General features: G+C 41.6%; 3 protein-coding genes across 3 annotated transcripts in view; 1 reads left to right on the forward strand and 2 right to left on the reverse strand.

The window, feature by feature from the left end:
- The first annotated feature begins 1,028 nt into the window (after window positions 1–1,028).
- LOC132867583 (LIM domain and actin-binding protein 1) lies at window positions 1,029–20,639 on the forward strand. The gene is made up of 9 exons (XM_060900572.1): window positions 1,029–1,091; window positions 1,596–1,714; window positions 2,175–2,226; window positions 5,417–5,821; window positions 6,910–6,994; window positions 11,109–11,254; window positions 11,517–11,558; window positions 18,532–18,662; window positions 20,486–20,639. Exons 1-9 carry the CDS (start codon window positions 1,029–1,031, stop codon window positions 20,637–20,639), a joined length of 1,197 nt encoding a protein of 398 aa, XP_060756555.1.
- A 1,197-nt stretch (window positions 20,640–21,836) lies between these two features.
- LOC132867881 (solute carrier family 22 member 13-like) lies at window positions 21,837–46,129 on the reverse strand. Its single transcript, XM_060900852.1, has 10 exons — window positions 45,755–46,129; window positions 42,584–42,687; window positions 42,250–42,377; window positions 41,522–41,717; window positions 40,932–41,052; window positions 40,757–40,851; window positions 40,339–40,553; window positions 22,449–22,557; window positions 22,072–22,281; window positions 21,837–21,918 (listed from the first exon to the last, which is right to left on the reverse strand). The coding sequence occupies exons 1-10, from the start codon at window positions 46,127–46,129 to the stop codon at window positions 21,837–21,839; spliced, it is 1,635 nt and encodes a 544-aa protein (XP_060756835.1).
- Window positions 46,130–58,445: 12,316 nt separating this feature from the next.
- The window catches only part of LOC132867882 (solute carrier family 22 member 13-like), a 27,061-nt gene continuing 13,417 nt past the window's right edge, over window positions 58,446–72,089 (reverse strand). The window contains exons 5-10 of the mRNA XM_060900853.1: window positions 72,036–72,089; window positions 71,860–71,954; window positions 71,442–71,656; window positions 59,454–59,562; window positions 58,691–58,900; window positions 58,446–58,527 (exon numbers count right to left, since the gene is read on the reverse strand). The exon at window positions 72,036–72,089 is cut by the window's right edge and continues 67 nt beyond it. Of these exons, the coding sequence (XP_060756836.1) occupies window positions 58,446–58,527; window positions 58,691–58,900; window positions 59,454–59,562; window positions 71,442–71,656; window positions 71,860–71,954; window positions 72,036–72,089 (765 nt within the window). The remainder of the gene's footprint in view (window positions 58,528–58,690; window positions 58,901–59,453; window positions 59,563–71,441; window positions 71,657–71,859; window positions 71,955–72,035) is intronic.

Below are 72,089 nucleotides of genomic sequence, written 5' to 3' on the forward strand. Positions count from 1 at the left end.
CAAACCGGCTGAAACAGGAACAACCAGATATGCACTATGCCTTCTTCCAAAAGTACTGTTTATACTGATTAATGAAGCATATCACTCTCTTTAGGACACATTACTAGCACAAAGCAAAGTGTTAAAACCATTAACTCAGAAGTGGAAAAGTGAAAGTGATTCAAATAAAAAAAATTTAAATAAAAAGACCAACTTTCACGCATCGGCCACTTTAATAGGAACTTGTTCTTGATTCTAAGATTCCTGTTCTTGGCTGCAGGAGCAGAACCCAATGTGGTCTTCTGCTGTTGCATGCTGAGATGCTTTTCTGCTCATCACGGTTGTAAAGAGTGATTATATGAGTTGCTATATCCTTCCTGGCAGCTCAAACTAATCTGGCCATTTTCCTCTGACCTCTCTGATCAACAAGACATTTGTTTCTACCCACAGAACTGTCACTCACTGTTTTTTTTTTCCTGTTTTTCCGCACCATTCTGTGTAAACTCTAGAGACTGTTGTGTGTGAAAACCCCAGGAGATCTGCAGTTTCTGAAATACTCAAACCAGTCCATCTGGCTCAAACCAACACCCGTGCCACAGTGAAAGTCACACTTTGAGATCACAATTTTCCCCGGTCTGATGTTTGAAGTGAACTTTAACTGAAGCTCTTGATTCGTATCTGCATGATGCATTGTGCTGCTGTCAAGGGATCGGCTGATTAGAGAACAGCATAAAACAGCAGGTGGATGTATGAGTGTTCTAATAAAGTGGCCGGTGAGTGTACATTAAAAAAAAAAGTGTTACGGTAAAGTGTGAAGCTGTAGATACCAGATAATTAGCCGACAAGGCCACAGACTATAGAAGTGTAGCACAATTGTTAATGCACACACATTACACTGCATGAAATAACTGTTTTATTATGGGCTTTATTGATATTTAACAGCAGGGACTCAGAGAATAAAATGCTATATGCAGCAACTTTCCAGTGTCAGTGGTAATAAACGAGCAGGACTTTGTTCACTAGTTTTTTCACGGTGTGTGCACCTCGTGATGGCCCACAAATCTCCGGTGTACATTGCTCTGAATGGACGTAACGACTCATTCCTAACAAAGGTAACAAATTTCTCGTTTCAGTGCTTTTTAAAGTTATCTGAACAAAGACACTGTTATCTAAGGATAGCGATAATTCTGAGTCACCTATAAAGTTGGTTTGTTGATTCATATGGCTTGATTCGGGTGTAAAATATGGTGTAAACGCAACAACTTAAATAACTTTAAACATTTACTGACACTGAACTGCAAGTTTATTCACTAGCTTTTAGTTATACCTAATAAACTGGCCGCTGAGTTTTCAGATTATGTTATACTTTTAATTCTGGATAAAATATACTGTAAATGTTAATATTAGTGAATATAACACAAATTATGTTGTTTGATTAGCTTAAAGCATCAAAAATGACCAAAATTTGCAAAAAAAAAAAATTTTGCAAGGTTTGCAGGTGTATGCTAATTGATACCCAAGTTGATCATGTGACCTGATGTCATAAATCAGATCAGTAACCCAATGTAGTGTGTATTTTGTGTGCAGGTATAGTGGTGTGTGTGTGTGTGATTAAGATGGAGACAAACCTACGGAAGACTCAGTCTCTGAAGTGTATCGCCACTGACCCCACTCTGTCCTGGATGGAGGCGGGACTAAGAGACAGGAAGAAGTCTGTCTCACAGCTTGTGGCAGAGTGAGAACTGCTTACAGTCATCAATACCTTTTTTTTTTTTTACTTTTAAAGCCCAGACGTTAGATTAGATTAGATTATATGCAAATCTGATTAACAGTACAGTTTTATTTTTTAGGACAAACGTAGCCTATGTAGGCCTATATCATAAATATACAGTATATGTTAAAAAAGAAGAAGAGGAAGAAGAAGGAAAAGGAGAAGAAGAATATTCGTTATGAGCCAGAAATTACCTGCTAGTGTCTCAAATTATTTTACATACAAAAAGAAAGTTTGACTCACCAGCATTTTCCAAATTATGGCCAGGGATTATAAATATTACAAATCTGCTGCAATAATAACAGTGAAACGCTGATAAGACAGTGAGTGTGGTGATAAAAGTAGCATGTTGGTTCAAAGTGTCACAAATATGATGAACAGTTTATGGCTGTTCTGATTCAGACTTCTGTTTTGTTTCCTTCAGATATCAGAATGCCATTATTGGAAAAGCAAAAGCAGCAGAAAACAAGCAAAAGGTGAAAAAAAACCCCACTGAACTAATTAAGTTTGAAGGAATACAGCATACTGGGGCATGCTGATCTCATCTCATTATCTCTAGCCGCTTTATCCTGTTCTACAGGGTTGCAGACAAGCTGGAGCCTATCCCAGTTGACTACGGGCGAAAGGCGGGGTACACCCTGGACAAGTCGCCAGGTCATCACAGGGCTGACACATAGACACAGACAACCATTCACACTCACATTCACACCTACGCTCAATTTAGAGTCACCAGTTAACCTAACCTGCATGTCTTTGGACTGTGGGGGAAACCGGAGCACCCGGAGGAAACCCACGCAGACACGGGGAGAACATGCAAACTCCACACAGAAAAGCCCTCATCGGCCACGGGGCTCGAACCCGGACCTTCTTGCTGTGAGGCGACAATGCTAACTACTACACCACCGTGCCGCTTGATGATGATGATGATGATAATTAATTAAAACACATGATACCACAATACCACAATGGTATTGAATTCTTCAATCTGATTGTTCAGAAAGTGTTGATTCATTTTCTAACAGCAGCACAACAGCATTTCCGGCTATAATTTAAATAACAGATTTATGTTAATGCACTTGTTCTAATACACTACTGTTTATATAGTAAGGACTCGTAGGGCTGAAGCTCGACATAATCTAACCCTAATCATTAACTGATTTTAAAGCTACTTTATTTAAGCACACCCCTAAGTGTTCTACTCCTTACATATGCTAGGACCTTTCCAGCTACAGAGCCCACACCAGCTAGTGTGTAAAAAGAATTAAAACATTCTGCATCATATTAACACTTCAGTTTTATTAATACTGCACTTTGACTCAAGTTTGCATTGCATATTGTTTCACATTCAATTCATTCAATTCTAGTGACCAATCAGTTAAGCTTATAGCTATTATATCATCATAATAACTATACACCGTGCAGCGCTCTGGGGTTCATGGGGCTCCACTGACTGAACATTTAACAAAAAAAAAAAGGAGAGCTTATAGATGGTCTATTAATAAATAGTAGTGCCTCAGCTCCCGAGTGGTGCAACAGTAAAATTCACAGCAAAACTGGCTGTGCTCTCAGGGAGGAAGGGGTGGTGTACTCTCTCCCCTGTCAATTACAGTGACACTAGCCAATAATGGGGATCTGTGAGCTCATGCATATGATAGTGCTTTCCTCTGAGTGTGTTATGCCACCCCCAATGTTGCATGAGCAACAGTTTGAAAAGATGCGGTCAACTGGCATCACATGCCTCGGAGGAAGCCTTTCCTCACTGGTAGCTCTTGCGTGATGAGGAAACCTATCTGATAAGTAGGAATTGGCCATGAGAATCCAAAATCAGAACTGTGATGAGCTGATTGGGAGCTTAACGACCCATTTTGTCATCATCTTTCTTCCTTATTTATTTATTGATCTATCAGTCATATGTCTGATTTGTTACCTATTGCAGCTTGTATCAAATTTAAGATGTTGGTGCTAGCTTACCAGGCTGTCAAGGGGTTAGGGCGAGCATAACTCCAGAGTCTGAGCCACCCCTACATGCCAGCCAGATCCCTACGCTCCGCTACTACTAGTCACCTGGCCCCTCCTCCTCTCTGCTCCTGCTCAGCCCACTCAAGACTTCTGTTCTGGTTGGTGGAATGGCCTTCCCATTGAGGTTAGAACTGCCGACTCCCTGACCACCTTCAAGCACAGACTAAAGACTCGCCTCTTCAGGCCGCACCTCTTCCCTGCTTCCCTGCCTACTGTGTAACTGCGTTTCAGTCTCGACCAACCCAGGCTGTGTACTGTTTAGCCTGGGGTTGGCCATTTGAGTTCTCTATTTAGTTGTACTTTATATGGTTGATTTGTTTCCTCTGCTGTTTGAGTATTGATACTTAAACAGAATATTACACTAGGTATTGTTGTCACTTGTTCAGTTGGCACTAGAACTTTCTTGTCTAGAAGTTCAGCACTTCGTATCCCTGACTTTTGCACTCGTTATACATCGCTCTGGATGACGGCATCTGCTATGTAATGTAATGTAATCATTTAATCTCCTGACCATTTTCAGACTTTTGTAAAATATACTGAACTCAGCGTAGCTTTATTGATGTTTAGCTGCTGCATCGTGTCTGACCCAAACGCCTGTAAAACTAAAGCTCATAAACCTACTGTTTATCACAGAGTCCCAAAGGCCCTCACCAGCCACGGGGCTCCAACCTGGACCTTCTTGTTGTGAGGCAACAGCGCTAACCACTACACCATCATGCTGCTGGGGCATGCTCATCTCATTATCTCTAGCCGCTTTATCCTTCTACAGGGTCGCAGGCAACCTGGAGCCTATCCCAGCTGACTATGGGCGAAAGGCGGGGTACACCCTGGACAAGTCGCCAGCTCATCACAGGGCTGACACATAGACACAGACAACCATTCACACTCACATTCACACCTACGCTCAATTTAGAGTCACCAGTTAACCTAACCTGCATGTCTTTGGACTGTGGGGGAAACCGGAGCACCCGGAGGAAACCCACGCGGACACGGGGAGAACATGCAAACTCCACACAGAAAGGCCCTCGCCGGCCCCGGGGCTCGAACCCAGGACCTTCTTGCTGTGAGGCGACAGCGCTAACCACTACACCACCGTGCCGCGCTGGGGCATGCTGTTATAGAAAAAATAATCAATGACAGGGTGGTGCTGCAACAGTTAACAGTTAATGTTAGCAGCCTGAAGTTGATCATTTTCCTGTGTCAGCACATCCTGAATGCTTATAACACAGTAATTTGCCAATGCTAATTTGTTAATTTTTAAAAATTGATTTATTACTGTATAGCATGTCGTACTTTTAATCTGTTTATAATATAACTGATGCTGAGGTTGGAGACTCCTTTCATAAATGCTCATAAATAAAAGTCTCCTTACAAAAAACTCACCATATCTACAATTATACACATTATTTCAATCCAGCATGTGGATCGTTCACCATACAAGTTAAGTACATATTAAGTAGTTACTACAGAAACCATAATGTTTTAGAATGAGTGCATTGATAGAAACATGTGATTTATAAAATGAATCGACACCTTCTGACCAATCAGAATCAACAATTCAACACTTGCTCTCCTGCATGCAACATGATGGCATAAATTTGTTAAAGCAGCATCAACCGATCTATTTTTCTACCTGCTGTCTTCCAGCAAAGCGTCCAGTTTGCTGCCATCCCCATCACAAAGAATGAAACTAAACTGGATAATCTGATCCAGTGGAGCACAAAAGAAAAGTCAAATGCTTGGGCTGATCATAGCACCAACACTCATCTGACGCGCAGCAAGTCGATGGAGTTTCTTCCTCACCAAAGAACCATAAGCACAAGCGCTCTCCGGGAACTCTTTGAGTCGAAGGTTGCCATGCGGCCCAAGGTTGTTCACAAACTAAAGAACACTGATAAGCTACAAAGCACCCCAGTCATGGAGAATGCTGGGGCCAATCATAAAAGCACTGAGGATCTACTGGTGTTCACAGAAGCAGACACCATTAACAACAACAACAATGAGAAATCAGTTGAACCACCAAAAAAGAAAGAGGAGAATGTGACCCCAAAGGTACCATGAATGGCTGAGCAGCTAAATATTAAGAATTGATGTGTACTTATCAATAAATTATTCTTTTTTTCTTAAAGGTGGTAAAAACTTCCCAGGCAGAAAGAAGAAAAACCTCGACTGGAGTATATACTGAAAGAATTGTTCCTGAAACAGGCCAGTATACTTTGTACTTCAGGCTTTAGACAATATGTTTATAGTGAAAACATGCTTGTTAATCTCAATATAAACACACATTTGAAGTTTTCCAAGCAACACGTGGGAAGCTTCATTCGACTCTGATCAGTCAAACCAGTGACTGTAAAAAACATGGATGACATGGCTCCATGCCCTTCCATTTGACAGACATGAGGCCAAAATTTCTGCATCATGTTGTCAAATTTGGAGACAACAAATGAGACACAAAGTAAGGTACTCATTTAGTAGACCTGTCCCTTTTTCCCAATACCAAGGTCCAGTGCATCGCCAAGGCTATGAATCACTTCATTCCAAAGTGTATCCATGCCTTCTTACAATACAGTAGAATAATATTTTAAAAACAAATTTCTGGGGGAAAATTAAAATGGGCAGATATCAGTATAAGTAAATGAATTGTTCAAATTAGGCACTGGAGCTGGAAAGACAGTTTAGATAAGAAAACTGACATGGAATATAGGCTATTTTGTTGTTGAAACACATGGGCTGTGTCCGAAATCACTCACTCATTCACTACTCCCTACTCACTATCTAGGGAATTCTATATAGAGGACTATATACTAGTAGTCATTGGTAAAATGAAAAAACACTTTCGGACACTACTCTGCCATGCCGTTATTTAAGTCGTTACTGCTGCACAATTAAAACGTGCCAGATCAGTCGGCTGGTGGGTTTCAAAATAATAAATACATGCATGTACTTTAGTGATAAATCCATATTATACTGAGCGCATTTCCCACATTAATAAACACAAAGTATTTTGTGTCTGCTGCATCTTTCAGTTATTTTAAATCAAGGCTGAATACTTTCTTTTTTGGATGTAAAATATATCTGTTCTCCCTGGCATGCGAGTAAGCATGTGATTATGTGGGTAATTTATTTTTTTTGCTTTTTAGAGATGCAATATCTCTGGCACTTGTAGACAAAGAAGGCTAAGGCTGAATGAGCATGCTTTAGAGATGGAGGTGGGAGATCTGAAGAGTTTATTCCACCACCAAGAGAAATTATTCAATCTTTTATAAACATTGAAGAGGATTGACAATGTTTTATTCAATCAAATGTGAGGCTTTTGATTAATTCCTCACCCTGCACTGTAACTTTTATTCTTGTATTTAATCTGTCTTATTCTATTTTAGCTTATTTTCTATTCTCTTACTATTTTTAATTGTACTTGAATGTCCATTTATAATGTGTTTCTTCTTCTGTCCATTCACCCCAACACACTTTTTTTCCTTTCAGTGCGACTGCAATGCATGATGGTATATATTGCTTGGTTAGTGACCATTGGTTGTACACTACTTTTCACGATGCATTGTAGGATACTATGAGTCCACTATATAAGGTGTAATAATTTTCATTATACGTTTGGACAGCACTACAAAATGGCAAACTCACTTTATAGTCCCCTATATAGTGAGTAGTAAATGATTTTGGACACAGTGATGGAAATGGGTGGAGCTACATATTATACTGCAGCCAGCCAGCAGGGACGCTAGACCTGTGGTTGCTTCACTTTTTAGAGCTGTTACACTGTCCATGTCCTTTTTTTTTCCAGTCACTGAGTCAAACCTACATTTGATCACATGACATGAGCACGAGCCTTTTTATTTTCTTGGCTTACCATAAGGTTTAGCATAAAATACTGTTGATAATTATATCTTGCTTTTAATTTTAATTTTAATAATTATATGTTGATAACTATAATAGTTTGGCAAGTCTGCTAAGCTAGGCAATTAGTAGCTACAACCCCGATTCCAAAAAAGTTGGGACAAAGTACAAATTGTAAATAAAAATGGAATGCAATAATTTACAAATCTCAAAAACTGATATTGTATTCACAATAGAATATAGACAACATATCAAATGTAGAAAGTGAGACATTTTGAAATTTCGTGCCAAATATTGGCTCATTTGAAATTTCATGACAGCAACACATCTCAAAAAAGTTGGGACAGGGGCAATAAGAGGCTGGAAAAGTTAAACGTACAAAAAAGGAACAGCTGGAGAACCAAATTGCAACTCATTTGGTCAATTGGCAATAGGTCATTAACATGACTGGGTATAAAAAGAGCATCTTGGAGTGGCAGCGGCTCTCAGAAGTAAAGATGGGAAGACGATCACCAATCCCCCTAATTCTGCGCCAACAAATAGTGGAGCAATATCAAAAAGAAGTTCGACAGCGTAAAATTGCAAAGAGTTTGAACATATCATCAAAAGATTCAGAGAATCTGGAAGAATCTCTGTGTGTAAGGGTCAAGGCCGGAAAACCATACTGGGTACCCGTGATCTTCGCGCCCTTAGACGGCACTGCATCGCATACAGGCATGCTTCTGTATTGGAAATCACAAAATGGGCTCAGGAATATTTCCAGAGAACATTATCTGTGAACACAATTCACCGTGCCATCTGCCGTTGCCAGCTAAAACTCTATAGTTCAAAGAAGAAGCCGTATCTAAACATGATCCAGAAGCGCAGACGTCTTCTCTGGGCCAAGGCTCATTTAAAATGGACTGTGGCAAAGTGGAAAACTGTTCTGTGGTCAGACAAATCAAAATTTGAAGTTCTTTATGGAAATCAGGGATGCCATGTCATTCGGACTAAAGAGGAGAAGGACGACCCAAGTTGTTATCAGTGCTCAGTTCAGAAGCCTGCATCTCTGATGGTATGGGGTTGCATTAGTGCGTGTGGCATGGGCAGCTTACACATCTGGAAAGACACCATCAATGCTGAAAGGTATATCCAGGTTCTAGAGCAACATATGCTCCCATCCAGACGACGTCTCTTTCAGGGAAGACCTTGCATTTTCCAACAGGACAATGCCAAACCACATACTGCATCAATTACAGCATCATGGCTGCGTAGAAGAAGGGTCCGGGTACTGAACTGGCCAGCCTGCAGTCCAGATCTTTCACCCATAGAAAACATTTGGCGCACCATAAAACGGAAGATACGACAAAAAAGACCTAAGACAGTTGAGCAACTAGAATCCTACATTAGACAAGAATGGGTGAACATTCCTATCCCTAAACTTGAGCAACCTGTCTCCTCAGTCCCCAGACGTTTGCAGACTGTTGTAAAGAGAAAAGGGGATGTCTCACAGTGGTAAACATGGCCTTGTCCCAACTTTTTTGAGATGTGTTGTTGTCATGAAATTTAAAATCACCTAATTTTTCTCTTTAAATGATACATTTTCTCAGTTTAAACATTTGATATGTCATCTATGTTCTATTCTGAATAAAATATGGAATTTTGAAACTTCCACATCATTGCATTCCGTTTTTATTTACAATTTGTACTTTGTCCCAACTTTTTTGGCATCGGGGTTGTATACCAAATATTAGCTATCTGAACTATTGTATAACTAAATCTAAAACTGCCTTCATGTGGGATCAGAATTACAGTTCATACATGTTCTTGATCTAACAGTTGCACATCACCATCATAATCAGCCTTTTAAGCTGTAAAATACAAGTGTGACCTACAGCAACATCTTCAATCCCAGACTTTCTGCCTAGTTACTGACCTTTATCGCTCCAACATGGCGGACGAAAGGACAGTTTCAGTGCTTAATGCTGGCAATTTCATTAAAAAAAGTACAAGTTAATTTTGATAGTTGAGCTTTCACTGATAGACACAAATAGGCTTAGAGTTTGTTACATTATTTATAATAGAAGGAAATGTTAGGAGAATACCAAAATAGATAATGCTAGCCAAGTCATTAACATTTCTGGTGCACTTGTATGGAAAGACTTCGTAATTATAACATTGGAAATAGGAATTTTGATTATACAATGAACATGTGTAGCATATGAACAGGAGCCGTGCTTGCTCAAGTCAGTTGGAACTAGTGATGATCCATTATTATATTTAAAAAAAAAGCCAAGACTTGTATGACTTGTGTGTATATATATATATATATATATATACAGTATATGTGTGTGTGTGAGAGACAGAAAGTAAACAAAAGACATCATGTTACTATTCTCAAATGAGCAAAGCTAAAGGCCTCACATGACTAAACTGCAGCTAAAATAACGTCTAAGTGACTTCTAGGGTCAAGTGGGAGATGAAGGGTGGGGGAGAGGATGGGGGGCATGGGGTTATGGTATTTTTCACCACTATATGCTTCAGAGCCTGATTGACTCAGCCTGGTGGGGAAATATTAGGCCTAAAATAACCATGGCCTATGAGGGACTGGGATAAGAGAGTCAGCTGTCACCAGAACACAGGCAGCCATAGGCACTTTGACATACACAGAGGGCACACGCTTAGAGGTACAGACAAGGACCACGCAGCACGGACACAGTGGCAGTAGCAAAGAAATTCACTTAGGAGATTAAAAGACAAACAGGGAAGAGTGCATTTGAGTGAGTAAATATTTAACATTTAAATTTATAATACTGTAATTTTATTATCTCACATGTTACTTCATATGCATGTATAGACTATTATTATTTCAGATTGATGACATTCATGCTTGAAGCGAACAAAGAACCAACGCTGGTCATTTGCATCCATGGTTTTTAAAGTCTGCGGTTTGTTTTATTTTTTCAGCAAAGTGTACAGTATGTACTTACTGCATGACAAAAATTATACTGCACTTTAAGAATAATGTTTATTTGAGTCACTTCTGTTATCTAAAAAATTAAGGATTTGCAACAAAGTATTTCATAACCACATTAAACATGCTTCAATAAAACCACTAAACGAGTCTAATTACTTGGTCAAGCTGACAATCATTGTCGATCCTCTTCAATGTTTATAAAAGATTGAATAATTTCTCTTGGTGGTGGAATAAACTCTTCAGATCTCCCACCTCCATCTCCAAAGCATGCTCATTCAGCCTTAGCCTTCTTTGTCTACAAGTGCCAGAGATATTGCATCTATAAAAAGCAAAAAAAAAAAATTGCCCACATAATCACATGCTTACTTGCATGCCAGGGAGAACAGATATATTTTACATCCTGCACATTCTTTTGTTTTTTTTTCATCCAAAGACAACGTCACAGTAGCACAAGCACAGAGTGGTCACAGACATTTGTTGGTCATTTAAAAAAATGCCTAATGTTGTATTCATCTCTCTGTTGTACCGTAGATGATAAACGGAAAACAATTGCAGACTTCAGAGACAGTTCCACTGTGCATGGACAAGAGAAGTTCCCTGTTTCTGTCAAAGCCATCTCCGCACTATATCTGTCAAAAGTGGCAGCTGCAGACCCAAGAGGGAACCTTTTAAAACCAGTTTGTACTTATTTTTGTTCTTCTGCTCCATTTGCTGAAGCATAGGTCAGGGAATGGGAGAATTGGTCAGGCAGAAGCAGCTGAGGTCTTCTGCCTTGTTTTCTGTACAAATCAGTTATTGGACAAACCAGTGACTGGAAGTAATTGTAATTAGACAACAAATCCTTAAAAAATAAATTGGCAGATTTCACTTTTTGTGTATGAGATGAGCACAAATGAAAGATATACATAAATAATACTTTTTAAAAATTATTTTCTACAGAAACAAGATTGTACTTCTCCAACCAAACCAAAAGTTTGCAAGGTAAGAAAAGAAAAAATAAATTAATGCACGGGTTTTTTTTCCACTGAAAATGCTTTTGAATTCAGGTCAAAAAATTAGAACTAGAATTGCATGTAAAGATCTGCTTAAGGGGCAGCATGGTGGTGTAGTGGTTAGCGCTGTCGCCTCACAACAAGAAGGTCCTGGGTTTGAGCCCAGCAGCTGACGAGGGCCTTTCTGTATGGAGTTTGCATGCTCTGCGCGGGTTTCCCTCTGGGTGCTCCGGTTTCCCCCAAAGGTATGCAGGTTAGGCTAATTGGTGGCTCTAAATTGACCATAGGTGTGAATGGTTGTCTGTGTCTATGTGTTAGCCCTGCGATGACCTGGCGACTTGTCCAGGGTGTACCCCGCCTCTCGCCCATAGTCAGCTGGGATAGGCTCCAGCTTGCCTGCAACCCTGTGGAACAGGATAAGTGGCTATAGATAATGCATGGATCTGCTTAATTAGCTGTATTTTTTGTAAAAGCTAACCAAGGTCACCTTAATAACATTGTGATGCACATAGAAATGAGTCACTGTTTTACTGGTTGTTTGTTACTCTTACATTAATATGTCAACTTACTGACTTGCAAACTGAGTCACTGATTTACTAAAGACATGAGCATGTGCAAAATGTGTGTTACATGCTCCATTTTATGACCTTACACAACAATCTAAAAAGCATGTGCTAGTCTTCAGATTCCCTGGCTAATGGGTCATTCCATGCCAAATCAACAAGAGGTTATGCTCGACCATCTCAGATTTCAATGAAATTTGGAGGGCTCAGAGATACTAAAAAAGAACAATAGTTCTCAAAACATTCAGACAAACTAGGAATAGTGGAGACTTGGTAAAACTGAAATTGGTAGATATTTCTGTGTAGATTTGAATAACATTCTTAGTTTAAGCATTACTGCCACAGGCAAGCTTCCAGAATGAATTAAAAATGCAAAAAATGCAAATTTGTCTTTTTAATTTCCTTGTTAAAATCACTATCTAATATACAGTGTCCATTGAAATTCTAAGTTGAAGCTTGTAGTACAAGACATTGAGTCTCTCTGTGCAAAATTTTAGGTTTCTATCTTGTATAATAAAGATTATATTACACTTTGAAATATGTATGTTTTGAGCAAAATGCAAAAAAAATCGAAAAATTCATATGCCTGTATCTCTGAAACCGTTGGAGATAGGAAGCTCAAATTTTGGAGATTAACTTCTTTTAATAGTATCTCTGAGCCCTCCAAATTTAATTGAAATCTGAGATGGTCAAGCATAAATTTGTCAGATATCTGTTGGTTTGGCATGGAGTGACCCTAATGTGTGATGGGGAGAGCCACTGGAGTTAGTGGGTGGGAATTGTCAAAATTGGGAGAACATTACATTTTAGACAATGTAATTCAGGGCTACAAATAGCCCTGAATTCAGTATCTAATAAATATCACTGCGTGTACAATATGTTTTGTGTTATATATTTCAAAAAACTATAGTACAACCATATGAACAACTGTACTAATGATCTCACCTGGCCTGCTGGAACATTTCATATGGAATGCTGATTTCAATGGCATGCTGGTTTGCGTCCTAACAACTGGTATGTATGCAAACTCCCCACATGCATACATACTTGGGTTGAGGAGAAATCTATTTTACTGAAGGCCAAGATGATAGACAGAGAACTTAACACTTTGTTTCATCTTAAGATGGCTGATATGACACCAAAAGACTCTGAGCAAGCCCCATATTCAGAAGATGATTCAGCACAGCCAGATCTAACCATTCCCATCCTGCAACCCAATTCCAGAGCTGATAGCCAGTCACCCATTCCAATACCCCCTTCAAAAGAGATTATCTCTACATTGTATGAACAACGACAGAAATGTGAATTGAGGCGACTCCTGAAACACACCTACCCTGAGCTGAAGTGCCTGGGAAACATGGTGGAGGAGGAGTTTGCTGACATACTAAACTCTGGTATTGACACAGATATTGCATGCCAGAGTGAGGTTCAATCAAGGCGTTGGATATTTGAAAATGGTGCTATCAGCACCAGAGGCTCCCACAAGCAAACACATTCAATGGAGAAGAGCATTCAAGGAGAACACGCATTTGAACAGCTCACACATTGCTTTAAGGAAGAAGGGTCCATACATGGCACCAAAGAGCAAACCATTCACCCAGAGACTGATGAGACCCCAAAAAATGTGAGTGAAGCACTTACCCAAGAGGAGAACTTCAAGGTGAATGTTAAGGCCAAACGGAAAATGTTTGAAGGTCAGTTAATTGAAACTTCAAGAGAGGACCTAGATGATGTCTTTCCGGGGAGGATTGTTATCTCAGAAGATGAAAAGGGAGCTGTACAAAAGCAAAAGAGGGACTTTGAAACATACCAAACTGGCACCATCAAAAGAAACAGTGACCTTAAGATTATAGATATTACAGACATAGCTCAAGATTGTGGTGAAATGTATCTAGGTATATCTAGAGCCAAAGAGGTTTTTGAAAAGGGGTTTGACAACGAGAACAGCTCACCAACAAATGAGAACATAAGCATAGATGATGAAAGTATGAAGACAAATGTAAAGAACAGAACCCAGATGTTTGAATCAACACCTCTGGACAGAATCAATTGGCAAAATGATGCAGAATCAGATACCATGGATGAGAACATGAAAAAATCCTTAACTTCTCTACATGGCTTCAATGTCATTCATTCTCATGGAGCCCTTCTTGAAGCCAGTGAGGCTGGGCATGTGAGAAAGGCAAACTACAGCTTTATTCAGGAAAAAGGTCCAGAAATTCAACATGAGGAAGTGGTTATGGGAAGTATGAAGAGTATTCTGCTTCAGCTTTTGGCAAGAGTAAATCTTAACCCAGTTATAGCCTTCTTAAAAGAGGATGATCAAGGAAATGTGGAAATCAAGAACATAGACATACCAACTCACCAACTACCTTTCACAGTAAACCAAGACAAAGAATACAGAACCACAAACATGGTTCAGGTCATCGAAGATCTACTTGGTCAAGAAACATGTCTCAGAAAAGGAGTTTTAATGCAAGAACAAATAACAGGAACTGTGGAGACATTAGTTTATGTTCTTTTTAGACATGAGAGCCATGATGGAACTGTGCTCAATCAAAATTATGAAAATATGTTGGAGCCAAGAGAAATTAATTTTCTAATAAGTAGAAACTCTGAAACTCCCCCCAAAATGTGCAGCCCACCACCTTTAACTCAGGGTGATGCCTCAGTTTTGGTCAGACATGATGAAAATAGGATAAGCAATGTGAAACTCTTCCAAAACAGTATTGAGAATAGAGATCTGGATTACTTAAAAAGTCTGCAGAAAAGTCCATCAGATGAAGATTTAAGTGTCACATCTAGACAAAAGGAGCAAAATATTGTGATTGAAGCAGGTACTCTTAAGATAATCAAATCAATGTTTGTTACAAATCCAGAGCATGGTGGGACATCACTGCAGTCTGAGAAACATGCCAAAAATGAATTAAAAAACAATATGGAAATGCTAGCAAATCAAGGATATACTTTATTGACTGATGGAGAGTTTGAAAAATGTCATGTTGAAAGTATAGAAGAATCTGGCATAAGTTTATACAATCAAGATGGAAAAAGCATGTGCATTGAAAAAACAGACAAAAATATTGTGACTCTGCCAGAGGTAGCTGACATGGTGGAAGATGAAGCACTGTCAAATCTTCAAGCAGCTATCATGAATCTCCAACAGGCCACATTGGAGGCAAAAGCTCTTCAACAAAATGTTTATGAAAAACAACATGATATCTGTCCAGCATCTTCAGAAAACCAGTACCTCAGAGGAACCATGACCGAAGACAGCAAAGAGTCCTCACAGAATTTTGAACCTGAACAGCAACAGGAAGGAAGAGGCAAGACCCTGAAAGGTAGTGTCCAAGCAGCTTTGGATTCTCTGAAAAATTCTAGCTTTAATGTCACCAAAGGGGATATTAAAGCTGCAATGATTTACAGGAACTCAGGGAAAATGCATGCTAGGCAAAAAACAATAAATATGGAGACTGCTGCCAAACAGAGTGGTGATAAAATTGTTCCCTCAGAAGGGATGAAAGCATGTCTATCCTCCCTTCTGCCAGGACAGGTGACTGTTGAGACACAGCATGAGGGTGCAGAAACTAGACCATTTCAAGGCCAGCCTGCAAATAAACCATCAACATGCTCCCCGCTGACAACCCAAACATACAAACAGGCCACTCTTCAGAAAATTAAAAAGTCTCCTGGACCTAAGCCAGCCATTCCACCCAAACCAGACCATTTAAAGATAAACCCTAGCTCCAACACAAAGGCCATTAAGTCTACAAACAATGCAAAAGATCGAAATAAGACCAAAGCTGAATCAAACTCGGCAGAACAACAATGTGCAGAGTGCACAAATCTGAAACCAACACAAGAAGTTGCTTTCTTGAAAGTACCACAGAATAATGGAGATACCGAAATACCTCAGGGTGTAACAATCACCAAAATCCAGCTGAGCCAGGATTGTATAACCATGAGCAGTCATGAGGGAAATGTAGTCACAGAGGAGAAGACGGATTCAATGCTTGAAGTAAATGGGGGTAGTTCAGGGTTTCAGACTTCCCTGGAGAACTTTGGGATAAAGACAGGCCAAGCAATGCCACCTGTGAAGCCCAAAAGAATCAAAATGACCACAGAGAGGACTGCTATAAATCCTGCTCTTTTGGAGCCTAACTGCAAATCGAGCAACGCTGAACATAATGAACAATCAGAGAGCAATGTGACAATGAGGGAAAAGAAAGGTAGAAGAGAGAGTGAAGCAGAACGAAGGCAGAGGTTATCAGTGCACATGGATGAAATCATGAAGGGAAATGCAAATGCAGCCATGGAAATTTTTGACAAGCTGAGAAAACAAGAAGAGCTGAAAACTATTCTCTCAAAAGTTGAAGAAATTGAAGGAGAGGCCAATCAGGAAGATGGTGAGCTTAGAAAGATATTTGAAAGTGTACCAGATTGGGTTGTGTCACAAAAACATGTAAATCCCAAAAACGGGGTGACGGAAAAGGAATTAGGGAGATCTGAAACAGTCTGTGAATCTGAAATGTTGTCCTCCATGAAGGTAGCATTTGGAGATCTTGAAAAAGCAAGTGCCGCAATCATTACTTTAAAAGAACAAACATTGTCAAGACTTATGGAAATAGAGGAAACCATTAAGAAAGCGCTTTACTCCGTCTCGACACTGAAATCTGACTCGGATATTATAGGGCTGTCTGGTCTCTTTAAGGAGTCCATGATGGCTGGGCAATATTTGCCCATTTCATGTAATATACGTAAAATTAGCATTGGATCAAGCAAATCTCCAAATGCTCAGAGTCTGGATAATGTAGGAGTCCCTCAGAAGAGGGTTACCACAGAACCAGGAATGCAGAAAGTAGAGAAATTGAAGCCAGAGCTCAGTCCTCCAGAAACTAAGCCAAGAGAAGGATCTCCTTCCTCGCCTTCTTTTATTTCTATCCAGTCCACTGCCAGAAGGAACACAGAACCACCAGCATCTCCAAAATCTCAAACCTCTACAACAGCTCTGACGTGCTACAACATTCCTGTTGAAAAGGAAAAGCGACAGGTCAGTACGCTGGAAGTGCAAACAGTTCCCAAGGCTGAGACGGTTATTGGCACCAAAACCATCAGAGAAAAGTATGAAGAAACAGATTGTTTTGGCAACAAGTTCTACTCTTCCATGACCTCTACTGTCATGACCACTCAGCCTGATAACAAAACATGCTTCAGGAGACAGACCAATCCAGCCACCACTGAAGTTGTTGCATATCCAAGAATCAACACGCCGTCTATTAAAGGGGGCCAAGCACCGTCATAAGGAAACTATAAGGATGGGGGTTAGACAATTTGATATTTAATATTCTTACAAATGTTTTTCAATTTTAGTGGATCTGTTTGGTTTTTATAATTAGGCTTACATTCTTATATATATAAAAAAAAGTGTTCCTTAAAGGTTTCCTCAAAGGCTGTCTGGATGGGTTAATATTCTAGTGAACTGAAGAGGTTACACTTGAAACCTTGAAAAAACTATAAGGATGGGGTGGAAAAAAACCTTCTATTTAATATGGACATTCATGGTTTTTAATGTTAGTTAACCTCTTTGGTTTCATAAGTAGGTCCTCAAAGGGTTCCTGAAGGTGTCTCTGGATGGTTTAATATTCTAGCATCCTTTATAGTTTATACTTGAGACTTTTATTGAAAAATAAATCTCCAGTTGTAGGATTATTCCCAGAGTCTTTAGAGATTCTCTCAGAGGGACAAAACAATAGACCACTGACAGGTTCAGCATGGGGGGCAAGATGGAACCTTTTTGTGGAACTGCCAGGTATCTTTCACTGTTCAATCAGTGATCTTGTTCTACAAATGGCAATGTATTCTTACATAAAGATATATCAATCACAGTATTATCTAATCTTTAATATAAGGATTTAAGCAGCAATATTTGTTAAATTAGCTTTTGTAATTGTGTACTGTAATGAATTTTACAGTGATAAATAGCTATTTGTTCACTTTTTGTCATTTATCTTAGCCCATTCCATATAATCATGTTGTGTTAACAGTCAACTGACATATGCCATTTTTATGGTGCACAGTAAATGTGAAAATGATAGTAAATGTGAAAATACTAATAAACTAACTGGATAGAGAACATTGTTGCATTATGGGAGGTTCAACCGCATTAAGAAGTTGTCAAAAGAATAAAAAAGTGTACCTAATGTATTTGTCGTTATATGTATATTTGATGAAAAGTTTGGGATAGTGCTGTATTCCAAAAGTTTGCTGTTATGATTATTATTGAATACAATTATGTCTAACAAATCAATAGCACATGCTAGTGACTTGAGAGACTCCAAATCAAATTGTGATCCACATCCAGTAGACAGTACAGTATAATAATCCCTGATATACCTGCAGTTTCAGCCGGCCGCTCAGGACAGGTGCACTGCATGCCTAAAACCAGTATACCCCATGGAGAAAATAGCAGCAGATAAACATGTTTTTCACAAAAACTGTTTCTGTTGCAAGCACTGCAACCAGAAACTCAGGTAAGAATCATAATTGCTACTTCTGATACTGTAATGGACGCTGGGAAGAAACAGCTGAATGTTAACTGGACTCTGTGATTATAAATGGAGGTGTTGCCAATCAACAGGTGGCAGCTTGGTGTACAATATGCTGCCACCTGTTGATTGAGAGCTACAAGTCTTCTAAGTTAGTCTTTCTAAATCGACAGGAATTTGATTCAAATAAATAATAATGAATCAACACAACTATTTATTGACTACAGTAGTGGAATATTATCATTTACTGAACTGTTGCTGGTCAAGTCCCAATCATGAAATTCCACTTTCAAAATCACATTTTGCTCCAAAGTTGAATATTAATGTTAAATTGCTCGATTGTATCAGAACTTTTATTTTTCATAAACAAATTTGAATTATTTGATTTAAATCATAATTACATAACTAGAATAATCTTAATAATTAAACTGGAAATTGTGTGTCAAGTGACAAAAATACTCAGATATTCAGAAATACAGTGACAGATTTCTTTTAATTCCATCAAGTGCAATTACAATTAACAGTTATTCCACAAAATCAAGTCGTACATGCGCTGACAGCCAACAAGGTGTGTAGCACCGAGTTGGCTATAAGCCATGTACAACGAGATTGAGTGGAATAACTGTTTTATTCTATCCATATTCACTGGATTTTGAAAAACAGAGTATTTTCATATTTATTTTTTGCAAATTCGATAAATAAAAACTTTATACAAAAGGTCAGACAAAATCATTTCCACTTAGAATGGAAAGAAACCGGCGAAATGACAGTAGCAATATGAAAAATGCTATCATAATAATTCTTGAAAAATAAAAAAGGATACGATCTTACCATCTAATACTTTTATTTATATATATATATATATATATATATATATCATCTCATCTCATTATCTCTAGCCGCTTTATCCTTCTACAGGGTCACAGGCAAGCTGGAGCCTATCCCAGCTGACTACGGGCGAAAGGCAGGGTACACCCTGGACAAGTCGCCAGGTCATCACAGGGCTGACACATAGACACAGACAACCATTCACACTCACATTCACACCTACGCTCAATTTAGAGTCACCAGTTAACCTAACCTGCATGTCTTTGGACTGTGGGGGAAACCGGAGCACCCGGAGGAAACCCACGCGGACACGGGGAGAACATACAAACTCCACACAGAAAGGCCCTCGCCGGACCCGGGGCTCGAACCCAGGACCTTCTTGCTGTGAGGCGACAGCGCTAACCACTACACCACCGTGCCGCCCATATATATATATACATATATATATATATATATATATATATATATATATATATATATATATAAAGTATTAGATGGTAAGATTGTGTCCTTTTTTATCACACACACATATATATATATATATATATATATATATATATATATATATATATATATATATATATATATATATATATATATATATATACACAGAGTATATATAAGCTTTAATAATTTGCTTTAAATTAATCTTATTTGTATAATCAATAATAATACTGCAATAGTCTCATTAAGAAATTGTGATTTAAGCACTATGTCCAAGCAATATATTAAACTATCAATAATATTTGAACAATATTCTATATAAACTATGAACAATTATATTTTACTGTCAAAATAATATAATCACTGTATCCAGTAACACTCAAAAACATTCTGTTGTCTATTTTAGTACTGCTACATGATGTATTCATTATAATACACTGATACTATATATTATATATGCAAAACTGCAAGTACCCCAATACGTTTGTCTTACGAAGCAATTTTACTAAGCAATTTTTTCTCTTGCATGACTCTAGTCTGCGTAACTACACAGCCATCTATGGAGAATTCTACTGTGTGTTTCACTACCAGCAGCTCTTTAGAAAGAACGGTAACTATGATGAAGGCTTTGGCCACGAGCAACACAAGAAACGCTGGCTGCTGAGCACAATGATTAACACTGACTTATAATTCAAGCAGGTAAGGACGTGTGCAAGATGCTTTGGATGCAATATGAAGGATTATGCAAAATGGTTTCTGTAAATGGACATTTAAAACAAATTCAACCGATGATAAAAAGGACAAACCATTTTTAACTTTCCTCTGTCTGCACTGGGTTTTCAGGTTTTGAGATGGACAGTTGGAAGAGCTCTGAAGTACAAAACTGGCAATGACTGACATCTCAAGAGAATGTTGGAGCCTCAAGTGTGTTTTCATCTAAAACTAAAACTACATTTCTTAATTCCTGAAAAATCATGTATTTCAGGTCTGGTGTATTTTTGTACACAAATTTTAGAGCGCTTTAATGGGTCTTCAAGTATTCACCTGCCATATAATCCCAATCAAGGCCCTTCTTGCAGGCTGTAACAAAGCAAAATGTAGAAAAGTTTAAAGGGGGTGAATACTTATGTAAGGCATTGCATACTATAAGGGATCTATAAAAGTAAAGATTTGGATAAAGAAACAATTCATAGGAGGTACTGTATAAAAGTAAAATGAAATTTGATATTTGATTCATCACTGTTAATTGTACTAATGATTAAACTTAATGCTAAGAACAAAAAGGCTCTGTAATATGTCTTGAAAGCAAGGCATCAAAAGGATAGAATGATACAAGATAATAACATCCATCAGCCTTAATAATAAAATCACAAGAAATCTAACTTGGTACAAGTGATCACAAAATGTGCTGACATTATTACATGAAGAAAATACATTCTATAATAATGTCTTCTTCAGTCAGCAGAACTTGTGAAGTACTTCTGTATTTATTTCCATGTTCACTAGACATCCATCATAGTCAAGTGACAGAGCCTTAAAACAGTATTATGTACTAATACTGAACCTTTGGTCAAATACATGAAAAGTGAATCAAACAGAAAAATGAATCAAACTCGTATCAGTGGTGGTGATGAGCTTCTAGACTTTGGGGATGTTTTATAGAAATACATATTTCAGGGTTTGTTTGTTTTTTTAATGGCACATCATTTGCCCACAAGCTGTTCACTAGAATGTGTAAATTGTCATCATTGTCGTCGTCATCATCATCATCACTGGATGTTTACAACAGGCATATGTTGGATTTTTAGTATTATTCAACACTATGTGAAAGATGACATGGCAAATAATTCTACACAGATTTATGAAATTATTTCAACAAACACTGCTTTATAATTTCGTGCTCCTTGGTGATTCTTTCGTCATTTCTTGCTGGTTAATTCCACTTTCAACACCTCCCTTCTTCAATATCCTACAAATAAATATATAAAAAATAATCAGATATATTAATCTCAGAGGTTATTTTACATCCGGGTAATAACTCGTCTTTCAAGTTATTAAAATGCATAAAAATTCAATGCAAAAACTCAATGAAAGCCAACGAATCAAGACTGTATCCACTCACATGGTCTTATCCATGAGAGCATCCATGTGATCCAGAAGCTCTGTGTTCAGGGTCTCGGGAAGCATAAAGCAAAGCACTCCAGCGAGAAAGGGCAAACTCCCAAAGATTACCATTGGAATGGCATGATGATAGACGTCCAACAGACCAATGAGAGGAGCCAGAATCCCGCCCACACGGGCAAACATGGAGTTTAATCCTGCCCCATTCTGCCTGCAACAACAAGGTTAACAGGTCAACCAGGGCAAAAACAAGCTATGTAAGCAAAACAAACAAACAAAAATAAAAATGTGCTGCACAATGCAAATTTCTTCATGGAATTAAGTATCTTGCATACAATATGCCATATTAAGCAGGAATGTAAGTTACTTATTATTTACCTCACGAAAGTGGGGTACACCTCAGTAGTGTACACATACACTATGGTAAAGGAAGCAGCAAATGAGAATTTCCCCAACATTGCTATGATAGTCACCACTACGGGGTATTCTGGAAGTAAATGTTAGAAGTTAGAGGCTTCAGCAAACACATAGTGCATCAATAACATAGAAAATATTTTGTTGAGGCTTCCGCTTCCAGCCATGACACGGATGGCAGCATAAAGAAGTTGATCCTGAGTAAATTATAATTTTAGCCCTAAATCATCACATATCAAACACCAAAGTAGGAAAAATCTATGAGGGGGCAACGATGGCAGCTAAGGTTAAAAAAGACGGCAAAGAACTTAAAGCACAAAAGCAAACAGGGACTCGGAATGACGATGCTAATCCTGTCAGGGAATCTATGGCTGATTTGGATCTGATACTATGAGAATTAAGAAAATTTCGACAGGACAATAAATCACAAATGGAAGAAATCAAAGGGGAAATAACAAAAACTAACACCAAATTGGAAGAGGCTGAGGGCCAATTCGAAAAGGCAGAAGAAAGAATACAAAATGTCGAAGACATTGTGTCTGAAATGCTAAAACTTCATGCTCAGATGGAGGCAAGGCTAACCGAGCAGGAGAGTCACTCACGACGCGAAAACATTCGCTTATATGGGATTCCAGAGGGGGCTGAAAGGGACAGTCTGTCAGTGATTGTGTTCGTGGAGCAGCTGATAAGGGATAACCTTGACATTGCTGATACGGCCCTGAACATTGAGAGAGCCCATTGCTCACTAGGAGTTCGGCCCCCACCAAATGCACAACCAAGCTCAATCGCTGTCAAATTCGCTAGCTTCCGAACCAAAGAGATGGTGCTCAGGAAAGCGTGGCAAAAGAAGGGTTTGATGTTGGGCAAAACCCAAATTAACGTAGACAATGATTACCCACCACATATTCTACAACAACGAAAAGAATATGCAGAGGTTCGGAAGGTTCTCAGGGATCAAAACATCAAGTTTCAAACGTTGTTCCCCGCCCGGCTTAAAGTGCAATACCAGGAAGGAGAAAAGATCTACAACACGGTTGAAGAGGCAACGGGAGATTTGGCTGAGAGAGGTTTCGACATCACCGCAGTCAATCAACCTGAGACAATGATGGAGCGCCTTAGGAAATTAAGCTGGCAGAGAGGCGGACAAGCCCGACAATGAGTGGAAAGCACCGGTTCTGGAACCCCAAACTATAAAGAGCGACTGCAGGGCTTCCGAAGAGATGTACCACCCCAAAGCACAGACAGCGGTTAGTAACTTGATGTAAAAACGGACTCAATCCCCGCTTAGGAATGGTGAGTTTTGCTTGTGTGACTATTTAGCTCATAATAGAGCACAATGTGGCGCTAAACTTAGCTGTAAAGTTATATTTCTAATACTCGGGAAAACAAATGGACATGGAACTTTATGTGGACACCTGTGAGGGCCCTCCCACTTACCAAGAGGGAGGCTATCCCCCAAATCCACCTGCTTCCATCTGGTGGAGGGTCTTAAGTAAGACTCATATCTTGGAAGACCATTTTATGTTTATCTTTTTTAATCTTGTTCAATGTAAGTACAACGCCACCGTCCCGTCTAAGAACTACAACTCCCATCAACTAACTTCCGTGGTGACCTACGTCACGGCTGGGCGGGATCACCTACGTCACTTCCTCCATGATCCCATAAGTAACCCGGAAACTTCCAACTCGGCCTCTTTGGTGCTGTGAATCTCGTCGCAACCGGCGCATTCTACAGAGATAAAAGAGGCCGCTCACCAGAGCATCCAAGATACAGATGTCTGCTTTGCAAGTAAAAATTCAGCCCGTTTTCATTTTACCACTGGCCACGGTAAACTTCCAAAATCGCGCGATCTAACTCAGATGAGTTACAACGGGTTTTTATTTGTATTATGGGTAACGTTAAAACTGCTGCCCAAAGCAGTTAATTAAAAGTTAGAAGTGACCGGATTCCTTCTGACTAAAAGCGCTGTGCACATTGTTTGATCAGAGACTTCTTCTCCACGAACTACGAAGCGTTCGGACCAAGAAATCCTCTGCTTCCACGGAATCAACTCACGTGCTCCTGTGGACTCCAAAAGTCTCTGAACATTCTCTATAATCTTGCACTGGAAGCAAGATACTGAAGTAAGGCTGGCATTTTTGGGCAGAAACTAGTCTTAGGAATTAGCTTTATGAAGTAGTGTGAATTTAAACTCAGGAATTGTTTAATTGTGTGCACTGCAGACACTTAGGGTGTTGAATTGATTACTGTTCTATTTGTGTTGATCTCTCAATTGTTAATAGATAGGCTTTTGCATGCTCTTGCTATCCTTTCTAACCTTTAATTTCATTATTACACATATTTTGACCTCATCAAGATTTCAGTGGATTTAGTAATGCTATAAGCTAGTGGATTAGCTACCACGGCTAACCCTTTGTTCTACAAAGAAACACGTGGTGACCCCGCCTCCACACTCTCACACACACACAAACACACCTTAGATAACATTCCTTTGCCTTAGCTAGCAACACAGAGCTAATTCTTTTGTCTCCACCACGTGGTCACACACAAACACACCTTAGCTAGCAACCCAGAGCTAATTCTTTTGTTTTAGGCCACAGGTGTCTCACACACACACACACACACACACACACACACACACACACACACACACACACACACACGTTTGTGTCACTATCCTTGTGAGGACATTCCATTGACGTAATTATTATTGTAGTTAATTAATGCTGTGCCTGCACCTCAACCTAACCCTAACCTTAACCTCAGTGATGAAAAGGAAACTTTTTGGCTCTTTTTTTCTTTCAATTTTTGTTTAAAAAAAGAACAAAACAGCATTTTCCTTGTGGGGACCATCCGAATGTCCCCACAAGATCGAAATTGTCAGATTTTACTATCCTTGTGGGGACATTTGGTCCTCAGTAGTATTTAAAAACATGTATACATACACTCTCACACACACACACACGCACTCCCATGTACACACACATACCTCACTGTTTGAATATATTTCAATTGCTATTATTCATTTTTATCATTGTTATAATAAATTCAATTCATTGTGAAACTGTGTGTTTATTTGTTGTACCGATATTTCTGAAGTCATCCAATCTCAAAGAATTCCAAGGTGCATATGAGTTGTGTAATACGGTAAGTGATCCATTATTGTTGCATTGGTAGTGACCATAATAATTTGGAATATACCATAATTTAGCTGTTTGATAATTTATTATTAAGCACCAAAATTAAAGGTATTATTTAATGAGACTGATTTAATGAGATTGATCACTTAATCACAAATTGCACCTACATCAATGTTCACAATATGTTTGTTTACAGTCGTTCTATACTGTACAGGGGTCATTTTTCACTAAAATGCAGGACATGCCCAAAGATATAAGCCTTAATGCAGAACATAAGATTAGCCACATATAATGTTAACGGTTTAAATAACCCAGTCAAAAGAGGGAAAATTTTAGCACAACTTAGAGAGAAGGTTCAAGTAGCCTATCTTCAAGAAACCCACCTCAACACCATTGAACATGCCAATCTTAACAGAATGGGCATTAAATATGTATTTGCATCATCTGATAGATCTGGGCATAAAAGAGGAGTAGCTATTCTGATAACAAGAGGCGTGAATTCTGATATGTGCTCATAACTCACTGATACGGAAGGCAGGTATGTGATGATTACAGGCAAAAAAGAAGGGACTATGGTAACTTTACTTAATGTTTATGCACCTCCAGGCAGTGGATGGATGTTTTATAGGAAAATGTTTGACTTGATGACAACAAAAGCACAAGGGGTTGTCATTTGTGGGGGCAACTTTAACATACACCTACACCCAACACTAGATGTTTCAAATGGTAAGTCTGAGACAAAACCTATAAGTAGAAGAGTGATTGACTTGATGAAAGAATTAGGTATTGTAGATATATGGAGAGAATTGCATCCTACCAGCCGAGACTATACTTATTTTTCTGCACCACATACAGTATACACCAGGATAGATTACTTTTTTATTTTCAGTAGAGATCTACACAAAATTGAGATGTGTGACATAGGCCCAATTACTCTCTCAGATTATAGCCCCATATTTATTTATATGTCATTGAACAGGGAACAAAGGTCTACACTATGGAGACTAAATTCAAATATATTGGCCAATCCAGATACTAAGAAGTGTTTACTAGCAGAAATTGACGCATTCATGGATATAAATGATAATGGGGAGGTGACACCTGGTATCCTCTGGGATTCACTTAAAGATGTTATGAGGGGGAAAATCATTGCTACCACCTCTTTCATACAAAAAATAAGATGACAAAAACTGCAAGACCTGGAGACTAAATTAAAACATTTACAAAGGGCTCACAGTACCACCGTAGATGAAGGGGATAAACAAAAAATGAAAGAGATAAAGATGGAGATAGAGGAAATGAGTACACAGGAAATACAAAAGAAGTTTCTATTTTTAAAACAACGTTATTATGAGGTTGGAGGGAAGACAATAAAACTCTTGGCATACAAATTGAAAAAAACAGCAAGCGGATAACACCATTTCTAAGATTCGAAATCCAGAATCTGGGGAAATTGAACACAGATTAGAAAAAATCCAGCAGAGTTTTGAAAAGTTCTACAAAACACTTTATTCCCAGCAATATATTGACAATACTTCTCATATTGATACATTCTTGGCCTCGCTTGATCTACCCTCTATCTCTGGAGAACAAAATGAATAATTAGCAGCAGCAATCACAACTGATGAAATAAATGCAGCCATCTCTAGGTTAAAGACAAACAAGTCACCAGGTCCAGACGGCTTTACAGGGGAATGGTATAAAGCTTTGAAAGAGAAATTAGTTCCTATATTACTGGATACCTTCAACTGGGTCTTAAGAGAAAACAAAATTCCACCCTCTTGGAAAGAGGCAACAATTTCATTGATCCCCAAGGAAGGGAAAGATGCGTTGGAGTGTGGTAATTTTCGCCCTATTAGCGTATTAAACGTAGATTACAAACTATTTACATCCATACTAGCACATAGAATAGATAAGATTTTACCTTCCCTAATTCATACTACGGACCAGACTGACTTCATAAGGCAAAGGCAAACTCAGGGCAACTTGAGAAGAACACTTCACATTATTAATCACATCATACAAAAAGACACAGAGGCAATGCTGGTAAGTCTGGACGCGGAGAAGGCATTTGACTCTGTTAGGTGGTCCTTCTTGTACAAAGTTTTAACAAAATTTGGCTTCCATAAATCAATTATTGACACATTCTAAGCCCTATATGACAGCCCTATTGCTAGGATTAAGGTCAGTGGAGCTCTTTCAAAGGCATTCACCCTGGAACGAGGAACAAGACAGGGGTGTCCAGCCTCCCCCCTGCTTTTTGCGTTATTTATCGAACCCTTGAGTCAGTGGATTCGACAGAATAGTGACATTAAAGGGATAACTATACACAATGAGGAACATAAACTAGCGCTTTTTGCCGATGATGTCTTAGTCTACTTAACAGAGCCTACTCTAACATTTCCTAAACTAATGACTGAATTAGAAAAATATGGCACCCTGTCTGGATACAAAGTAAATGTTCAGAAGACGCAAGTGCTAACTTTTAATTTTGATCCACCCAGATCCTTGATAGGGCAGTACCAACTAAGATGGGAGGCAGATCATATAAGATACCTTGGTGTTAATCTCCCAAAAGATATTACAAAACTATCCACTTTGAATTATGGGCCACTAAACAACAACATTAAATCTGACATGCAGAGATGGAGCGTCATTCCCTTCCTTGGTCTCTACTCAAGGGTGGAGTGTATAAGAATGAATGTACTACCAAGATTATTATGCCTCTTTCAGTGTCTCCCAGTGGACATACCGTACCCATAAAACAGTTCATGGAATGGGACAAAATGATATCAAGATCTCTGTGTCAAGGTAAAAAACCTAGGATTAGGTATAAAACTCTTCAATTGCACAAAGACTATGGTGGTCTAGGCCTTCCCTGCTTGCGGGAATATTATTTTGCAGCCCAATTAAGACCTTTAGTGTGCTGGAGCAACCCATCATATTCAGCAAGATGGAAAGATATAGAGAGCAATATGATTCCTCAGATCCCCTTAGCAGCTATAATGGCAGACAATAAATTGATGAATAATATGGTAGAAAAAAAACAACCCTTGGATTAACACTACATTGAAAATATGGGAGAAGATAATAAAACTTTGTGAATTGGAACATACTCTAAAAATATTACGATGGTGCGCTTATGACACGGATTTCTCCCCTAACATTCTGGACTCCAGATTCAAGACTTGGATTAAAGGGGGGCTTACTACTTACCACACATTTGTAAATAAAGGCACACTTAAGAGCTTTGAGTTGTTGCAGCAAGAGAATGGATTACAACCCCAAGATTTTTATAGATACATTCAGTTTAGGCGATACTTTCAGGAACATATAGCTAGAGCAGGGCTTTTCAAAGTGTGGGGCGCGCCCCCCCTGGGGGGCGCCAGAGTTCTTCAGGGGGGGCGCAACGTGAGAGACAAAATGGATCGGTTTTTAGTACCTAAAGCTACAGTGAGTGAGGAGACAAAGTCTGGGCCAAGCAAAAAACAGAGCCTCCAGGATGTTGCGATTTGCAACTTCAGCGCAAATTCAACCAATCCTCGCGAATTCAGGGCGGTGTTGCAATTATATCCAATCACCGCAACTTTCCCGCAAATTTGACCAATCGTTGGCATCGTCTTGAGGTGACGTCGACAAACTACCTTCCGCCTTACTTCCGTGTGTTCAAGAGAAGCAGCATGCGGCAGTGTTGCCAGATTGGACGATTTCAAGTGCATTTTGGCGGGTTTTGAACATATTTTGGACTGGAAAACGTCAACAGTATCTGGCAACACTGAAAGTGTGTTATGTTTACAGTGAAGGACTGTGTGCACTTTTTTTTTACTTAATACAAGAAATTAATGGATGCCAACATTTTTGCCAAAATGGTATTTTATTTTCCATTGTTTAGGCAGCTTCAGCATCATACTGTGAGATTCTGTTCAAATTGTTTTTTTTCTTCTATGAAGCCTGAGCCATTTATTTTATTAGTTTATAATTATTGTTTAATTTAGTCTTCAGGAGAGACTGCCTGCACACAGTACTAGTATTAATAGTTTTTTTTTCTTACATGAAAGCTGAGGCATTTATATTATATTTTAAGGTAACTTCATGTTGTGCTGTGAGGTTCTATGCACTTTAACTTTTGAACCAACAGGTGCATTTGGATAAGTAAAGCCTATTTTTCTGCATTTTTGTAGTCCTGGTAATCTTTTATATTGGTAAAGTTGTTTATAGGACCATTTCTCTTTGTTTTTTTAATCAATAGTTTTTCAGTAATAACTTAATATTTAACATATCACTCAATTTTAATCACAAAAAGAGAAAATCGCAACAATTTCTTGCAACTTTCACTTCCTCCCGCAATGTAATCGCAACAAAAACCTAAAAAATACCGCAACTTTCATCGCAATTTTTTTGGAAACCCCTGCAACATCAGACATTTTAGCCCACAACAATCACAGAAAAGGCCTGCGGAATCCTGGGGGACTGGAAAAAGAAGGAAGTATGAGCACGATTATTTAAAGTTTGGATTTTCATGGACTGGATCTGAAGATGCTCCACTGCCACAGTGTGTTGTCTGCCAAGAGGTGCTAGCTAACGATGCTATGGGATGTTTAAAATGTGTAAAACAAGATGTTTTAAAAAGCACAGATGTTTAAAATGTGAAAAAGAAAAAAATAATGTGTACAACAACCATTTTTTTAAAAATATGAATGGAACATTAAGTATAGCAACAACAAAAATTGTAAGGGGGGGCGCTGTTGTTTATTTGCTCTCCGAGGGGGGGCTCACTCTCCCACACTTTGAAAACCCCTGAGCTAGAGCAATAGAGGAGCAAAAGACAGGTATTTTAGAAGTGTTCCAGGGAGCTAATAATTCAATAACTTGCAAGAAGGTTGTATCTAGATTGTACCAGGCATTACGTCAAGCTAGTCCAGACAACACTATATATTAAGGATAAACAGGAAAAGGAAGGTAATCTTACAATATATGAAGAAGAATGGGGAAATCTGTGGAAACTACAATGGGGAACAACATGCTCAAACACATGGCATGAATATAGCTGGAAAAACTTATCGAGATTTTTTATAACACCATTACAGCAGCGCACACAAATATCTAGCACTGCCTGCTGGAGGGCCTGTGGGGCAAATGAGGCCAATCACTTTCATGTTTTCTGGGATTGCCCAATAATAACACCATACTGGCGAGACATCCACTTTCACCTGAACAAAATTTTTGAAGTAGACATTCCTTGTAGATTTGACATTTTATACTTAGGAAATATTTCACTTGATTGTTGAGACTACTGGGATAAAAAGTTGTTACTTATACTACTGGTGGCGAGTAAAAAAACAATATCAAGAAGATGGTTAAAGTCAGACCCTCCTACAATAGGAGAATGGCTAGATGTAATTCATGATATATACACAATGGAAAAGTTGACTTACTCCCTCAAAATAAAGACTGATGACTTTTCTAGAATCTGGCTTAGATGGATTGGGTATGTTGAACAAGTGGGTTTAAGATCAGATTTTGCTTGAGGCATCTTCCTGTAATGTATGTATGCATGTCACTTTTCTTTTCCTTTAATTCTTTTCTAAGGAAAACAGTGAAACTTACCCCTATGTTCTAATTGTTTTTATTGTATATAAAAATGTTCAAAAAATGGCCCAGGCACACAATGTTGTGACAATTATGGATGGATATTTTTTGGGTTTTCTCTGCTAGAAATGGTTTTATTTGGGTTTGAATTGTTTACCTATTTTAGTTTTTGCAAAGGAAACTACTGTGTAAAGAAAGAAAGAAATGAGAAATGGAAGGATAATATCCTCTATTGTATGTGACCTGATGGCTAAATAAAGAGAAAATTACAAAAAAAAAAAGAAAATACTTTGGTACATGCTTGAAAGTCAGCTACATAAAATTGTATGAATTATTTCAGGGGAATTCATTTGAGTGATTTTGTCATTCTTTTAAGAAATAGCGAAGACTGATAAGTCCAGTTGAAAATCTGAGTTAGGATTGAAAACATGACATGCAAGTGTTACTGGGTAATAAAACTTAAGAGCCAATAAGATCTCAATATACAAATTAATCAATTCATCCTCAGTAGCCTCTTTATCAGAGGGGAACCATCAGGGCTTTCTAGGTCTTCAGAGAAGACCCAAACATATCAGCATTTCAAATATTATATTTAATTTCTTTCATTCTTTCATTATAATTATTCTCTTCTAATTTGGCCTCATTTTTTTTAATCAAATTTGCTTCAGAAATGAAAGTGTTACTGTTCTGAAAACATTAAAATAAAGTTATCCAGGGAGATTTTTTTGTTTGTTGTCTCTAGGCTGAGAAGAGTTTAGAGCTGGCTCACTCATTGGTTTGGACTTCACTGCCAGGACAGAAGGCCATGGCAGTGTATGCTTATGTAAGAAGTGACAGATGAAGGAACCAATCAGATTTTGATTTTTCATGGGAGGGACCAAAAATGTATCGCCTGAACAAGTCGCCAGGTCATCGCAGGGAATGAAAGTATTTATTTTATTTTTTGAAAGTGAGTTCAGTTGCACCAGTCCTCCTGGAGTGTGAGCCGAGGGTTGTTGCTAAAACCTGGGACGGAACGGGACAGGACATACCGCTCAGGCAGTGACCTCCCTGTGGCTGTTGGAAAACCGGTGACATCCCGTTCTGTCCCGGGTTTTAGTAATTGCCTGAGCCTAGCAGTAATGGTGGAATATACAGTATGTACAGAATGAGTGGAGCAGCCATCTTATTTCTCATCTCATCGCATTATCTGTAGCCGCTTTATCCTGTTCTACAGGGTCGCAGGCAAGCTGGAGCCTATCCCAGCTGACTACGGGCGAAAGGCGGGGTACACCCTGGACAAGTCGCCAGGTCATCACAGGGCTGATGCATAGACATAGACAACCATTCACACTCACACCTACGGTCAATTTAGAGTCATCAGTTAACCTAACCTGCATGTCTTTGGACTGTGGGGGAAACCGGAGCACCCGGAGGAAACCCACATGGACATGGGGAGAACATGCAAACTCCACACAGAAAGGCCCTCGCCGGCCACGGGGCTCGAACCCGGACCTTCTTGCTGTGAGGCGACAGCGCTAACCACTACACCACCGTGCTGCCCCGTCTTATTTCTAAACTGGATATTGCTGACATCTCGCCCTTACATGGAAGAAGTGAATGAACAGAGAACTGAACGAACAACTGAAAGTCAGATTGTTTCAAAACAATCGGCCACAAGATCGGCCTTCAAGAAGCAAGAACACAGACGGGTAAGCTCCAACTCTCATTTGGATAAAAAACAACAAAAACAACATGTTGTTTACCTGCATTTAGATTAATACATGTATCTTGTATTGTGTATTTAAGTTACCGGTATAAGATTATTTAATTTGCTTCAGAATGTGATTGTCTCAGTTCATCTGATTATTTAATTCGCCTTTTACGTTTTATCAGTGAAAATTCATGCATGTACATGTATGTTGCACAAGTCATAACGCTTATCCTGTTTTAATGAGGGTCAACCCACAATCAATGAAGTCAAATCAGTCTTAGTTGAGCAAGTCGGAAAAGGTATTTCTTACTTTCACTATACATTTTTATTGATATGACTTTGGTCTATAGAGGTTTTCGACCCACGTGACCATTGCCATGTCAACAAGTAGCCGGCGCCATTTTGACGGTCACAAATATGGCGACTACTGGTAGCAATACACTGTTGATCATGACGAAGTCTCATTGTCGAGTATTTTATCCGGCCTAGATGACGCGAGTAAGAAGTGATATCACCAGAAAATCAATGATGCTGGTGTACGTGATCCGTACACGTTACCAGGCTATCTTTTTCTGGCTTTGCAGCGCGGGTGATCTTCCTGACCTGCAGTCAGGTGTGTGGGAAATACCAGGGAAAAAACATAAAAGAAAAAGGAGCGAGATGCAGAAAACACCTTCACTATCCAGCGACGTAGGGCATTTACAGGGCAAGCAGAGGGAGAGGTATTTGCAAAAATTGAGGTTAGCAGGCTTAGAGAACGACGTTTACCTGCTTCCACCAGGATTGTTCACTGACGTACGGAAGTACACCAAGCCCTCGTCTTTACCTGACTTCGGCCCACATGATCTGTGTATACCTATGTCATTAAAAACCAGGCTGGGTAACATGCCTACATCAGCAGGTCGTCCCTGGAGCCGGTGGTCACCATCTTATTACAGCTAAGGTTTGTTCACATTTTCATTTACTTTCGGTCCTCAGGATAAACAAAATGTTATTAAATGTCATTGAAATAACTTCTTAGTCTGTTGAGACATGGTCCGTTATAAATTTGCTGTTACCAGGCAATGACCAAGAACTGTATTATTAGGGTCGGTGTCTGTGTTGTAGCAGTTTACTAGCAGCTAGCTGTTAGCACTAGCTAATGTCAACAACATCATAGCTGGTATGTTACTGTAGCAATGTTTACGTTCAGCCATTTGGATGACTGTTAAAACCTTTCAGTCTCAAGTTTTTCCTTTACTGGATTTACTAGTTTACTGAGCTAGCGCGCTCGCTCCCAGCCTCCCCGAGCTAGCACGCTCGCTCCCAGTCTGCCCGAGCTAGCGCGCTTGCTCCCAGCCTGCCCGAGCTAGCGCGCTCGCTCCCAGCCTGCCCAAGCGCGCTAGCTCAGTAAACTAGTAAATACAGTAAAGGAAAAACTTGAGACTGAAAGGTTTTAACAGTTATCCAAATGACTGAACGTAAACATTGCTACAGTAACATACTAGCTACTGTTGTTGACATTAGCTAGCTTGACCTTCAAAATGGCGGACACCGGGGCGTCACGACACCTGTGACGTCATGTCGAAATCCTCTATAGCTGTAAATGGCCTCGGCCTTAAAACTGGTTACTGCAGTGATGTCACGCACTCAGGGCTGGCTGGCTCAGTGGGGCAGCTCAAATGCCAACTTTGCGGTCGATTTTAACTCTCAAAAATATATATTTTTATTCCCATTTATGCAGCATACAAGAGTCAAGGATGGAGATACTATCCACTCAGAAATTTATTTAAAAATAAAGGTACTGTGTATCTGCTTTAAGTATTCATTTCCTTATGTGGTTTACTTAGTTACTTTTAAAATGAACATCGACAACTACACAGGACAGAGTGACCTAGCACCCTGCCACTAATCCCCTGCAAAATCCTTTGCCCTGTTGCTTTCTTGGTGTGTCTGGTTAAGTTTTGGCTGAGCTGAAGTCCCAGGTCTAATAGTAATGGTTCGCCACTGCTTTTTAAACAGTGTGGGCTTTATAGATAATTGGGCTAATTTTGAGGGCACTGCTGGCCTGTTAGGGCGGGCTGGTATCCATCCCACTCAGGAAGGTGCTGCTCTCATTTCCTGCAGCATAGGTTATAGTCTCAGAACAGGCCTAGTTAATTTCTGACAATCCAGAGCCAAGACCAGGGAGCAGACGAACAGGCTAAACCGACTGTCTGCTAGCTGCACAGAGTCGTCACTCAGGGTCCACTACATCGAGACTGTGTCTGTTCCCCGAGCTCAACAAAAAGGTAGAAATTTTCAGAGAGTTTGTTCCAGTAACCTAATCAATATAAAATTAGATCATACTGACTGTACAGCTGCTGCCAGCACCTTTGATCTAAAGGTGGGGCTATTAAATATTAGATCTCTTACATCTAAAGTGCTAATGGTTAATGAACTCATTACTGATCAGGAGTTTAATGTACTTTGTTTAACTGAAACATGGATTAAGCCAAATGAATATATAGCATTAAATGAAGCGAGTCCTCCTGGATACAGTTATATACACCAGCCTCGTCTAACTGGCAGAGGAGGAGGCGTTGCGGTTATTCATAACGATTATCTAGGTGTAACACAAAAACCTGGTTATAAATTTAATACATTTGAGGTTCTTCATACTCATATAATGTATGTAGCCTCGAAAAATAAGTCTACCCAGTTAATTCCATTGCTTATTATTTACAGGCCCCCGGGGCCATATTCTGATTTTCTTTCTGAATTTGCATATTTTATCTCAGATCTGGTTATTTCCTTAGACAAAGCTTTAGTTGTCGGAGATTTTAATATTCACTTCGATAACCCAGAAGACCCTTTAAAAACAGCGTTTGTGTCCATCTTAGATTCAGTCGGGATTAAGCAGAATGTCATAGGACCGACCCATAATGGTGGTCACACCCTTGATCTAATACTAACATTCAGATTAAACGTAGACAATATAGTCATACTTCCACAGTCTGAAGTTATCTCAGATCATTATCTCATCTCATTCAAACTATGTCCGAGTAATAATATATGCACCTCACCACGCTACTGTATTAAACGTACTTTCACGTCAACTACTGCACAGAGCTTTATAAATGATCTCCCAGAGTTGTCAACTTTGATTGGGTCACTGTCAGCCCCTGCAGAACTTGATCAGGCAACTGAATGCTTAGAGTCAACATTCCGCCATACTTTAGATAATGTAGCTCCTCTAAAAAGGAAAATGGTCAGAGACAAAAAATTAGCACCCTGGTATAATGATGACACTCGCACATTTAAACAGACCACTCGAAAATTGGAACGTAAATGGCGTCAAACAAAATTGGTAGTGTTCAAATTAGCTTGGAAGGAGAGCTTCCTGAAGTATAGAAAAGCTCTTAGTGCTGCGAGATCAACATATTTCTCCTCCCTAATAGAAGATAACAAAAATAATCCTAGATTCCTATTTAATACTGTAGCAAAATTAACCAGGAATAAGTCCACTATCGACACATGCACACCTGCAGTATGTAGTAGCAACGACTTCATGAATTTTTTTTAATGACAAAATTGAGAATATCCGACAAAAAATTCAAACTACTAATTTAAGGTCAGACAATGAAAGTGACCTTGTAGTTAACTATATAACTGTATCAGATCATCAGTTAGAATGTTTTACTCCCCTTAAAGAAACTGAATTACTTTCATTAATCTCTACATCAAAAGCCTCAACTTGCGTACTAGATCCCTTACCTACACATCTATTCAAACAGATAATGCCTGGAGTAATTGAACCACTTCTAAAAATAATAAATTCTTCTCTTACGATTGGCTATGTACCCATATCCTTTAAACTAGCAGTTATCAAACCCCTGATTAAAAAACCTGACCTTGATCCCTGTCAGCTGTCCAATTATCGGCCCATATCAAACCTCCCCTTTATCTCCAAGATCCTTGAAAAAGCTGTGGCACAGCAGTTATGCTCATATTTACATAGGAATAACATCCATGAAATGTATCAGTCAGGATTTAGACTTCATCATAGCACAGAGACAGCACTGGTTAAAGTAGTAAATGACCTACTGTTGGCGTCTGATCAGGGCTGTGTCTCGCTACTTGTGTTGCTTGACCTTAGTGCAGCATTTGATACCATTGATCATTCCATTCTTCTGGATAGACTAGAAAATGTTGTGGGAGTTAAGGGAATGGCCCTCTCCTGGCTCAGGTCTTATCTAACTGATCGTTATCAGTATGTTGATATAAATGGTGATATTTCTAGACGTACCGAGGTAAAGTTTGGTGTTCCACAAGGTTCTGTCTTGGGTCCACTGCTTTTTTCTCTATATATGTTACCTCTGGGTGATATTATTCGTAAACATTGTATTAGTTTCCATTGTTATGCTGATGACACACAGTTGTATGTCTCTGCAAAACCTGATGAGAGACACCAGCTTAATAGAATTGAGGAATGTGTTAAGGACATTAGACACTGGATGCTTATTAATTTCCTTCTGCTTAACTCTGACAAGACTGAAGTACTTGTGCTAGGACCACATACAGCTAGAAGTAAGTTTTCTGATTACACAGTGACTCTGGATGGCCTTTCTGTTTCTTCACGTGCAGCAGTAAAAGACCTCGGAATGATTATTGACCCCAGTCTTTCATTCGAAACTCACATTGATAACATCACCCGGATAGCTTTCTTTCATCTCAGAAATATTGCAAAGATAAGAAATTTAATGTCATTGTGTGACGCAGAAAAACTAGTCCATGCTTTCGTTACCTCCAGGTTGGATTATTGTAATGCCTTACTGTCTGGATGTTCCAATAAGTGCATAAATAAGCTCCAGTTAGTTCAAAATGCAGCAGCAAGAGTCCTTACTAGAACTAGAAAATATGACCACATCACGCCTGTCTTATCCACACTGCATTGGCTCCCAATCAAATTTCGTATTGATTATAAAATACTACTATTGACCTTTAAGGCACTAAATGGTCTCGCACCACACTACCTGAGTGAACTTCTGCTCCTCTATGACCCGCCACGCCTACTTAGATCAAAAGGTGCAGGCTATCTGCTGGTACCTTGTATAGTGAAGGCTACATCAGGGGGCAGAGCCTTTTCTTACAAAGCCCCACAGTTATGGAACAGCCTTCCAAGTAATGTTCGGGAATCAGACACAGTCTCAGCATTTAAGTCTAGGCTGAAAACATATCTGTTTAGTCAAGCCTTTGTTAATGGTGTTCATGAGGTAAAGGTGTAGATCTAGAGGGTCCTAAGATATAGAGTGTTTTGGTAAACTGGGATGTATGGATGCTGTCAGTCCCCACTCGCTTGCTCACTCGAGTTTGTTGACGGTGTAGTGGCTGGCTGCTTTATGTCCCGGGGCTCCCTCATGCCTGTGTTACCTTCTGGCTCTCTCCTTTTAGTTATGCTGTCATAGTTAGTTGCCGGAGTCCCTGCTTGTACTCGGTGCAATATGTATACTGCTCCTACTTATTCAGGTGACATTGGGCATACCTAACAACCTGTGTTTTCTTTCCCTCCCCCCCACCCCAAATCTGTCCCTCTGAGTTACATGGAGTCAACAGGAAATCTTTTGGTGGAGAGGGTGGAGACCTCGACTGGCTATCGTAGCCTGCAGGGAATCGGCCATCAGACTTTCTGTCGCATGTCCCAGACCCAGTGAAATGTAACTGAATTGTCTTGGCCAGCCCTAAGGGTCCCATCTGCATCTCATCATTGCTGAGGAGTGTGCTCCCATCACCCAATCAAGCATCCAGCCAGAGCAGGTCATGATATATTTTTTACCATATTAACATGCTGGGCGGCACGGTGGTGTAGTGGTTAGCGCTGTCGCCTCACAGCAAGAAGGTCCTGGGTTCGAGCCCCGGGGCCGGCGAGGGCCTTTCTGTGTGGAGTTTGCATGTTCTCCCCGTGTCTGCGTGGGTTTCCTCCGGGTGCTCTGGTTTCCCCCACAGTCCAAAGACATGCAGGTTAGGTTAACTGGTGACTCTAAATTGAGCGTAGGTGTGAATGTGAGTGTGAATGGTTGTCTGTGTCTATGTGTCAGCCCTGTGATGACCTGGCGACTTGTCCAGGGTGTACCCCGCCTTTCGCCCGTAGTCAGCTGGGATAGGCTCCAGCTTGCCTGCGACCCTGTAGAAGGATAAAGCGGCTAGAGATAATGAGATGAGATGAGATGAGATATTAACATGCTATTGTTGTGTGTTATGCCTGATGTAAAGACTCTCGTCTCTGCGAGCCTACCACACAGATTTAATACTTGTCATTTTTAGGGCATACCTAACAACATGTGTTTTCTTTCCTTCTCTCTCCCCCCCCCAATCTGTCCCTCTGAGTTACATGTTGGTCCTGGGATTGAGATGCTGGCCTCTTCTGCCCCTCGGACCTGCTTGATCCATCCTGGTGCCCTGTGTCTGGTCGGAGTTTTATCGCACCGCTCCTGTGAAGGACAGCCCCATGAGGACAGTTGAGGGTTATACCTGGAGGATGCTCTGGACTCTTACAGTAATGATTTTATGGCTGAGGACTACAGTTGTCTTGCTAACTTTAGGACTGCAGTTATCATGAACAGTTTTGCATTCAAGTTTCCATCAATGAAGTGTTATAACATCAATGAAACTGTCCTCATGTTAAAACTGTTAATATTATAGTCAGGCTGTCTGTTGTTGCCCAAATGAGGATGGGTTCCCTTTTGAGTCTGGTTCCTCTCGAGGTTTCTTCCTCATGTCGTCTGATGGAGTTTTTCCTTGCCACCGTCGCCACAGGCTTGCTCATTGGGGATAGATTAGGGATAAAATTAGCTCATGTTTTAAGTCGTTCTAATTCTGTAAAGCTGCTTTGTGACAATGTTTATTGTTAAAAGCGCGATACAAATAAACTTGACTTGACTTTATCCTAGTCAGGGATGTGGTGGATCCAAAGCCAATCCCAGGAATACTATGTGCGAGATAGGGATACACCCTGGATAGGATACCATGACACTGACAGAATATTACATCGACTTCGTCTAAAAAAAAAGTTTTGTATGTTTGCACACGGCAGCACGGTGGTGTAGTGGTTAGCGCTGTCGCCTCACAGCAAGAAGGTCTGGGTTCGAGCCCCGTGGCCGGCGAGGGCCTTTCTGTGCAGAGTTTGCATGTTCTCCTCGTGTCCGCATGGGTTTCCTCTGGGTGCTCCGGTTTCCCCCCACAGTCCAAAGACATGCAGATTAGGTTAACTGGTGACTCTAAATTGACTGTAGGTGTGAATGTGAGTGTGAATGGTTGTCTGTGTCTATGTGTCAGCCCTGTGATGACCTGGTGACTTGTCCAGAGTGTACCCCGCCTTTCACCCGTAGTCAGTTGGGATAGGCTCCAGCTTGTCTGCAACCCTGTAGAACAGGATAAAGCAGCTAGAGATAATGAGATGAGATGTTTGCACACCTGTTGGGATGGCAAGAATGACCAGACATGCAGTTCCCCCAAGGAGCAACATTGCACTTTGAGATTTCTTTCTGCCAAAGCGCTCAATAAGTGGGTAGCAGCTGAGGTGAGCAGGAATCTCTGCAAAGCCGAAGATAAGCTGTGTCAGGTAGATGTTCACACCAAAGTTTCCCACATTTAGACTGATCCCATAGTACACCAAGCAGATCACAAACCTGTCAAAGGCACAAGGCAATTTGGGGGAAAACACCAAAATGTCAGAATGGGATTAACGTGAAGATACACATCTGTATTGCACAATATTGTGCATTATTCAAAATATAATGAATTTCCAGAATCTAGTTTTTGGGTGGTTTACCCTTTTTTATAAAATATATTTTGATAAGTATTGCAAGTACTGGTACAAATTTGAACTTACCAGATAAAGCACATAATCAACGTCCTCTTTCTCAGACTCGTCACTCGGAAAAGGTCCAGCATGCTTCCAGTTCTGACTGTGTTCTCTGCATCCATCTGACAAACCATACATTCACATTACAAATTCCATTAAAACAAATACAATTAAATGTTTTGTTGAGACACACTTCAATTACCCTTTCAAGCAGAGAGTCTGAAACTATCCTGCCATTGACCCTGGCTGCATTCAGGATAATTTTCTTGGCTTCCTCCTGTCTGCCTTGAGTCAGGAGCCATCGAGCCGACTCTGGAAGGATCCTTAGAACAGAGAGCACTTACAGATATGGTATATATTATTCAAAGAGGTTTACAGACGAGGCAGACAACAATTGAACTATATACTTGAGCAGTTGTTGGATAAGGACTTTATAGGGGTCTGTGGTAGTACTGATATTAAAAACCAGACCTTCTGCAGAGCCTTGACTACTAGGCTACCAAGTCCCACTGGCTTCCAGTATATGGGTTTATAATCTGTCCCATACATGCCTTGTTAGCTAAAGGTCCATATAAAATCACAATATATTTTTTAGGGATGTCCAACATGCAGAAGCAAGAGTCTTGATATTATGGACAGTATTTTAACCCCAAATTTTCCTACCCAAGAAAAAGCACACACTGGAATGAATTTCCACAGCAATCATTTTTGAAGACCTTAGCTTAATAGACTGCAAACCCACTTGCCAACATTAATGAAGGACAGATATGAGGTTCAGAGTGAAAACCTTACCAAAAGTAGATACCAAGGATCAGGACTGGTGCAGACATGGCTAACTGGAGGATTCTCCAATTGCGGATGCCGTAGGCCAACCCAGTTAGTATCATCTGCCCCAGGGCAAATGTACAGTGAGACAGGATGGCGAAGGAGGCCCGATACGATGGACCACACCACTCAATGCCTACAAAAAGATTAGCCATCTTTTGACCTGCTAGAGGAGGAGTCATCCTAAATCTAAGACTACTACATGTTTGTCATTTATCTCATCTCATCTCATCTCATTATCTCTAGCTGCTTTATCCTGTTCTACAGGGTCGAAGGCAAGCTGGAGCCTATCCCAGCTGACTACAGGCGAAAGGTGGGGTACACCCTGGACAAGTCGCCAAGTCATCACAGGGCTGACACATAGACACAGACAACCACTCACATCTACGGTCAATTTAGAGTCACCAGTTAACCTAACCTGCATGTCTTTGGACTGTGGGAGAAACCAGAGCACCCGGAGGAAATCCACGCAGACACGGGAAGAACATGCAAACTCCGCACAGAAAGGCCCTCGCTGGCCACGGGGCTCGAACCCGGACCTTCTTGCTGTGAGGCGACAGCGCTAACCTGTTTGCCATTTATAATAAAATTAATCTGAATAAGGATTAAAAAGTCTCCAAAGTAATGTCAGTAAAAGGAATGGTACAAATTATGTGTTCCATCAGTATCTATGATCTGGCCAGTGAGGAAGATGCCATTTAAGGTGACACCAACCACAAAGCGAAGAGCAATGTAGATGTAAATGTTGTGGGAGAAAGCAGCACCCACACTGAACAAGAACTGGAAAGTTAATGCAAGTAGTAGAACAAAACGCCGGCCGTATCTGCAAGGGTAGAACACATGACAAAAAATTGCCAATTGTCATTACTTCATCTCTATGGCCTCAGTCACTGTCGGACCCCAGTGTTGTGATGGTCAGTGAAAAGTATAGAATGGTCATATAGTATAGTGGGCAATCGAACAAACAATGAATTTACTACTAATTGCATCAATTCTCTAGGTTATTTTGTTTATAGGAAGCACTCTTACTTGTCAGCCAGCAGTCCACACAACAGAGCTCCAGTGAGGAGTCCAGCCATGAAGATAGATTGTGAGGTCTCAATCAGATGCTTACTATCACACACCAAGTCAAACTAAAAAATGAAAGAAAGAAAGAAAGAAAGAAAGAAAGAAAGAAAGAAAGAAAGAAAGAAAAGTAGTAAAAATATCAAAGCAAGCATTTAAACAATACTTAGTGTCCCAGCAGCCTTCTACTTTCAAATGCATTTGGCATCTTAAGGGTCTTCAATTTATCCATTTGAGAGAAAAATTTATGTAGAACCCAAAGGTTTTTCCTTTCACCAAAAGTTCAAAGTAGGACCTGTTTAAAAAGCTGGTTAGTCATGCAAGGAAGCCTTGAGGAAACGTCTCCAACTCTAGTTTCTCCAGCTCCTGCTCCAGCCTTGTTAACACCCTGGGTAGTGTCATCATGTCTCTATTATTGGTCTCTTTTGGTGGACAAATACCTCTTTACTTCCACTGTCTCCACGCAAAATTTGATTGCATGCTCTGTCTGTTCCAAGTTGGGTTGGTTTGTTTGTTTTAAAGTTTCCTGCAGTTTCTTGTTGTGTATTTTCTGTTTCTGACCATTATCTCGTGTTTTGGATATTGATAAAAGACCTACCAATGTCAAACTTCTGTTTTTTCCTCTCTGACCCCATTATGGACAATGACCATCAATTTTGGAAATCCTAGAATAAAAGAGGGTGGGTGGCCTTCATTGTGGTTGAGTGCTGTTTTTACAAAAATAATTTGTTTCCTTTTCTGCCAAGAGTCACCCATAAAGGTCAGAAACTTAAGCTAGTAAAGCAATTAGCTTATTTCAAATCTAAAAACTGCAAACCACTAAAATGTCTAGTAGCATTTTACACCATCACAATGTCAGCCTCTTGGACATCAAGTGGTTTGGAATGAGCAAGGCTCTACTTTGTCAAGTGAAAGTTATGGTAAGGAAGAGTCTAGTGCAAAGAATCCCAGTAGTGAAATTTGTATTTCATTTCTCATGTAGTTAGCTGCTAACTGTGCAGTGTCTGAAATTTGGGTGAGTATGGGAGGCCTTAGACTTAAAGGAGATGCGCAGAGCCATGGCCTCACTTTTTGTTTATAAATGCCTTGAGACCTCAAGAATGGCATAGGAATAGTTTTAAGCATCAACAATAAATCTAATATAGTAATTTTTACAATTAAAATGATTCATATAGGTAGCGGTCTGAGTGAATGACCTTGACATCTGTGATGTCACCATAGGAAGGTTATCGGCCTCATCACCATTTCCACTATACTAAAACACAGAGCTGACTGCAACTTCAATCCTCCATTTTGAGCTAATTTATCACCATGCCACATAGATGTGTTGCTGGCAGGTGCAGCAACATGACAGAAGGTGGGTTTACATTGCATTCATGGCCCAAGAATGTTCAAACTGAAAAGATTTGGACCTGTTTTGCAAGAAATTCATGGGCACATTGGGCGCCTACAAAGTGGTCTCTCCTCTGCTCTGCACATTTTACTCAAGACTGATACGATACCTCTGATCTGTTGAGGAGCGTTGGCTATAAGCTCATATTGAAAGAGGGTGCAGTACCAACAAGTAAAGGAAAAGAAAACTACAAGAAAACGAGAGCAAGTTCAGTTGCACCAGTTCTCCTGGAGTGTGAGCCAAGGGTTGTTGCTAAAACCCGGGAAGGAACGGGATGGGACATATTATCGCTCGGGCAGTGACCTCCCCGTGGTTGCTGCTAAAACTGGTGACGTCCCATCCCATCCCGGGTTTTAGTAATTGCCTGAGCCGAGCAGTAATGGCGGAGTACTCAGTAGGGAGAAAATGGAGAATGAGTGGACCATCCATCTGATTTCTCCGCTGGATATGCTTGCCTCAGCAGCAATATCTCGCCCTTACATGGAAGAAGCGAATGAATGGAGAACTAAAAGTCAGATTGTTTCAAAACAATCGGCCACAAGATCCGCCTTCAAGAAGCAAGAACACAGATGCGAAGATCATCATTTGGATACAAAACAATAACACTCATTGTTTACCTGTATTTAGAGTAATACATGTAATTTGTATTGTGTATTTAAGTTACCAGTATAAGATAATTTAATTTGCTTCAGAATGTGATTCTCAGTTCATCTGATTATTTAATTAGCCTTTTACGTTTTATCAGTGAAAATGCATGCATGTATATGTATGTTGCATAAGTTATAACACCTATCCTGTTTTAATGAGAGTCAACCCACAATCAATGACGTCAAATCAGTCTTAGTTGAGCAAGTCATTAACGGTATTTCTTACTTTCACCATAAATTTTTATTTATATGACTTTGGTCTATAGCTGTCAAAGGCCTCAGCCTTAAAACTGGTTCCTGCTGTGACGTCATGCACTCAGGGCTGGCTGGCTCGGCAGGGCAACTCAAATGCCAACTTTGCGGTCGATTTTAACTCTCAAAAATATATATATTTTTTATTCCCATTTATGCAGTGTACAAGAGTCAAGGATGGAGATTCTATCCACTCAGAAATGCATTTAAAAATAAAGGTTCTGCGTATCTCCTTTAAAAAGCTCAAAAACTACTGATCAAGTGAATATCTAAAGGTTCCATAGTTATTCTTTGAGTAGATAGGTGTTTGTTTCTAAAGTTCCACTTGGAAGCTTTTCTGAAAGGGATATCTTTAGTGGGATGGTTCCAATCATAAAAGGTTCTCCTGTTCCCAAGTGACACGACAGAAAAGGCTTTTCCCCATCATCCAGAAATTGCGAATTCATATCTTGATGATGCCACAGTCATCTGTGGCCAGGAGCTGAAGAGAACAAAATTGGCTGTGCTCTAAGGGAGGGGCAGATGCTCTCTAACTTCAGTCACAGCAACATGCACTTTCCTTGGAGTGTTACACCACATTGATATTGAAAAGAATCGAGAAGACATTTCACGTGCCTCAGAAGAAGCAGGTGATGGCTTTCACCTTCCCTGGTTGATAGCTGAGTGATAAGGGAGAGAATACTAGATAGGTGGGAACTGACCATGGCTAAATTACGTAGAGTAATAAACCAAATAGTCAGACCTATGTAGACCCCCCCATACCATTATCAAGCAACATTGCTTGTTTTACGAGACGTGCTGAATTAAATTCAAAACAATCATTTGTTAGGAAATACAGCTTACCTCAGTAATTAAGGTGCTACTCCCTTGAGGTGCTTTGTAAATCCAGCCATCTCTGCATTTCTCTGTTGTGTTTAGTCCATAGGCTTCAATGACTTCAAATTCAAGTTCAACAGGAGTGAACATTTCACAGCTCTCATACTTGCCAGCTGGGTCTTTAGGGACTGTCAAATTTAGCTGCTCCTCGTAAGTCAGGTTCGGCCCTTGTTTCCGAATCCAGTTAGTATTGCAGTTGTGTGGGAAATTCAGGCTAGTAAACACCTGGACAAACATGTGAAAAGCTGAGAAGATGTAGGGAAGGCATATTATCCCAAGCAGGCGCTTCTGGAATGGGCCAAATTCCCCAACAGCTGACAATATCTGGCTAAAGTCAATCATCTTGATGGAAAGCAGAGCAATCCCTTTCCATCTGGCATAGCAGTTTGCCAATATGGACATGAATTAATCTTTAACCTGCTTCAGGTTAATCTAACAAAGAGGGAACACATACACACATTTCTTATGTAGCATATTGTAAGAGTGAGCTAGGGAAAAACAATGAAGAGACAAGTCAAATATTTTCCTCTTATTCAGCTGATGTAATAAGGTTCACATCAAAAATAAATTACTTGAGCACATCCATCCATCCATTATCTGTAGCCGCTTATCCTGACCTACAGGGTCGCAGGCTAGCTGAAGCCTATCTCAGCTGACTACAGGCGAGAGGTGGGGTACACCCTGGACAAGTCGCCAGGTCATCGCAGGGCTAACACATAGACACAGACAACCATTCACACTCACATTCACACCTACGGTCAATTTAGAGCCACCAATTAGCCTTACCTGCATGTCTTTGGACTGTGGGGGAAACCGGAGCACCCAGAGGAAACCCACGCGGACACAGGGACAGCATGCAAACTCCACACAGAAAGGCCCTCGCGGGCTGCTGGGCTTGAACCCAGGACCTTCTTGCTGTGAGGCAACAGTGCTAAACCACTACACCACTGTGCCGCCCCCATCCATCCATCCATCCATTATCTGTAGCCATTATCCTGTTCTACAGGGTCACAGGCAAGCTGGAACCTATATCAGCTGACTATGGGTGAGAGGTGGGGTACACCCTGGACAAGTCGCCAGGTCATCACAGGGCTGACCCATAGACACAGACAACCGTTCACGCTCACATTTACATCTGCGGTCAATTTAGAGTCACCAGTTAACCTAACCTGCATGTCTTTGGACTGTGGGGGAAACTGAAGCACCCAGAGGAAACCCATGCAGACACGGGGAGAACATGCAAACTCCACACAGAAAGGCCCTCGTGGGCCGCTGGGCTCGAACCCAGGACCGTCTTGCTGTGAGGCGACAGTGATAAACCACTACACCACCGTGCCACCCCCATCCATTATCTGTAGCTGCTTATCCTGTTCTACAGGGTCGCAGGCAAGCTGGAGCCTATCCCAGCTGACTATGGGCAAGAGGCGGGGTACACCCTGGACAAGTCACCAGGTCATCGCAGGGCTGACGTAGAGACAAACAAACATTCACATATTCACACCTACGATCAATTTAGAGCTAATTGCTGTTAATCTAGAAGACTCTGAGGATGAAATTCCACTCTGTGTGTGTGTGTGTGTGTGTGTGTGTGTGTGTGTGTGTGTGTGTGTGTGTGTGAGAGAGAGAGAGAGAGAGAGAGAGAGAGAGAGAGAGAGAGAGAGAATCACTTAAGCTGTCAGGGACTTTGGAGTGCGACCAAGTGCTTAAGCTGTCAGGGACTTTGGAGTGCGACCAAGTGCGACTTTTGAATAAATATACTGATATGAGATCTTTAATTAAAAGAGAGAAACACAACCTCAAGAGGAGAGCAGTGGGGTCCAAGCACCCTTCCCAAAGATCACCATTTCTGTGAAAATATTCACAAAACTCAGTGTTCTCAAGATATGGAACAAAACACAAAATGCTGTAGTGCCACTGTCAGGGCAATCAGGTTCATTACACTTGCATAAATAGTGGGGTGAGAATATTGATCCAATTTCACATCTGCACAACATACAGTTTGGTCTGCATGATCAGTTTTGGAGAAAGATGTGGAAAAGTACAAGAAGAAGAAGAAAGTTAAAGCAGGCATGAGAGCTGTTGGGCCTGTAATATCAATAGATATGAAGCAAAGACCTTGTGGATACAAATGAACATTTATATAGAGTATACGGCAAAATTAAGCAAAAATTCATCCAGACTAGAAAGGATTCCTCAGTTTGCCCCTTTGAGGGAACCATTAAAGGTTTTATGCAAAACCTTACAATGTTCCAAAGTACCCTTAATATAACAGGACGCTAAAAACCCTGACTAACCCCCAAAGAAGCCTTGTGTATAGTAAATACAAAATTGTTCATAAGGGAAAGAGAAAAGGAAAAGCACTGCATATATAATTTTTTTTTTTAAATGCAGAACGTACAAGTACAATATGTTATCACAGGTATAACACCTCTTTTGTTTGTAAACTGAGATTTTGGGTGTCAAATACTTTGGCCATAATCCTCAAAAATACTGAAATTGATTATTTTAAATTTTTTTTGGTCTGGACTTCAGCCTGAAACTGCAGATACATCAGTGAACCAAAGTCCATGTGATGTATAATAAGGGCTCGATTATTGTATTAACATTCACAAAATCAATCAGTTCTTAACTGTGCTTTATCAAAAACCCACACACAGTCATCACTATACTGATTCAAACAAGCTGATATGTCCATTCTTTATTGATATTTAAAATAATCAGAGAAACATGCATCCAAGTTCAAAACAAACAAGAGTGCAAATGAGCGAATTGGCGATTTATTGGAAAAAAAAAACCTTAATCAAAAAAATAAATACAACCCCAATTCCAAAAAGTTGGGACACTGTGTAAAACAAACACAATGAGAAGACTTGCAAATCACAGAAACCCAATATTTCATTAAAAATAGTACAGAGACAACATATCAAATGTTGAAACGGAGAAATTTTTATTGTTTTTTGAAAAATATGTGCTCATTTTGAATTTGATGTCAGCAACAAGATCAATTTTCCTCAAAATGTTACTCCTTGGTTCCAGCTGCAGCAGCACTCACTGTCCAGCTCTCTCTCTCTCTCTCTCTCTCTCTCTCTCTCTCTCACACACACACACACACACACACGTTATCGCTCTTTTTGTTTATCTACACCTGTTTATTATCTCATCTCATCTCATTATCTGTAGCTGCTTTATCCTGTTCTACAGGGTCGCAGGCAAGCTGGAGACTATCCCAGCTGACTACGGGCGAAAGGCGGGGTACACCCTGGACAAGTCGCCAGGTCATCACAGGGCCGCAGACAATTATACTGAGCATAAATTCACACAAAGAGACTCTGTGTGTGTGTGTGTGTGTGTGAGAGAGAGAGAGAGAGAGAGAGAGAGAGAGAGAGAGTGTGAGAGAGAAAATAATAAGGGTAGACATCTCATCTCATCTCATCTCATTATCTCTAGCCGCTTTATCCTTCTACAGGGTCGCAGGCAAGCTGGAGCCTATCCCAGCTGACTACGGGCGAAAGGCGGGGTACACCCTGGACAAGTCGCCAGGTCATCACAGGGCCGCAGACAATTATACTGAGCATAAATTCACACAAAGAGACTCTGTGTGTGTGTGTGTGAGAGAGAGAGAGAGAGAGAGAGAGAGAGAGAAAATAATAAGGGTAGACATCAAATCACAAAAAGCCACAAGTTATTTTAAAATGGAACATTATGCAAAGTCCATACATGTAGAAATGCAAAGTGGCACACTGCTGTGACGTAGAAATTAAAACATGCTGTACATCTCTTAACAGTAGGTATTGAGCTCTGTTGAGTAAGACTGAGACCCCGTCCACACGTAGCCGGGTATCTGCTAAATCGAAGATATTTTTCTATGTTTTGGCCTGTCATCCACATGAAAACACATCAAAAACGAATATTTAAAAAAACTCCGGGCAAAGTGAAGATTTTTGAAAACTCCGTGTATGCCTTTTCGTGTAGACAGAGATAACCGGAGTTTTGCGTTTTAGAACGTCACAATCTGCGCCAAAAAAATGACAACAAATCTGCCCTGACGTCAGACATGCGACTTTTGTTTACTGCAGAAGCCAGATTAAGCATGGACAAAGAGTAATGGATCGGAGTAGTGCCTTGAAAGTATTAATTATTGTGCAGGTGCTATTTACATGTTTAATTTTAGATGCCCAACTACTGACAAGATTCCCAATCAACGTTTTCTTGCGTCTTTTGAAGTTTCTACTCCAAAATTGTGTTTAGAAGCAATTCTGTCTCCGAGTCTGTCCAGACGAACGAGCTTGGCGCCATGTTTTATGTTTAGGCGGAAGTGACGCCAACAGAGGGCTATTCTGATGTGATTAGGGGGTAGGATTTGGGGAAATAGCCATCTACAGGTTTAGAATGCTTATGAATGTGATTGAAAACGCAGATGTTCGGTTATGTGTGGAAGGGATTTTTTTCGAAGACGAGGTGGTGTGGATAAAACATTTTTATAAATGGAGGGGGGGGAAATGTTCGGTTTTAAAAATACCCGGCTACGTGTGTACATGGCGTGAGTAATGAACCTTTTAAGTCAGTCACACCTGAGGCCTCGTCTGTCATCGGTCACGTGGGTTTCTGCAAACAATACATGCCTCAAAGTGAGGCTTCATCTACTATGCCCCCTTATACTCGATACAGTCTTCGGAGCCTCAGTTGGCCATCACTACCGTTAGCTTGGCTATCCTAACTAGCTAGTGATTAGATAGCCACCTACGGTAATTAGCCAGACAAACAACTGACTATCTGGAAATTTGCCCCCGTCTCAACTTTTATTGAAACGTGTTAGATATTAAATTTAAAAGGAGCATATATTTTTCTAAAACCTAACATTTTTCAGTTTCAACATTTGATATGTTGTCTTTGTACTATTCTCAATGAAATATTGGGTTTCCAAGATTTGTACAGTGTCTTGCAAAAGTATTCATCCCCCTTGGTGATTGTCCTGTTTTGTCTCATTACGAGCTGGAATTAAAAGGGATTTTTTTTTTTTTTTTTTTTTTTGGGGGGGGGGGGGGTTTAACACCATTTCACCATTTGATTTACACAACCTGCCTACCACTTTAAAGGTGCAAATTGTTGTTTAATTTTGACACAAACAATAATTAAGATGAAAAAACAGAAATCTGGAGTGTGCATAGGTATTCACCCCCTTTCGTATGAAACCCCTAAATAAGAGCTGGTCCAACCAATTCACTTCATAAGTCACATAATTAGTTGATTAAGATGCACCTGTGTGCAAGCAAAGTGTCACATGATCTATCACATGATGTCTGTATAAATCATCCTGTTCTGGAAGGACCCTGACTCTGCATCACTACTAAACAAGCAACATGAAAACCAAGGAGCCTCCAAACAGGTCAGAGACAAAGTTGTGAAGTATGGATCAGGGTTGGGTTATAAAAAACATCCCAAACTTAAAATTTCCCAGGGAGCACCATTAAGTCCATTATAGCAAAATGGCAGTGGCAGGCCGTGCATTTCACACATGGGCCTTCAGTACTGCTCTGTCTGAATTAAATCCACCCCTCAATAATGCCTATAAAACTTCTACTGCAGCTACAGCTGCGACATTCATAAAAACATCAATAACAACCTCATTGTGGCAGCGGGGGCGTGGTCAAACGCCGGTCTGTGACAGGAGGGCGGAGTCAGGGAAGGTAAGTGGCAGAATCACTACACCTGACGGCAATTAACCTGTGTTTGTGTGTCTCCCCAGTGACCGCGCCCTATTTAAGGAGAGAGAGCGAGAGCAGAGGGAGCTCTCTCCACAACCAGATGACTGGAATGTGTGTGCGTGTGTGGCTGAGAATGAAAGATATTTGCACTGAAAAGTGAAAATAAAAGAGTTGTGCGAACTCAGTCTCTGTCCTGCCGTCCTCTGTGCTCCACCCACACCTAGTGAACCTTTACAGTGGTGCCGAAACCCGGGATCAGAGTGGAGCACCAGCCAATCAGCCCCATGGAGTCCTCCCCGTTCGCCGACCTGGTCCACGCCCTCACCACGGCCCAGCAAAGCCAGCACCAGGCGCTTGTCATCCTCCGGAAGGAACAGGAGCAACGCTTCGAAGCCCTGGTGCTGGCCCAGCAGGAAGACCACGAGGCGTTCCGGCACCTCCTTGCGTCGGCGGGGTCCACCAGCGCTCCGGCCGTGGGCCCGTCTCCCCTCACCATTACCAAGATGGGTCCGCAGGACGACCCTGAGGCTTTCATCACGCTATTCGAAGAAGTCGCAGAAGCCTCGGGGTGGCCGATGGAGCAGCGCGTGGCGTGCCTCCTCTCCCTCCTAACGGGAGAGGCGCAGCTGGCCACGCTACAGCTCCCCGCCAACCGCCGGCTGGCCTACGCGGACCTCTGCCGGGCTGTCCTCCAGCGTGTGGGGCGCACACCAGAGCAACAGCGCCAGCGCTTCCGTGCACTGCGCTTGGAGGAAGTTGGGACACCTGCTGGCGGTGGTTGAGGGCCGACAACCGCGACGCCGAGGGGATCATCGACCAGGTGGTGCTGGAACAATTCGTCACTCGCTTACCAGCAGGAACCGCGGAGTGGGTCCGGTGCCACCGCCCGGCGTCGCTGGATCAGGCAGTCGAGCTGGCGGAGGATCATTTGGCGGCTGTTCCGGCGGCAGGACAGCAGACGGCGTCTTCTCTTCTCCCCTCTTCTCTCTCTCTCTCTCCCCCTCCTTCTGTGTCCCGTCTTCGCCCCATTCCCCCATCGCGGAGACGGGGGCCGGCGCCACCCCAGCCGGCCCGCCGCACCCACGGTGCCCTCCCATTTCTCCCTTCTGTGTCTGTCTCTCCCCCACCTCAGGTGAGTGAGCCCCAGAACACCAGTGCAGAGGGAAAGCCCGGGCCGGTTTGCTGGCGCTGCGGGGAGCCGGGCCATCTTCAACAGCAGTGCACGGCAATGGAGGTGGGTGCGGTGGTTCGGATCCGCGATGCGCCAGAGGCCGCCCTCGATCGGGCCGGAGCGTATCGCATACCGGTGAGTATCCAAGGGGCTACATATCAGGCGTTGGTGGATTCTGGTTGTAATCAGACCTCAATTCGCCAAAGCCTGGTTCAAAACGAGGCATTGGGGGGAGCACAGGGGGTGAAGGTGTTGTGTGTGCACGGGGATGTTCACTGCTACCCTTTGGTGTCGGTCCACATTTTTTTCAGAGGGGAAAAAGCCATAGTGAAGGCGGCGGTTAATCCTCGCCTTACCCACTCTTTAATTTTGGGGACTCATTGGCCGGGATTTTGGGATTTAATGACACATTTAGTGAAGAGTGGGTCCTGCCATTTAACAGGGGGAGGTCCCGGTGTCGCTTTGGCGGGAGCAGCTGTCACAGAGCCGTCTACGTCATCTCCACGTCAGAGTGAGGAGCCGCCGGCTCCTCCTCTCTCTATTGGGGAATCCCTCGCGGATTTCCCATTAGAACAGTCACAAGACAAGACTCTGAGGCATGCGTTTGACCAAGTGAGAGTAATCGATGGTCAAACGCTCCTGCCGAACGCCACCCCGTCCTTCCCTTACTTCGCGATTATGAAGGATAGATTATACCGAGTGACGCAGGACACTCAAACTAAAGAGCGAGTCATGCAGCTTTTAATTCCAAAGAGCAGCCGGGAATTGGTATTCCAGGTGGCTCACTTTAATCCCATGGCTGGACACTTAGGGCAGGACAAAACACTAGACCGAATAATGGCCTGGTTCTATTGGCCAGGGATTCGCGGCGATGTCCGTAGGTGGTGTACGGCGTGCCGCGAATGCCAGTTAGTAAATCCAGTGGCCATTCCAAAAACGCCTTTGCGCCCTCTACCATTAATCGAGACCCCGTTCGAAAGAATTGGGATGGATCTCGTCGGGCCATTAGATCGGTCAACACGAGGGTACCGCTTTATATTAGTTCTAGTGGACTATGCAACCTGATACCCGGAAGCAGTGCCTCTTCGCAATATCTCAGCATGCAGTATTGCGGAGGCACTCTTCCGCGTTATCTCCCGAGTTGGAATCCCGAAAGAGATTCTGACTGACCAAGGCACCTCGTTTATGTCACGTACACTGAACGAACTGTATGGGTTATTGGGTATTAAGCCGATCCGCACCAGCGTGTATCACCCACAAACGGACGGTTTAGTTGAACGGTTCAACTGCACCCTCAAGAACATAATTAAAAAATTCGTAAGTGAGGACGCATGTAATTGGGATAGATGGCTTGAACCTTGCTCTTTGCAGTGCGAGAGGTCCCCCAAGCCTCCACAGGGTTCTCCCCGTTCGAATTGTTATACGGGCGTAAGCCGCACGGCATCTTAGATGTGCTGCGGGAAAATTGGGAGGAGGGACCTTCACCAAGTAAAAACGAGATCCAATACATTATTGACCTGGAAAACGGCCTTTTCCACACCGTTTGGCTTGCACCAATTCGTCACACTTCTGTTTGGGCTGTTTGGGGCACCTGCTACGTTTCAGCGGCTGATGGACAGGGTCCTCCGCCCCCACACCACCTATGCGGCTGCATACCTTGACGATATAATCATTTATAGTAATGACTGGCAGCGGCACTTACAACACCTGAGGGCCGTCCTTAAGTCGCTGAGGCGAGCGAGTCTCACAACCAACCCAAAGAAGTGTGCGATTGGGCGGGTGGAAGTACGGTATCTGGGCTTCCACTTGAGCAACGGGCAGGTGCGTCCCCAAATTAACAAGACAGCAGCAATTGCGGCCTGCCCGAGGCCCAAGACCAAAAAGGGGGTGAGACAGTTCCTGGGGCTGGATGGCTATTATCGTAGGTTTATACCTAATTATTCGGACGTCACCAGCCCGCTGACTGATCTCACTAAAAAGGGGGCACCAGAGCCGGTCCAGTGGACGGAGCAATGCCAGCAGGCTTTCTCTGAGGTAAAGGCTGCACTGTGTGGGGGGCCACTATTACACTCCCCTAACTTTTCTCTCCCTTTTATGTTGCAGACCGATGCATCGGACAGAGGGCTGGGGGCGGTTTTGTCCCAGGAGGTGGAGGGGGAGGACCGCCCCATCCTGTACATTAGCAGGAAGCTGTCAGTGCGTGAGGGGCGCTACAGCACTATCGAGAGTGTCTGGCGATCAAGTGGGCGGTCCTCGCCCTCCGCTACTACCTGCTGGGGCGCCCTTTCACCCTCTGTTCGGACCACGCGCCCCTCCAGTGGCTCCACTGCATGAAGGATGCCAACGCACAGATCACCTGTTGGTATCTGGCACTCCAACCCTTCAATTTTAAGGTGGTCCACAGGCCGGGGGCGCAGATGGTTGTGGTGGACTTCCTCTCCCATCAAGGGGGGTGGGGGGAGTCGGCTGCAGGCCGGACAGCCGCCCGGCCTGAGTCGGGCGGTGGGGGTATGTGGCAGCGGGGGCATGGTCAAGCGCCGGTCTGTGACAGGAGGGCGGAGTCAGGGAAGGTAAGTGGCAGAATCACTACACCTGACGGCAATTAACCTGTGTTTGTGTGTCTCCCCAGTGACCGCGCCCTATTTAAGGAGAGAGAGCGAGAGCAGAGGGAGCTCTCTCCACAACCAGATGACTGGAATGTGTGTGCGTGTGTGGCTGAGAGTGAAAGATATTTGCACTGAAAAGTGAAAATAAAAGAGTTGTGCAAACTCAGTCTCTGTCCTGCCGTCCTCTGTGCTCCACCCACACCTAGTGAACCTTACACTCATATTGCAACGTTATTTCACAAAATAGCAACATTTTATTTTATCGATGTGTTTGCAAAATAGCAACATTTTATTTTATCGATGTGTGTGTTTATGTGCCTTATGAGACCTTGTGTGCATGTACGGTATGCGAATGAGGTCAGTCAGTATAGGCGAAGTAGATGACATCACTCACCAATATGGAGATTATCTGAACTGAAAATCCATCCTCCTTTCTTTCCTCAAGAAAACGTCAATAACTCTGTCGTAGAAGTCGTTTGTTCTTTTCAGTCCCATCAAAAAGTCCCGTTCGATGGCCATCGAGGCCAATGCAGACAGTCGAGCCTGTCCTGTCATGTTTCTCGCATACGTTTTGATTCTCTTGAGGGCTGAAAATGTCCGTTTGACAGAAGCAGTGGATATGGGGATGGTCACAGCCAAACACACCAGTTTGTACAGCTGCCCCATGCTCTCACTCAGCTGTTTCTGCTGAAGAAAGTCAAGCAGATCAGTGGGGGATTTTCTGGCGAAATCATTCATGCCATACATGACGGTCAGTTCTGTTCTTGGTGTCGGGCTCCAGACACCATGGCGATCAGTAGCAAATAACAAACACTCCCAACAATACAGTTTGCAGTGTTCCTCGGAGCCCGTGAGCCAGGAGTACCGCTCGTAATTAGCGGGCTGAAAGTGGGGAACAAATCCTTTTCCAGGCTGTGTCAGGTTGGCTAGCTTTGGCATTGACCGCCCTTTCTGAACAATGTCCAGCTTTTCTGGAAAAGTCCTCCGGGAAAATGGTTGTGACAATAAATTTGCCACCATATCAACTTCTCCCCCTCCTTCGGCCATTTTGGGTTGATAAAATAGATATTTATATTATTTAACTATGAAAAATTGAAGCTCGTTAATGCAGTTAAAAATTGCTAAGTTGACTAGCACTCAATGACTTTTTGTAGCATTCGCGTCATCGCAACTCCAGTGGAAATCTACCCAGTCAAATGGTGAGAATACAATGAAGTTTCCTTATGCATGCTTTGAGCCAATCAGAGCATATACACCTGCAATGAGCTGTTGGGGCTCATCAGAGACGGCCTAATATGACTGGTTCTGGGCTCGCTAACTTGAATCTACAGTCTATGACACAGACAGGCCAGCAGAACTGATTGTACTGGCCTCCAGGCAGATTTATTTGCCTGGCAACAAATGATGGTTGAAATGTGATTGGTTAAAAATGCTTCAACATGAAAATACACGTCTGGCAGCAGCGCAGCCACGGGAAAGGAAACGGCCAGACCATTTGGAATTATTTAATAGTTATGAAATGAAATAAAAATAAACAAAAAATTAACATCAATCAGTCTGTCTGTGATTTTTTTAAAGATATTTTCAGGCCAGCAGAGAAGGCCTTGCAGGCCCTGACGGCCCACCACTGCAAAATGGAAAGAATATGGCACCACTACAAACCTGACAAAAGAAAGCCACCCACCAGAACTCTCAAACCAGGCAAGGAGGGCATTAATCAGAGATGCAAAGAAAACAGCAAAGATAACACTGAAGGAGCTGCAAAGATCCACAGCAGAGATGGGAGGATCTCTCCATAGGACCACTTTAAACCATACACTCCACAGAGTGGGACTTTATTGAAGAATGGCCAGAAAAAAGTTATTGCTTAAGAAAACACATTTGGAGTTTGCCCAACAGCATGTGGCAAACTCACCAAACACATGGAAGAAGATTCTCTGGTAAAATTTGACTAAAATTGATCTTTTTGGCCATCATGAGAAGTGCCATGTGTGGCGCAAACCCAACACCCGGAGAACACCATTCCAACAGTGAAGCATGGGGTGGCAGCATCATGCTGTGGGGATATTTTCATCAGCAGGAGCAGGAAAGCTGGTCAGGACTGAAGGAAAGATGGATGGCACCAAGTACAGGGCAGCTCTGGAGGAAAACCTGTTTGAGTCAGCCAGAGGTTTGAGACTGGGATGAAGGTTCACGTTCCAGCAGGACAATGACCCTAAACATACTGCTAAAGCTACACTGGAGTGGTTTAAAGGGAAACATTTAAATGTCTTGGAATGGCCTAATCAAAGCCCAGACCTCAACCCAATTGAGAATCTGTGGCATAACTTGAAGATTGCCGTAGACCAACGCAACCCATCTAACTTGAAGGAGTTGGAGCCTTGAGGAATGGGCAAAAATCCCAGTGGCTAGATGTACTAAGCTAATAGAGACATACCCCAAGAGACTTGCAGCTGTAATTGCAGCAAAAGGTGGCTCTACAAAGTGTTGGCTTTTGGGGGGAACCTATGCACACTCCATATTTCTGTTTTTTCATCTTAAATATTTGTGTCACAATAAAACAACAATTTGTACCTTTAAAGTGGTAGGCATGTTGTGTAAATGAAATGTGGTGCTACCCAAAAAAAAATCCATTTTAGTTCCAGCTTGTAATATAACAAAACAGGACAAACACCAAGTGGGATGTATACTTTTGCAAGGCAATGTAAATAATCATATTCTGTTTTTTTCTTTGTTTGTTTGGTTTTTAAATTTATGTTTTACACTGTGTCCAAAATTTATGGAATTGGGGTTGTACTAATACTGAACCTTTGGTCAAATAGATAATAGAAAAATGAATCAAACTCATATCAGTGGTGGCAATGAGCTTCTAGACTTCAGGGATGTTTTATAGAAATACATATTTCAGGGGGTTTGTTTGGTTGTTTTTTGTTTGTTTGTTTGTTTGTTTGTTTGTTTGTTTATAAATGGCACATAATTTGTTTACAAGCTGTTCAGCAGAATGTCTAAACTGTCATCATTGTCACCGTCATCATCATCACTGGATGTTTACAACAGGCATATGTTGGGCTTTTTGTACTATTCAACATTATGTGAAGAATGTTTACTAATACATTTAAGAGGACATGGCAAATAATTCTACACAGGTTTATGAAATTATTTCAACAAACACTGCTTTATAATTTCGTGCTCCTTGGTGATTCTTTCATCATTTCTTGCTGGTTAATTCCACTTTCAACACTTCCCTTCTTCAATATCCTACAAATAAACATATTAAAAAAATCAGATATATTAAATCTCAGAGGTGATTTTACATCTGGGTAATAACTCTTGGCTTTAAAGTTATTAAAATATACACATGCATAAAAATTCAATGCAAAAACTCAATGAAAGTCAACGAATCAAGACTGTATCCACTCACATGTTCTTATCCATGAGAGCATCCATGTGATCCAGAAGCTCTGTGTTCAGGGTCTCGGGAAGCATAAAGCAAAGCACTCCAGCGAGAAAGGGCAAACTCCCAAAGATTACCATTGGAATGGCATGATGATAGACATCCAACAGACCAATGAGAGGAGCCAGAATCCCACCCAGACGGGCAAACATGGCGTTTAATCCTGCCCCATTCTGCCTGCAACAACAAGGTTAACAGGTCAACCAGGGCAAAAACAAGCTACATAAGGGGGAAAAAAATGTGCTGCACAATGCAGATTCTCATCTCATTCTCATCATCTCTAGCTGTTTATCCTGTTCTACAGGGTCGCAGGTAAGCTGGAGCCTATCCCAGCTGACTACGGGTGAAAAGCGGGGTACACCCTGGACAAGTTGCAAGGTCATCACAGGGCGAACACATAGACACAGACAACCATTCACACTCACATTCACACTTAGGGTCAATTTAGAGTCACCAGTTAGCCTAACCTGCATGTCTTTGGACTGTGGGGGAAACTGGAGCACCCGGAGGAAACCCACACGGACACAGGGAGAACATGCAAACTCCACACAGAAAGGCCCTCGCCGGCCACGGGGCTTGAACCCGGACCTTCTTGCTGTGAGGCAACAGCGCTAACCACTACACCACCATGCCGCCCCAATGCAGATTCCTTCATGGAATTAAGTATTTTGTATACAGTATAAATACAGTATGCCATATTAAGCAGGAATGCAAGTTACTCATTCATTACCTCACGACAGTGGGGTACAGCTCAGTAGTGTACACGTACACTATGGTAAAGGAAGAAGCAAGTGAGAATTTCCCCAACACTGCTATGACAGTCACCACTATGGGGTATTCTGGAAGAAAAGGTTAGAAGTTAGAGGCTTCAGCAAACAGTGTATCCATAACACAGAAAAGACTTTGGTATGTGCTTGAAAGTCAGTTACATAAAGTTGTATGAATCCTTTGAGGGGAATTCATTTGAGTGAGTTTGTCATTCTTTTAAGAAATGGACAAGAGTGATAAGTTCATTTGAAATTCTGAGTTAGTACTGAAAACATGACATGCAAGTGTTATTGGGTAAGGCTAAGGTCACACGACAGCTTCCAATGGGTTTGCCAATACTTGGTGATGAAAAATTGGGACCATTGCCACCAATTGTGTAATGCACAGCAAATGTTCTCCAAGCTTTGCAAGTTGTTTTTTGGTGTGTCTCCACCTCATGAGTGGCCAAAAATGTCACGAAAAATTTCAATGCATGCACTGAAATTTGCTGGCATTGTTTTCGTCTGGAAACTTCATGGCAAATACTCACAGATGGGTTTGGGAATATTTCCCAAAGCTCGGGGAACCTTCTCAACCAAACACCTGATTTTCATTGATAACCCATGGCAAAGCACCGCAAGCTGTAGTGTGACCAGAGCCGAATAAAACAAGAACCAATCAGATCTCAATATACAAAATTAATTAATTCGTCCTCAGAAGCCTCTTTATCCTGGTCAGGGTTGTGGTGGATCCAAAGCCAATCCCAAGGACACTATGTGCGAGGTAGGGATACACCCTGGATGGGATACCATGACACCGACAGAACTGTGGCAGCGGGGGCATGGCCAAGCGTCAGTTTATGAGTGGAGGTCGGGGTCAGGGAAGGTGAGTGGCCAAGTCATTACACCTGTTCTCAATTTTTATATATATATATATATATATATATATATATATATATATATATATATATATATATAAAATGTGTGTTGGTGATGGTGGAACATAAAATGAACATAAAATGAGGGGGAGAGCAGAGAAGAGGTCTCTCCCGACCAGAACACAGGTGTGTGTGTGCGCGTGTGTGTGACTGTGTGTGAGCAGTGAGTGAGTGAAGCTGAAAAGCAGCAAAGTAAAGGAAAATAAAGTGTGTGAGAACTTCAGCTCCCACCTGCCGTGCTTCGGTACTCCACCCACATCAGGGACTTATTACAGTGGTGCTGAAACCTGGGACGTACAGAAGGGAACCACCGCATGGAGTCCTCCCCATTTAAGGAGCTCATCCATGCCCTCGCTACCACCCAGCAGAATCAGCATCAAGCGCTGATCGCCCTCCGGCACGAACAAGAGCAACACTTTGAAGCCTTGATGCTGGTCCAGCAGGAAGATCACCAGGTGTTCTGGCATTTGCTTGCATCAGCAGGGGCTTCAACCACCACCACAGCAGACCCTCCTCATGTCACTGTCGCAAAGATGAGCCCGCATGACGATCTAGAAGAGAAGTCTTCATCTCTCTCTTTGAGCAAGCGGCCGAAACGTGGGGGTGTCCACTCGAACAGCGTACGGCGCGCCTCCTCCCGCTCCTGACTGGCAAGGTGCAGCTTGCAGCACAGCAGCTCCCTGTCAACATCTGGCTCATGTACGCTGACCTAAAGAGAACCATCCTGCAGCGTGTCGGTCACTCCCTGGAATAACATCTCCAGTGCTTCTGGATGCTGACGTTGGAGGAGGTCAGCCAGCCATTTGCATTCGGCCAACAAGTCTGGGACATCTGCCAGTGGTGGCTGAGGGCGGAAGACAGCAACACCAACGGGATCATCCATCTGGTGGCACTGGAACAGTTCATCTCTCGACTTCCAGAAGGAATGGCGGAATGGGTCCAGTGTCATCACCCAGTGTCACTAGAACGATCCATTGAGTTGGCAGAGGACCATCTGTCAGTGGTTCCAACAGGAGGCAGACAAGACGCCTCTCCTCATTTCTTTTCTCTCTCTCTTCCCGCCCACCATGGAGGTGGGGGCTGGCTCCTCCCCAGCCAGCCCGCCACACCCATGATGTCCTCCCTTCTTCCTCTTCCATGTCTGTGTCTTCTCCCCCTCAGGTGAGTGACGCCCATAACACTGGTGCAGAGGGAAAGCCTGGGCCGATGTGCTGGCGCGGTGGGGAGCCGGAGCATCTCCAGAGTCAGGGCTCTCTGATGGAGGTGGGAGCTGTGATCTGGACCCCTGACACGCCAGAGACCGCCCCCAATCAGGCCAGAACATATCGCATGCCGGTAAGTATTCAAGGTGATACATATCACATGTTGGTGGATTCCGGTTGCAATCAGACATAAATTCACCAAAGCCTGGTGCAAGGTGAGGGACTGGGGGGAGCACAAGCAGTGAAGGTGTTGTGCATGCATGATGATGTTCACCATTATTCTCTAGTGTCTGTCCATATTCTATTCCGGGACCAAAAGCATAGAATAAAAGCAGTGATTAATCCCCATCTCATCCACTCACTGATTTTGGGGACTGAATGGCCAGGGTTAAAGAACAGGTGGAACACATTAAGAGGTGGGTCCTGCATTAGTATGTCACGAGAAGATCCCGGTGTGGCATTGACTGGGGAAGCTGTCACAGAGCTATCTACGTCTGCACAGCATCAGGGCGATACGAAGAGTGAGGAGCAGCTCGCCCCTCCTCCCTCTCTCAGGCCTTGAGGATTTCCCATTAGAGCAGTTGCGAGATGAGACTCTCTGTCATGCTTTTGACCAAGTGAGAGTAATCGATGGTCAAACTCTCCAGCCAAGCGCGACAACGGTTTTCCCATATTTTGCTATTATTAAGGATAGGTTGTACTGAGTGATGCAGGACACTCAAACAGAACAGAACAGATAACCCAGTTGTTAATCCCAAAGAGCTGTAGGGAACTCATATTCCATGCGGCTCACTTTAATCCCATGGCCGGACACTTGGGGCAGGATAAAACACTAGCCTGAATAATGGTCGGATTCTATTGGCCAGGGATTCACAGGAACATTCACTGGTGGTGTGCAGCATGCAACGAATGTCAATTAGTAAATCCCGTAGCCACTCCAAAAGTGCCTTTGCGCCCTCTCCCTCTAATCGAGACCCCTTTTGAGAAAATTGGTATGGATCTTGTAGGGCCATTAGATTGGTCAGCATGAGGATATCGCTTTATTTTAGTTCTGGTGGACTATGCAACGCAATATCCGGAAGTGGTGCCTCTCCACAATACCTCAGCACACAATATTGCGGAAGCGCTCTTCAATATTATGTCCTAGGTCGGGATTCCAAAAGAAATCCTGACAGACCAAGGCACTACACTTATGTAATGCACACTGTGCAAATTGTATGGGTTACTGGGAATTAAGTCTATCCACACCAGTGTCTATCACCCACAAACGGATGGCTTCGTGGAACGGTTTAATCGGACACTCAAAAACTGAATTCAGAAAATTTGTAAGTGAGGATGCACTTAATTGGAATAAATGGCTCAAGCCCCTGTTATTTGCAGTACAAGAGTTCCCACAAGTCTCCACAGATTTTTCACCATTTGAGTTACTATATGGGCGTAAGCTGCGTGGCATTTTGGATGTGCTACACTATGAGAAAATTGGGACGAGGGACCTGCACCTAGCAAGAACAATTCAGTATGTTCTCGACCTGCGTGCAAAACTCCACACCCTCACGCATTTAACCCAGAAGATTTTATGGCAGGCACAAGAATGTCAATTCCAGCTGTACGACAGAGGCACGCACCTTAGAGAGTTCACACCGAGAGACAAGGTAATCATATTATGGCCCACGTCGAGCTCCAAATTAAATCACCAAGTGGCAAGGGCCCTTCGGGGTCACACAGTAAGTCAGGGACGTCGACTATGAGGTGAGGTGAACGGATAGGGGCGGGGCACTGCAAATCGACCACCTCAACCTGTTAAAACATTGGAACAAGGGGGTCCGCATGGCATTGGCATCGGTAGTTCCAGACGAGGCAAAGCTGGGGCCAGAGGTAAAAAAAAAAGGAACATCTCAAACCACTCCAGTCCCTTGTGGAGACCACCTCTCACCAGCCCAAGTCACCACTCCAGTTCCTTGTGGAGACCACCTCTCACCAGCCCAACTCACGGAGGTTGCCAAGTTGCAGAAGGAATTTTCCGACGTGTTCTCGTCCCTTCCTGGTTGCACCCACCTCATAGAACACCACACATTGAGACGCTCCTGGGGGTGGTGGTGCGTAGCCGCCCTTACTGCTTTCCTGAACACACACACACACACAAAAAAAGGGGGGGATGAACTCAAGCCCATGTTCAAAATGGGAGTCCCACAGTGACTGGAGCAGCCTCGTGGTCCTGGTTCCCAAGATCGATAGGTCAGTTTGGTTCTGTATGGACTGTAGAAAAGTCAACACGGTGTCTAAATTTGATGCATACCCAATGCCTCGCATTGATGAGTTGCTCGATTGGTTTGGCACTGCTCACTTTTATTCGACGCTGGATCTAACGAGGGGATATTGGCAGATCCCCTTGACTCCTCTATCCCAAGAGAAAACGGCCTTTTCCATACCGTTTGGGCTACACCAATTTGTCATGCTTCCTTTTTGGTTATTTGGGGCTCATGCTTCATTCCAGCAGCTCATGGACAAGATCCTTTGCCCTCACGCTGTTTTTGCGGCAGCATACCTCAACGACATAACTATTTATAGCAATGATTGGCAACGGCACCTAGAACACCTTAGGGCCATCCTAGAGTCGCTGAGGTTGCACAGGAGCGAGGCTGCGCGAGAGCGAGGCTGCGCGAGAGCAGACAGAGAGGTTGCGTGAGAAGCGAGGCTGCGCGGGAGCGGGCCGAGAGGAAGCGCGGGAACGGGCCGCGTAACAACAACCAACGCAATGCCCCCGAAGAGAGCTCCTACAGTCGAGGAAATTGACGACATTAAAAAAATCCCTCGACTTTCTGGGTGAAGAAATCTCTGCTGTCAGGATGCAGCAGAAGACCATCTTGGACCTGGTGGAAGAGGTCAAAGCTCTGCGGCTGCAGAACACGGAGAAGGCGAAGAGGATCGCCTTTCTCGAGAACCGAGTGGAGGAGCTGGAGCAGTACACCCGGATAAACAACATAATTGTGACCGGATTGCAGATTAAACCCCGGTCATATGCTGGAGAGGAGCAGAACGAGGAGGATGCTAACTCTGTGGAGCAACAGGTGTTAGCATTCCTGCACTCCAAGGGGATTGAGGTAAAAAGTACTAACATTGAGGCATGTCACCCTCTCCCACGGAGAAGCAACACAGACACACCGGCGGTAATAATAAGATTTGCCAACAGAAAGTATAAGATGCAAATGTTAAAGCAAGGGAGGAAACTGAAAGGCTCAGACGTTTTTTTAAATGAGCACTTAACAAAAAAAAAATGCAGACATTGCAAGAAAGGCGAGATTCCTGAGGAAACGGGAAAATACAAAACACTTGGACACAAAACTGCAAGATATTTATAAAGCTGAAGGGATCTCCAGAAGAGGCCAAGATCCTGGTCATCCGAAATATTGGGGAACTGGACAAATTCTGAGGGAGCCAATCAAAGTAATTTACAATCATGACACAAGGATTGGACACTGGACACAAGAACTGGACACTTTCCTTTATACTGAACATAAAACACAAGATATGGAAAATAATATTGATCCGGAAAATAATCTTTTCAGCAACATCAATATCAGCTGCCGGTATTATACTGAAAATCAATACAATGCAACATTCAGAGAAGGAAAGAAGATATCAATTATTCATTTCAATACCAGAAGTCTATATGCCAATTTCCATAAAATGAAGGAATATTTCAGTCAATTCAATACTCCACATTCAATATAATAGCCATATCAGAAACTTGGATCAATGATGAGATGGGCATAGATTTTGAGCTGAACGGGTATGAATTTAATTATATCAACAGAAAGAACAAAAGAGGAGGGGGAGTGGCAATATATGTTGATAATAGTTTGGAATATAAAATTAATAATAAAATGACGGTAGCTGTTGATGATTGGATGGAGTGTATTACAGTTGAAATATGTTGTAAAAAAATGAAAAATATAACGGTGAGCTGTATATACAGATCTCCTGGATCAAGCATAGAAGTTTTTATAGATTGGATGGAAAGTATGTTTATAAAATCAACACAGAAGGTCATGTACATCTGTGGTGATTTTAACATCAACCTCTTAAATCATAAGAAACATAAAATGACAGAAGTGTTCATTAACTCAATGTTCAGTATGGGACTGTATCCAACTATTACCAGACCAAGCAGGATCGCTTCTCACAGCACCACTATAATAGATAATATATTTACTAATATCCTGGAAAATAATACAGAGAGTGGACTACTATTAACAGACATCAGTGACCACCTACCTATTTTTAATGTATATTACTGTAATTATAGCAAGAAAAAGGATACTAAAAATTATAAATATATAAGAGTGAAAACTGAAGAAACCATGATTGCGCTAAAAAATGACTTAATGATACAGGACTGGAATGTAGTTTATAAAGAAAAAGATGTTGATAAAGCATATGAAGAATTTTTAATAATATTCAATAAACTATAGAATAAAAATTGTCCTATAAAGAAATACAGTAATATACATAAACATACAAATAGTCCATGGGTCACCAAGGGGCTACAAAAAGCCTGCAAAAAGAAAAATATATTATACAGACAATTCTTAAAGCATCGAACTATAGAGGCAGAGGAAAAATATAAAAAATATAAAAATAAATTAACTAATATTATGAGGATATGTAAGAAAGACTATTATAATAAATTAGTGGAGAAAAATAAAAACAATATTAAAGGTATATGGACTGTACTAAATGGTATGGTGAGAAATGGATCCAAAACTACAAATTACCCGGAGTACTACACTGAAAATGACAAGACCATAAATAATATGGAGGACATGGTGAATGGTTTTAACCAGTACTTTGTAAATGTGGGACCAAATTTAGCGGCAAAAATAAAGGAACCCGAGACAACACAATGTGGGAAAATAGAAGATATGGGGGATAGAAATCCAAGTACAATTTTTCTAACTGCAACTGATGAGGAAGAAATTATCCAAATTGTAAGAAAATGTAAAAACAAAACCTCTGCAGACTGGAATGATATAGACATGTTAACAGTAAAGACAGTTATTGAGGGAATTGTGAAACCACTCACCCACATCTGCAATTTATCTTTTCAGTCAGGTACATTTCCAGACAAAATGAAAATTGCAAAAGTGATACCATTGTTTAAAACTGGAGATAGACACCATTTCACAAACTACAGGCCTGTTTCTTTACTTCTTTAATGTACAATTGATAATAGACAATACTAAGATAGAAATGGTACAGGAAATTAAATTTCTTGGTGTGATTTTGGATCATAAAGTCTGCTGGAAACCTCATGTAGGATACATACGAGCAAAACTGGCAAAGTGCTCGGCAATACTGTGGAAAACAAAACATTCTTGATTGTAAATCTTTGCATACTCTATATTACTCATTATTTTTGCCATATCTGACTTACTGTGTCGAAGTCTGGGGAAACACCTACAAAACCACTCTGCAGCCGATATGTACAATACAGAAAAGAGCAATAAGGACAATAAATAAAACAGGATACAGAGATCACACAAACTCACTATTCATAAACTCACACATGTTGAAATTTATGGATCTGGTCAAATTCAGAACAGCACAAATAATGTACAAAGCGAGAAATAATCTATTGCCAAAAAATATACAAGGAATGTTTAGTGAGAGAGAGGGGGGATATAATCTAAGGGGAGACCTAAATTTAAAAAAACCAAAGGTTTGAACAAATATGAAAAGCATGTGCGTATTGAGCTGTGGGGTGACTTTATGGAACAGACTGGAGACAGAAATAAAACAAAGTGCAAATATAAATCTGTTTTAAAAAAGGTACAAAAAAAATTTTAAACAAGTATATTGAAGAGGAAGTATGTCAATGGAGAATGATGAGGGATAAATAGAATAGGGTTGATTGTTATATTAGAACTAACTTAGTATATGGTATATATGTTATATATTTATATATGGGGATAGTTTATATCTTCATATTTACAGGGATAGGTATGTAGTAGATATTTATTTTGTAATTATATATTTATATAGATATTTATGAAGTGTATATATGGTATATAGTATATATATTTTTGTAATTATATATTTATATGGATATTTATTCAGTGTATATGTGGTATATAGTATATATATATATTTTGTAATTATATATTTATATAGATATTTATGAAGTGTATATGTGGTATATATTTTGTAATTATATATTTACAACCCCAATTCCAAAAAAGTTGGGACAAAGTACAAATTGTAAATAAAAACGGAATGCAACAATTTACAAATCTCAAAAACTGATATTGTATTCACAATAGAACCAAGACAACATATCAAATGTCGAAAGTGAGACATTTTGAAATTTCATGCCAAATATTGGCTCATTTGAAATTTCATGACAGCAACACATCTCAAAAAAGTTGGGACAGGGGCAATAAGAGGCTGGAAAAATTAAACGTACAAAAAAGGAACAGCTGGAGGACCAAATTGCAACTCATTAGGTCAATTGGCAATAGGTCATTAACATGACTGGGTATAAAAAGAGCATCTTGGAGTGGCAGCGGCTCTCAGAAGGAAAGATGGGAAGAGGATCACCAATCCCCCTAATTCTGCGCCGACAAATAGTGGAGCAATATCAGAAAGGAGTTTGACAGTGTAAAATTGCAAAGAGTTTGAACATATCATCATCTACAGTGCATAATATCATCAAAAGATTCAGAGAATCTGGAAGAATCTCTGTGCGCAAGGGTCAAGGCCGGAAAACCATACTGGGTGCCCGTGATCTTCGGGCCCTTAGACGGCACTGCATCACATACAGGCATGCTTCTGTGTTGGAAATCACAAAATGGGCTCAGGAATATTTCCAGAGAACATTATCTGTGAACACAATTCACCGTGCCATCCGCCGTTGCCAGCTAAAACTCTATAGTTCAAAGAAGAAGCCGTATCTAAATGTGATCCAGAAGCGCAGACGTCTTCTCTGGGCCAAGGCTCATTTAAAATGGACTGTGGCAAAGTGGAAAACTGTTCTGTGGTCAGTCGAATCAAAATTTGAAGTTCTTTATGGAAATCAGGGACGCCATGTCATTTGGACTAAAGAGGAGAAGGATGGCCCAAGTTGTTATCAGCGCTCGGTTCAGAAGCCTGCATCTCTGATGGCATGGGGTTGCATCAGTGTGTGTGGCATGGGCAGCTAAGACATCTGGAAAGACACCATCAATCCTGAAAGGTATATCCAGGTTCTAGAGCAACATATGCTCCCATCCAGATGACGTCTCTTTCATGGAAGACCTTGCATTTTCCAACATGACAATGCCAAACCACAAACTGCATCAATTACAGCATCATGGCTGTGTAGAAGAAGGGTCCGGGTACTGAACTGGCCAGCCTGCAGTCCAGATCTTTCACCCATAGAAAACATTTGGCGCATCATAAAACGGAAGATACGACAAAAAAGACCTAAGACAGTTGAGCAACTAGAATCCTACATTAGACAAGAATGGGTTAACATTCCTATCCCTAAACTTGAGCAGCTTGTCTCCTCAGTCCCCAGACGTTTACCGACTGTTGTAAAGAGAAAAGGGGATGTCTCACAGTGATAAACATGGCCTTGTCCCAACTTTTTTGAGATGTGTTGATGTCATGAAATTTAAAATCACCTAATTTTTCTCTTTAAATGATACATTTTCTCAGTTTAAACATTTGATATGTCATCTATGTTCTATTCTGAATAAAATATGGAATTTTGAAACTTCCACATCATTGCATTCTGTTTTTATTTACAATTTGTACTTTGTCCCAACTTTTTTGGAATCGGGGTTGTATATAGATATATATGAAGTATATATATATATATATATATATATATATATATATATATATATATATATATATATATATATATATTAAATATAGATATTTATGTAGTGTATATATGGTATGTAGTATATATTTATTTTTTCAATTAAATATTTATATAGATATTTATGAAGTGTATATATATGGTATGTAGTATATATTTTTGTAATTATATATTTATATAGATCTTCATGAAGTGTATATATGGTATATATTTTTATAGGTGTATTAATGTAGTTTGGATTTCGGGGTAGTTAAAAAGGGGTGGGAAATTAAAAAAGTATTGTACTTCTTCCCACTCCTTTTTCGAACAATGTGCGGTGTATTGTAATGTCTTAGCTCTTTATGTTATTTTATTTAGTTATTTTTTGTCACTTTCTCGTTGTCTTTCTTTTGTATGTACAAATAGTTATATAAATTTTTTTTTTATACATGTTCGAAATAAAAATAAATTCAAAAAAAAAAATCAGGTGTGCAGGTCTCACAGCTAGCCCAAAAAAGTGTGCAATTGGGCAAGTGGAATTACAGTATCTGGGTTTCCACTTGGGTCGTGGGTAGGTGTGTCCCCAAATTAACAAGACTGCAGTGATTGAGGCCTGCCCGAGGCCCAAGACCAAAAATGGGATGAAACAGTTCCCGGGGCTGGCTGACTACTATCGTAGGTTCATACCTAATGATTCGGACGTCACCAACCCGCTAACTGATCTCACTAATAAGGGAGCACCAGATCCAGTCCAGTGGACGGAGCAGTGCCAAGAGGCTTTCACTAAAATAAAAGCTGCACTGTGTGGGGGGCCACTTTTACACTCCCCGGACTTCTGTCTCCCCTTTATTTTACAGACGAACGCATCAGAAAGAGAGCTGAGGACCGTTTTGTCCCAGAAGGTGGAGGGAGAGGAGCATCCCGTGCTGTACATCAGCCGCAAACTCTCGATGCATGAAAGGAAGTACAGCACCATCGAAAAGGAGTGTCTAGCCATCAAGTGGATTGTCCTCGCTCTCTGATACTACATGCTGGGGTGCCCTTTCACCCGCTGTTCAGACCATGCGCCCCTCCAGTGGCTCCACTGCATGAAGGATGCCAGAACGTCCTCCAGCTGTTTAAGTTCGAGGTGGTCCACAGGTCGGGGGCGCAGGTGGTGGTGTCGGACTTCCTGTCCCGTTGGTGGGGGAGTCCGCTGCAGGCTGGACAGCTCTCCGACCTGAGTCGGGCGGTGGAGGCGTGTGGCGGTGGGGCCAAGTGTCAGTTTGTGAATGGAGAGCGGGGTCAGGGAAGGTGAGTGACCAAGTCATTACACCTGTTCTCAATTAATGTGTGTGTGTTTGTTGCAGTGATGGTGGAACATAAAAGGAGGGGGAGAGCAGAGAAGAGCTCTCCCCCGACCAGAACACGTGTGTGCATGTGTGACTGTGTGTGAGCAGCGAGTGAGTGAAGCTGAAAAGCAGCAAAGTCAAGGAAAATAAAGTGTGTGAGAACTTCAGCTCCTGCCTGCCATGCTTCTGTACTCCACCCACATCAGGGATTTATTACAAGATTATGACCTCACCTTCGTCTAAAAAATGTTTTGTATGTTTGCACACAGGGGCGGCACGGTGGTGTAGTGGTTAGCGCTGTCGCCTCACAGCAAGAAGGTCCTGGGTTCGAGCCCCGGGGTCGGCGAGGGCCTTTCTGTGGGGAGTTTGCATGTTCTCCCCGTGTCCGCGTGGGTTTCCTCCAGGTGCTCCGGTTTCCCCCACAGTCCAAAGACATGCAGGTTAGGTTAACTGGTGACTCTAAATTGAGCGTAGGTGTGAATGTGAGTGTGAATGGTTGTCTGTGTCTATGTGTCAGCCCTGTGATGACCTGGCGACTTGTCCAGGGTGTACCCCGCCTTTCGCCCGTAGTCAGCTGGGATAGGCTCCAGCTTGCCTGCGACCCTGTAGAAGGATAAAGCGGCTAGAGATAATGAGATGAGATGAGATGTTTGCACACCTGCTGGGATGGCAAGAATGACCAGACATGCAGTTCCCCCGAGAAGCAACACTGCACTTTGAGATTTCTTTCTGCCAAAGCGCTCAATAAGTGGGTAGCAGCTGAGTCGAGCAGGAATCTCTGCAATGCCGAAGATGAGCTGTGTCAGGTAGATGTTCACACCAAAGTTTCCCACATTCAGACTGATCCCATAGTACACCAAGCAGATCACAAACCTGTCAAAGGGACAAGGCAATTTGGGGAAAAACACCAAAATGTCAGAATGGGATTAACGTGAAGATACACATCTGTATTGCACAATATTGTGCATTATTCAAAATATAATGGATGCTCAGAATCTAGGTTTTGTGTCGTTTACCCTTTTTCATAAAACATATTTTGTTAAGTATTGCAAGTACTGGTACAAATTTGAACTTGCCAGATAAAGCACATAATCAACGTCCTCTTTCTCAGACTCGTCACTCGGAAAAGGTCCAGCATGCTGCCGGTTCTGACTGTGTTCTCTGCCTCCATCTGACGGACCAGACATTGACATTACAAATTCCATTAAAAACAAATACAATTGAATATTTTGTTGAGACACACTTCAATTACCCTTTCAAGCAGAGAGTCTGAAACTATCCTGCCATTGACCCTGGCTGCATTCAG

The sequence above is a fragment of the Neoarius graeffei genome, chromosome 19 (assembly GCF_027579695.1).
Source record: "Neoarius graeffei isolate fNeoGra1 chromosome 19, fNeoGra1.pri, whole genome shotgun sequence".
Lineage (NCBI taxonomy): Eukaryota > Metazoa > Chordata > Actinopteri > Siluriformes > Ariidae > Neoarius > Neoarius graeffei.

Bases quoted from the DNA above. Each gene is read 5' to 3' on its own strand.
- LOC132867583 (XM_060900572.1), top strand. From the start codon at position 1,029: ATGGCCCACAAATCTCCGGTGTACATTGCTCTGAATGGACGTAACGAC. The intron at 1,092-1,595 runs GTAACAAATTTC...TGTGTGATTAAG, and splicing joins ACGACTCATTCCTAACAAAG to ATGGAGACAAACCTACGGAA. The intron at 5,822-6,909 runs GTACCATGAATG...TTTGCTTTTTAG, and splicing joins AGGAGAATGTGACCCCAAAG to AGATGCAATATCTCTGGCAC.
- LOC132867881 (XM_060900852.1), bottom strand. From the start codon at position 46,129: ATGATTGACTTTAGCCAGATATTGTCAGCTGTTGGGGAATTTGGCCCA. The intron at 42,688-45,754 runs GTAAGCTGTATT...TTCATTTTTTAG, and splicing joins GTAGCACCTTAATTACTGAG to TTTGACTTGGTGTGTGATAG. The intron at 40,554-40,756 runs GTAAGTTCAAAT...TGCCTTTGACAG, and splicing joins TTGATTATGTGCTTTATCTG to GTTTGTGATCTGCTTGGTGT.